At 36.6% G+C, this 72,089-nt stretch overlaps 2 protein-coding genes across 2 annotated transcripts in view; one reads left to right on the top strand and one right to left on the bottom strand.

Moving 5' to 3' along the window:
- LOC149837210 (uncharacterized) overlaps window positions 1-1,240 on the bottom strand; it is a 1,404-nt gene extending 164 nt beyond the window's left edge. Inside the window, exon 1 of the mRNA XM_090005895.1 lies at window positions 1-1,240. This exon is cut by the window's left edge and continues 164 nt beyond it. Within this exon, the coding sequence (XP_089862021.1) occupies window positions 409-972 (564 nt within the window). The 5' untranslated portion in view covers window positions 973-1,240 and the 3' untranslated portion in view covers window positions 1-408.
- Window positions 1,241-49,694: 48,454 nt separating this feature from the next.
- Window positions 49,695-63,587, top strand: LOC149837209 (eukaryotic translation initiation factor 3 subunit C-like). The gene is made up of 4 exons (XM_090005894.1): window positions 49,695-49,869; window positions 50,189-50,247; window positions 50,380-52,203; window positions 62,401-63,587. The coding sequence occupies exons 2-4, from the start codon at window positions 50,224-50,226 to the stop codon at window positions 63,397-63,399; spliced, it is 2,847 nt and encodes a 948-aa protein (XP_089862020.1). The 5' UTR covers window positions 49,695-49,869; window positions 50,189-50,223; the 3' UTR covers window positions 63,400-63,587.
- The last annotated feature ends 8,502 nt before the right edge of the window (window positions 63,588-72,089 follow it).

Genomic DNA, 72,089 nt, shown 5'->3' with positions numbered 1-72,089 from the left:
ATTTTCCTCCCTAAAGCAACTAGAACCAAACCAAATTGGGCATCTTCTTCTTCTTATTTAGCACATGTTTTTACTTACAGACATTGAAGGAGGAAGAGACCTCACCCAGCTTTTCTAAAAGATTTTAAAAAAAAAGGTAAAGAAAAGAACCAAATTCACATGAACATGCAGCCGTACACAGATTGCTGCAAGAAACCCCTAAATTGTTTTTAGAACTCAGATGGAGATGACGTCTGAGTGGTGGGATAGTGGGATTGCTTCGGAGCCAATTCTGCCATAAACCCATATATTCTCTGAGTTTGTAGAGTCCTCCCGTTGCGAGAAAAAAAATACAGAACGGGAGGACGTACGGAAACGGAGAGAGGGTTGAGGCAGAAGGGGAGCGAATTAAGAGCAGGAACAGAAGTTCTAATCGAGGCGGAGGAGGCGGCGGAGATCCTTGGTGGCCGAGTCCTCGAAGCATTTCTTGATGGAGAAGGTGGGGAGGGGCAGAGAGCTCGGGGAAGGCGACAGGGAGAAGGCCGATCCGGCGTACACCGGCCGCGGAACGGCCCCGGCGGTGAGACCGATCTGCCGGGGGACGAGGGCCGGATCCGGGCCCAGACGGTCGGTGGTGGACACTATGAGGTCCCCGGCGAAGCTCTCGTTCATCCACCCGCCGACCGGAGGCTGTGACGGCCGGAGGTCCTTCACGGAATCGAGGGATTGGCCCCTCTTCAAGATGGTCACCTGACCCAACGCCAGATTCTTGGCGGCGGCCTTCCTTCCGGAGGGTTTTCCGGTGAGGGGGGTCTCTTCCGTAGGTTTCCTAGAGGGTTGCTTCTTTTGGTGGACGGTGGTGGGATCGGCGGGTTTCCTGGCGTATCTCGGTGGGTTTCCGGCCGGGGGAGAGCATCTCCGGCGGGGCAACGCGACGGGGAGGCTGAGCCGTTGGTTGAGGCAATCCTGTGGGCGTAAGACCTCCGTTCCCATGGCTGGCTATTTTTCTTTTAGGCCGCTTCTTCGCAGAGAGAGAGAGAGAGAGAGAGAGAGAGTAAAAGAGAGAGAGAGGAGAAGAATGGGAGATTACAGGAGGAAGAGGGCCTTTTAATGATCGGAGAAACCTTCCTTGGTCGGTCGGTCAAAGCAAACCACCAAGGAAGAGGCTGGCTCTCTTTCCCGTGACCGACCTTCTCTTTCCTTCCTTTCTCTTTCTTCTTCTCCCTCTTTTTCTTTTATTGGTGAAAATGAAGAGGCTGGCTCGGCTGTCTTCCCTATTGGCATAGGGTTAGATGACCCCCCCACCCACCTACTTTAGATGAGCCATTTGGTGTTCGACACGTGGACTGTAAGACAGTCTGTTGGATCAACGCGTCGTCAAACACGGCGGTGGGCGTCACGGTGTAGGGTCATCAATGTCATGTAGTTATTGCTTTTTAATGCAATTTAAATTTTTTTTTTTTGCCTTTCGATGGTATTGGATTTAATAGGGTGGGTGACTCGAACTTGAGGTGGCCATTTCATGTGGGTGTTATGGTTGACGGTGTCCTACACGCTTTGCCAAAGTTGATCGGCTAGACCACAAAGTTCACAAATTTCTCATGGTTTGTATATCGGCCGATTGTAAAAAGATCGATACAATACTGACCTGAATCGGCTATTTTTTAATAAATATAAAAAACAGCTTCAAATTGATTTTTTTTATATTATTTTAATAGTTTTAACACTGTTATGTTCTAATTGACACGTAATATTTTTTTAATTGTTTTTTTGGCCGATTCAAAATGTGAGTATCGGTGTCTCGTCTCGGCTGATACACCTGAATAGTTGGCCGAACAATACAGGTCCGATTCGATTCCGATACTGGCAACATTGGTCAAATGTTTGGCACTTGTGAACGTGATCATGTAATATTTTCCACAAAGTCTAAACTGGGTATACTCTCTCATGGGCGTGGAAGGAGACTTCAACAGAAGTCAGCCAGTGTGTGGTTGGTGATGGAAGAGTTTTTCTCTTGAACTATCTAAAAAAAAAAAAAAATTATTTCTTAGCTTTAATCAACCAAAGGACGAATGCTTATGGGAACTGTTTTGGGATTAATTATTGAGTGAAAGTTAAGGCCACTAACTTAAAAAACAAAGAATGATGATAATTAAATATATATATATATATATATATATATATATATATTTTTTAGAAAGCTGGTGTTAGGCAGACCCCTACCAGTTATACAATTATACCGTTACCGTTGGGATTCGAACTTGCAACATCCCAACACAAAGGTGACGTGCACTAGTCTTTTTAAACAGAAAAAGGCCATCAAAATTCTCACCCTCTTAAAATTGATAGATGGTGTAGCATAGCTGTCAAGAAGACTTTGTAAGCGAGATTTATTTAACTTTGAAATAAGATAGTATTGTTTTTGAAATACCAAATCTAGCATTAAATAATCATTTAAAAAGTCAGATAGAAGCTACCAAGTTAGAAGCGCTTGGATATGGGACCCTAGCGACAAATATCGTGAGATTTATGAAAATCTCGCGATAATACTGCTAGAAATTGCCTGAAACTTTAAAACGGTAATTTCTCGCAGGATTTTCAAAATATCACGAGATTTATGAAAAAACATAAATACCGCAATTTAAACATGATATTTACGTTTTAAACAGCTATTTATCATGAAAGAATTGTGTGTGTTTATTTTTAAAATAAATTTTTTATTAATATTTTCTTATAAAAACAATATTTTATATTTTTAATTAAATTTTTTATTGTCAATATTTTTGCCAAAAAATGCAAGATTTATGAAAAAAAATTTAAATTCTCGCAAGATTTTGCCGTTTTTAACGTTTGTCACGATGTATGGGACTTGTTAATTCTTTTTCCTTTTTTGGGTTTGTATACATATTTGTTATAGTAAGCTTAGTGTACATTTTATTTACTAATTGCTTTTCTTAGTTCTAGATGTGATCTACATGTTTAATTTACCAGATCATTCCTGGATTATGTTTTTTCCAAGTGTATGCCGGATTTTCTGATAGTTGATAAATCAACAGCTTATAATCAAACGATTTTTTAATTATAAAAAAATCTTATTTTTGTGTCAAAAAAAATTACAACTCAAGAATCCATTCTTACTAATTTGATTATGCTGAATACATCCATGAGATCAAAAGGGGTCAAAATAACTTTTCCTATGAGTTCCAACTAGGGGATTCAGCAAATATTATCTCATAATAAAAAATTGATCGCAACATTAAAAAGAAAAAAATATATTATCTTTATGCATGGCTAGCACGGGATCATCTTAAGAGTCTCTAATTTAGCTTACTGTTGTTATGTGTTCATCTATGAGAGAGCAGATTATGCAGTTTGGTTACACTCATCCACTCTGTCATCCCTATCTTCATACTCCATACAGACCTCATTGATGCAAGTTGTTTTGATCAAATTTGATGGAATAGATGGGTTGGGCATGGTCAATTTGATAAGAATCAATCTTTCGATCACATTTTTTTGACAAAAAAATATGATTTTTAAATAAAAAATTTGGCATATTTATAGTCATTGATTTTCATCATAAAATCCTATACAAAAGTTGGATTTTAGTTGTTTAAACACTGATATTCACTAAATAAACCATGTGAATCACATCTATGAGGTCAGATTTGATCAAAACAATTTGCATCAGTGAGATCCCAATATGAAACTGCATTGCTAGGTCAGGTCATTATTGTACAAAACCTAACTTCAAACATATTCAATCCCCACCATACATTTCACTTGGGAGATGTGCTTCTCACTTAAGAACGGTGAGATGTGCGGTGCACATATCCCCGTCAAGTGAGATGTGCGGTGGGATTGAATTTAACGAATAATCGGTTATAAAACCGGGTATGTGATTGTATATTTTGCAATTTGGATGCGTTATTGCTTATTTCATACTCAAGCTTTGTTTAAAATAATAGATGGCTATAAATATTCCTACTTTACCGCTAAATGCGCCCTGTAGCCTGAGAGGGGACACAATTATTCTCTCTCTCTCTCTCTCTCTCTCTCTCTCTCTCTCTCTAAACCAGTGTTGTCCGTATTAGCCTGAAGGCTGGTTCTTATCGAATCGGCCCAAAATGGATTCGATAGGCTAATGCACCCTTGGTCGATTTTTAAAATTTTAACATTTTTTTAATATTTTAATATGTTAATACATTTAATTTTTAATAATTTTGGTATTAAAAGTTAAAAATAACCAATTCAACTCAATTCCGTTGGAGTCCAAATTGGCCCGATTCTCTAAATCAATCAGGTCCAAAACTGATATTGACAACATTGCAACAAACCCCACTAACCCTACTTAAATCAGCCCATTCGTATAGAATCGGCCCAAAGTATCGATTTTACAAGGTCTGATTTAGCCCCCCAGTTATTTATAATATTTTAATGTTGTTTAATTAATTTTATACTAAAAAGGTAAAAATCACCGGTTTAGCTCAATTCCTTTAGTCCGAATGGGCCGATTCTTTAAATGAAACAGATCCATATTGAAAGAGGTAAGGGGTAAGGGACAAGGTCTCTACCTCCGCCCCGCCTCAAGATTAGAACCTCCACCCTCGCCTTCATCCCAGTTTCATGTCCTCCATCCCCGTTTCAAATGGGGATGAGGCGGAGAAAAGTGGCAAGGACGGGGATGAGGCGGGGATCAGGGTGGGGCGGGGAAAAGGGTACGTCCATCCTCGAACGGGGATGGATTTTAACCTTCGTTCCCGCCTCCATCCCCGTTTCATACCCTTCATCCCCGGTCCAAACGGGGCCAGGCGGGATGGGGCCCCGCTTTCCCCCGGTCCACTGCCATCCCTATTCGAGGGTTTTACCAACTGGACCGGTTTTCACTGTGCTTGTACAAATTCAAGTGTTTGGGTCCACGCTGCACGCATAATTTAAAAAAAAAAAAAACTGAAAATGTTTAATCAGAAAACCTCAAAAGCAGAGTTTGCTGCATAATGCAAGAAAAAGAATTACGTCGAAAAGAGGGAACAAACTTTTTCTTTCGAGTGCTTTAATTCTTTAAGAGGCGGTCAGAATTATTGTGGGCGTTCCTGTTGGCCATCTTTATTACACGTTCATGTCTCTTTCAATTTTGTCCTCTTTTCTTGACCTATCTATAGTAATTGAAAACCTGGTTTTGGGTATCTAACTAAGTTTTAAACCCAAAACTAGGTTTTAGATTAACCTTGTTTGGGGTAAAATTAAGTTTTCAACTTAGTTTTGCAAAAACACCATCTCCATTTTTTTGCAACCAGGTTTTGTCACAGGAGGATGTTTTCAACGCTTACTACTACCATGCTACAACAATCCCCATATAAGCACCATACACCAAACCATAACCCAGCCTTCTTTTATTTTGTTACATATTGGTAATAGCCGGCCATTTTCCAGCTGGTGGATGGCCAGAAAACGGCCGGCCACTTTTTTTCCTTTTCTTGTGTTTAATTATATCCAGGCCATTTTCCAACCATCAACTGGTGGCTGGAAATAGCCGGCCATTTTTTTCTTTGTTTTTTCATAAACACTCACTTGTTGAAAAATGGCTGGGTTGTTGCTGCTCGAGAAGAGCAATACCAACCCAGCCATTTTCCATTCGGCCAACCTTTATTTTTTTCTTTCGTTTTTTGTGACCAACAAACTGAAAACCTTGTTTTTGGTCATCCAAACAACTTACCAAGTAGGGTTTTTGACAAACCTTGTTTTGTCCCTTATCATTCAAATAGGACCTTAAAATGTGTGATCTATTCCCTTAATAATATACCGCTTATTTATCAATTGTTGCTCTTCTGTAGCTCAATATGAAGTTTTATTTTGTTTGTTTTTTTTGTTAACCCCTCGAGCTCTTAATATGTATATCAGAGATTGTGCCTACCAACAGATCCCTGATGACAGCATTATCCTCAATGATGGCATAAGTTTTTCATCCTATATCAGGATCTACTTTTTCTCTATTGCTATCCACACTAGCATATGATGTGCTAGTTAATGTTTTAAATCCCACTCACTCGTCACTCCGCTCATCCTTGAGTGACTCATGACTCAGACAGGTCATGTTAACTTTATATTTTATATAAAATATATAAATATATGTATATATTATTTATATTTTATGTTATTTTATTAATATATATTATATGATATTTTTTATAATATATTTAATATATAATTTTACTAATACATACATGTATAATCATACTTTTATATATAATATACATAATATTTATATTATATATGTGTATACATGTATGAAGTCACACCTGTTTTTTGACCCAGTGATCCGAACTGAGTCAATCAAGTAACCAGGTCAACCCGGCCAGTTTTTAAAATTATGGTGCTATCTCAAATAGATGTGAATCAGAGTATAAATGGAACCCGTAGCTTTGACCTTGTGGCTAGAGCCACACAGTAACATCTCTTCAACTTAAGACATATAACCAGGAGGCATGGAGCTTTTGTGGGCTCAATATGAAGCTCTTGCAAAAGAAAGAGAGATGTGAAGTCACTTAAAATTTCTTCATCAAAAAAAAAAGGTCTCTTGGAATTCTGTGAAAACGCAAGTGACAAAAGTTATGAATGGTAATTAAAGCTTTATGTGGAAACTAAAAGAGGAGGGAGAGAGTTTAAGTATTTGGAAAAGTGGTAGTTGTCAAATCCTTGGCAGCTACCACCTTTAGAAGGCAACAGTTTTTTTTTTTTATGACAAAGGAACCCTCACCGACAATCGGGTTAATGCATCTCCTTATCTCCTTACAAGGTAAAAACTCTGAGTTGAGGACACGACCACCCAGCCTTACCTGCCTCCCAACCATGATAAAGCAAGCGCCAGCAGAATTCAACCATTGGTCTTAAGCTTCCACACTGGATACTTAATTCAGGACTTAGAGCAAATGCAAAATGGAGAAGCTCTCACTTTTCTACCAAGTTTCCAAACGTCCACCACCAAGGTTGTTTGAGGCTGACGCACCCGTGGAGAGAGAGAGAGAGAGACCATTTTGGACTCCCCTCTCTTTAATACCCAAAAAAGGTATGAGTTTGGATTATTCAATCCAAACCCATATTTTATAAAAGATATTTAATTTAACCTAGTAACCTAGGTTTATGGAGAACCCGGCTCCACTCATCCTCTGTGGTCATAACTCCCTCTGAGATCTCATTGGTACTAAGTTGTTTTGATCAATCTGGCCCTATTCAGCAGGGTTGATTTAATAGAAATCAATCTTTTGATAGTGTTCTTTAACAAAAAAAAACATGATTTTCCATTTATTTTGACAGTGTTTTTTTAACAAAAAAAAAACCATGTTTTTATTAATGGTTATTGATTTTTGAATCAGCAAAAAGTCCTCCACATAAGTCGGATTTTGTCTATTCAAATGCCAATCTTCACTAAATGGATGATGTATTTGATGGAAACAACTTGCATCAGTGAGGTCCTAATGACAAGAATGATGATATAGATGACTGAAACCTAAATGTGGTTATGGGTGCCATGCAAAACACTATGCTTGCTTCACTAAATGGACAAAAAGAAGGATTGAAAGTGTGTTGTTATAGCCTAGCCACGGGCAGGCCGATGCCATGAAGGCCCTCAGAATGATGAAACACCATCAACTTGATGGCCATCGCCTTTTCCGGCCAGGGAGGCCGCTTCAAAAAGAGCATGTCAGATCTATCACGCACAACCAAATTTTCTTCTGACGATGGGTGGGGGAAAATTTCTGGCTCCGCCACTGATCTGAATAAATGGATTGTCCTTCAAGACCATAGCATTGTCCCCGAGACCCGAAGTCTGCCCACCCAACGAAAAACTTCTGGCTCCGCCACTGTCTCACACCCGCACCTTTACCGGAACCGGCACCCCATGCCTATGTGATATAGTTGTTTACCATGCTTTTACATAATGCATAAAATCCTATCCCAGCTACCAATTCACAAAGTAAACTTAGAAGGCTGCCAAAATTTCTCATTAGAAAATTCACTTTTTCATATTTGTTGTGCCTTTATATGAAAATTTAACAGCAAAATAGCTTTAAAATTTTAAGGAAAATATATGCAAAAACAAAGTAAAATATGCAAATATAAAAATATCATTCTTCCCCACATTTTTCTGATAAAAAATATAAACATCACAAGAATTTTGTCTAAATGCATACTAGATTCAAAATATCATGATATTTTGTCGGTTTAAAATGGGTGATTTAAACATAAGCAATATTTTCAAAATCATCATGATATTTGTCACTATAGCTATCAGATGGCTTCATGAAGATGAGATGGTATATGCAGGGTTAATCTTTTCACTACAACAAAGCAGTAGATTAGCGACGACCACATTCCGTCGCTAATCCGTCGCTAATCCGTCGCTAACCATGTTAGCGACGGATTAGCGACAACGCGGCGACAGTATGCTTACGTCGCGAATATTTCGACGCTAACTGGCGACGGAATAATTCCATCGCCAAGTCCGTCGCTAATTGCGACGGAATAACGAGCGCTATATTCCGTCGCCAATCCGCCGGTACTAAACGGCGACCACGGCGTGGCGACGGATTTAATTCCGTCGCTAAGCCGTCGCTAGATTAATATGAATAGCGACGGAATCATCCGTCGCTAATCCGTCGCAAAAACAAAAAAAAATCAAAAAAATTTTATTTAAAAATTAATTACCGAGAACTGTACAATTTATATTTCCTGTACAATTTATATTTCCTGTAAATAAAAAACAAACCACACAAAAAAATTCATATAACAAGTATCTATAATAATTAATCGTTCCACCTTAAAACTAAGAAGTTTAATTATTTACAATTCAACAATTACAATTAGGAAAAATAAAAAAAATAGAACTTCTTCAACACAGTCCTCTAATCATCGCCAAGATTTTGTGCGTCTTCTTGTTCATTGTCTTTATCTGTCCCTTCAGCTCCACTACCCTGATTATCGCTAGCAGCCTACACAAGAAAAGAACAGTCAGTATTGATAAACAAAATATAATGAAATAAATTACACACTATATGTGATTCTATCATGTGCTCATGTGTGATCTAAGGCAATAAAAAAAACTCTATATGTGATTCTATCATGCTCATATGTGTGCTAAGGCAGTCAAAAAATTGAATATGTGATTATAGCATGTTCATATGTGTTCTAAGGCATATAAAAAAACTCTATATGTGATTCTACCATGCTCAGATGTGCTTTAAGGCAGGCAAAAAACTATATATGTGATTCGATCATGCTCGTATGTGTGCTAAGGCAGTAAAAAAATTGAATATGTGAATATAGCATGCTCATATGTGCTCTAAGGCAGGCAAAGCCAAAAATTTTATATGTGATTCTATCATAAATGATATATAACATGTTCATATGTGTTCTAAGGCAGTTAAAAAACTCTATATGTTATTATAGCATGCTCATATGTGTGCTAAGGCAGTCAAAAAACAGAATATGTGATTATAATATGCTCATATGTGTTCTTAGGCAGTCAAAAAACTGAATATGTGATTATAGCATGCTCATATGTGTTCTAATGCAATCAAAAAAACTTTATATGTGATTCTATCATGCTCATATGTGCTCTAAGACAGACAAAAAGTTAAATATATATATATATGTGATTCTATCATGCTCATATGTGTGCTAAGGCAGTCAAAAAATTGAATATGTGATTATAGCATGTTCATATGTGTTCTAAGGCATCTAAAAAAACTCTATATGTGATTCTACCATGCTCAGATGTGCTTTAAGGCAGGCAAAAAACTATATATGTGATTCAATCATGCTCGTATGTGTGCTAAGGCAGTCAAAAAATTGAATATGTAAATATAGCATGCTCATACGTGCTCTAAGGCAGGCAAAGCAACTTTATATGTGATTCTATCATGCTCATATGTGTGCTAAGGCAGTAAAAAAATTGAATATGTGATTATAGCATGTTCATATGTGTTCTAAGGCATCTAGAAAAACTCTATATGTGATTCTACCATGCTCAGATGTGCTTTAAGACAGTCAAAAAAACTATATATGTGATTATACCTGAGAGGGACCTGGAATCGAAGATCCCCTATCCTGAACAGCGGCCTTGATCTCATTTCAGAGAAAGGGGGCGATGGTGTAATGAAAGTAGTTATTCAGTGATTCATTAATGATCTCGCGTACATCATCACTGGAAAGAATAGTCGGCTGCTTGGAGCTTATGTCGGCGCAAGAAGTCGGTGAGCCGTAACTGGAAGAACCAATAACTGGTGAAGTGTTCATATTACTCCCAAACCCGAACACGCGACCTTTTTTGGGTTCACCTGCTGCAGTCACCCATGCTGTAGGATCAAATGATGGATGCTGAGTAGCATCTTTGCCATATCGCTCTACCATCTGTTGCTCATATGCCTCCTACAAAATAATGTTTAAAGTATTCATTAATAATTAATGATAACATTATGATGACTTGCATATATATTGCAATGATTATTAATAGAATTAATACATACCGTTGTCGTTCTCGCCTTCTCTGATACGAAGACTCCCATGGTCTTCCATTTATGTGTTTCTATAAACACATCCTTATATAGTACACTGCCTCCTTTTTCTGCTTCCTGCGAAGTTAAATGACAAAAAGATTTAGTACACAAATTTGCAACAATACTTATAAAATTAATATTATATATTGATGAGTTACCATTTTCTTTAGGTGGCTCCCAAATGTCTTAGATCCACCTGTGTGTAGATGGGCTTCGGGTATCTTCGATCGATTTTGTGAAGCCTTCGCAGAGCGATTTTTAAATGCATCTCCCGCCCACATATCGCACATTTCATCCCAGTAATCTCTCCTGATAGTAATAGGACCATGGCCCTTCCACAGTAATGGATCATCTACTACGCCAGATGCTTTTTTTGCTGCAGTCTTCATAGTGTGCAACATGTCTGCAAATCGATTGGCAGCCACCTTCTGCCACACCTTCCTTGCATCATTTTCTTCCACCGTAGTTGCAAAGCGATTCGAAGCCTACAAATATTTTCAGAAAGTTAGTAGACATTGCTTAAATAAATTAAATATGAAACACATTAACTATGAGGAACAACTGTATACCATGAATGAGGACCACAATCTGTCTAACACCTCCTTTGGGTACTCTTTCCATTGAGCAACTGGTCCTGGTAGATGTTGAAGAAGTGAATTCCTAATCTCCCGTACTACTTCTTGTGGCTCAAACCTCGTGCTGCACATGAATGGTTACACAGTAAATATCAATATAAAATATTTAAAAGATATGCAATAATTGAAAACAAAATACTTACGGTCGATTATCGATATACACTATTCGAATGAGTCTTCTTGTGCCAGCCTGAGAAGACCTTGTTTCCTGTGTTGGCTGTTGACTTGTGCGATCAACTGGTGTAGGTGGGTCGTGTACAGGCGCAACATCATCTGTAAAAAAATACACACCAAGTTCTCAGAATGTGCATTTGAACTAATCAAGCATCTAATTAGTTATATGATATACCTATCACAGGAGCCCGTGAAGATGAAGGTTGAGCCTGGCTACTACTGGATGAGCGACCACTATAACCTCCACGAACCATATTCTAACAAATAACATATGTCATACAATACATTCAAATAATTCACATCAAGTATTACAATGCATTCAAGTCATTCACATCAAGCATTGCAATGCATTCAAATAATTCAAATCATTGACATCAAGTATTGCACTAATTCAAATCATTCGTTAATTGCATAAATTATAATACATTCAGATAATTGAAATCATTCACATCAAGTATTACAATGCATTCGAATCATTCGTATCAAGTATTACAATACATTGAAATAAAATTTTTAATCATTCACACCAAGTATTGCAATACAACTCACATCAAGTATTACAATGCATTTAAATAGAGGTTTGTAGTATAAGATTTTGCTCACTAGCTTGAGAATTCTTCCTCGTCACTAGTTTGACTTTCTTCTTCTTCTTCTTCTTCTTCTTCTTCTTCATTGTTTGCCCATCCACTTGGTACATCATTTGGATCACATTCCTCTATGAATGTTTCATCAGCCAATGGAGATATGACATGCATATCATGCGCAACATCGTGACCATAAGCGAAGTCACAGACATTATCTGATTGATAGTAATCACTGTCTTCAGCTAACTCATCTTCCTGTAACTGATCATACTCGGGGTATAGTTTGAATTTCACCTTGCAAACTGCCCACCATTCATTTCTATCTGACTTTTTTATACTCGGATATGAAGTATAATAAACTTGTTGAGCTTGCGAGGCTAATATGAATGGTTCATATGTTCCAAACCTGGATTTATGATTCACCTCCACAATGCCTGAAGCTTTGTCGAGTCTTGTTGCAGTTGGATCAAACCAATGACACTTGAATACCGTAACCCTGTTATTCATGCCTAAGTAAGTCAACTCCATTATTTCCTCTATAACACCATAGTAATCATGTTCATTTTCACCGTAGCTGCTACCCTTGACACACACGCCACTATTTATCGTTGATTTGTTTATACCGTAGTCTTTTGTATGGAATCGATAACCATTTACGATATACCCGTTGTAGCATTGCACAACTTTGGTCGGACCATTTTCTAAATCACATATTCCTTGATCTTTAACATCACCATTGCGAACCTACGCACAAACATAAACAATGATTGTGATCACGATCAATTAAGTAACTTAGTGTTGTTTATAAGTACAAAATTTATGTTAGCTTCTTTACCAACTGTTTCAACCACTCCACAAACTTAGTTTCACGTTTTTTTTGTACTTCTGCATCAGTGAGATGTGAAACTTCGTTTCGCAACTCTAGATCAAATCGTCTGCAAACCACAAATACTTATATTACCGAGTCATGTATCCACATATAGAACATAAAAGGATTTATAATTGAGTTGCATATACATATACTTACTCGATGTATGGGTCGATCGCTGAGCAATTAAAAAGAATATAGATGTGTGCTGCATCTTGCTCTCGATCTGTCAATAGCCTTGATCGGCAACTACCAAATGCATGCCCAAGTCGTTGAAATATCGACAGCTTGTCAGCTACAGTTACTTGTTCTCCATCATCGTTACGGGGCGGGCATGTGTAACGTGTTGAAATATGAGGTTCGAAGTACATAGATGAGAAATTTGAAATCTCTTCTAAAGTGTACGCCTCACAAATAGAGCCTTCTACTCTTGCTTTATTACGAACCTTTTTTTTTAGGTCGAACATGCATCTGACAAGAATATACATTTCAAATTTTAAATATCTGTCATTAAAGAGACAAATATAAAAAAAACATATATCTTTCAAATGGGTACATCCATCGATATTGCACAGGGCCACCAACCCTTAGTTCATATGGCAAATGTATGATCAAATGTTCCATAACATCGAAAAATGCTGGCGTAAATATCTTTTCTAACAGACAAACAGTGGTGATGACAGAGTCCTCAAGATTCTTTACATCTGATACAATGACCTCCGATGCGCACAATGTTCTGAAAAATCCGCTCAACTCAGACAATACCCCCCATATAGGTTTGTCTAACATATCATGGAATGCTAGGGGTATCAATCGTTGCATAAAGATATGACAATCATGGCTCTTCAACCCATATAACTGTCCATCGTCAATCTTCACAGCCCGAGCAATGTTAGAGACATATCCATCTGGAAATCTCAGTTGTCTCAACCATTGACATACATGTTTTATTTGATCAGGTCCGAGCACGTACTTCGCCTTTGGTTTCAGTACTTTGCCATTATACTCTTTGAGTTCCAATTCTGGTCTTTTACATATTAATTTTAAATCCATACGGGCCTTCGGATTATCCTTCGTTTTTCCTTTAATATTCATTACTGTATTGAACACATTATCAAACACATTTTTCTCTACATGCATCACATCCAAATTATGTCGTATCAATAGGGTCGGCCAATACGGTAGTTCCCAAAAAATAGATTTTTTCGTCCAATTGTGTTCCTTCCCAAATCCACGGAAGGGTGTAGGACTGCGGGCATCTGTTAATACATTTGGAAAGTATCGCAATCTTCTTAAAATCTCTATGCCAGACAATCTTGAGGATGGACCCTCCATTTCAGTTGTGCCTGCTGTAAATGCATTCTTTTGACGTCGGAACGGATGATCGCTGGGTAGAAATCGACGATGGCCATCAAACCAGCAAGGCTTCCTTCCATGCCTCAATCTAAAAGCTTTGGAATCCTCCATGCAGTACGGATAAGCCAACCTCCCATGTGTGCTCCAACCAGATAACATACCATATGCAGGGAAGTCACTGATTGTCCATAGAACAGCGGCCTTCATGTTGAAATTTTGTTTTTTGTGGGCATCATACGTGGTAACACCGTCATTCCACAGTACTTTTAATTCATCAATCAATGGCCTTAGATATACATCAAGATTTTGGCCAGGTGAGGTCGGACCAAGGATCAACAGAGACAAGAAAAGATTTGGACGTTTCATACACAAGCTTGGTGGAAGGTTGTATGGAGTTACAAATACTGGCCAGCATGAGTATGGAGTTGATCTACCCCCAAATGGATTAAATCCATCTGTACATAGACCGAGTCTAACATTTCGCACTTCCATTGTGAAGTTCTGATGAGTACGATCAAAGTGCTTCCAAGCTTCAGCGTCAACAGGATGCGTGATCTTGTTTTCATCATGTCGAACTTTATTTGCATGTCATCTCATGTGTTTAGCTGTCTTTGAAGACATATACAATCGCTGCAATCTAGGAGTGATAGGAAAGTAGCAGATCGACTTGTATGAAACTTTCTTTGATCTCGTGCTACCATTGCCTCTTGTCTTTGGCTTGAACCGAGGATGCCCACATGACGGGCATGATATGTCATTTTCCTGCTTCTTGAAATACAACATGCAGTGATTTGGACAAGCATCAATCTTTTTGTAACCCATACCTAGAGCGTTGACCATAACTTTCGCATGATAGAAATTTTGTTGCAATTTCTCATCTTTAGGCAACATACTCTTCACAATCATGCACAAAACATGATTGACTCAAATTATACTCGGACTTCAAATTCATTAGTTGAAGAACTGCAGACAAGATAGTGTGACTCTCACAACCGTTCCAAAGTGGCTCATCAGCATCTTTAAGTAAATCATAAAATCTACTAGCTGCATCATTTGGTGATTCTTCATCTACGGCAGTTCTTACATCACTAGAATTCATAGCAGAACCCAGTTCTGTTCCTGCAGCATCAAATATCAAATTCGTATATGGATTATCGTGCACCACATTCACCCGTGCATCAAAATCGTTTCTAAATTCTTCTCCATGAAACGTCCAGTTCTGATAATCACTCACAAAACCCTTCCTGTATAGGTGATGTCTAACGCCATGAGGTTCTACAAATCGATTATTCTTACAAATCTTGCAGGGACACCTAATCCGACCTGTGGGATCTACCGTACTGACACTCGCCATTGTAAATTCAATAAAACTATCGACACCATCCATATATTCATGCGATAACTCATTGTCCACTATCCTACGGTACATCCATTCACGGTTTGCAGTCATTCTGTCGTATGATGTTACGAATAGTATCCTAACGAATTAAGAAAAAAACAATCAGAATGCTACGATGAAGAAAATATCAAATTTATCATGCAATATACTATGTCAAACAATAACAAGAATTTTGATGCATGCATTGATAACTTAATATTTTCATGTGCAAACTATTAATGACATGATACAATCATTTGAAGCATGCTTTTATTATAAAATTTCACATGGAAGTCAAAATCAAATTGAAAGTAACTACATGCAAGCATGGATACAATTACATCAAACATTGCAATACATCATAATCATTCATATCAAATAAATGGCAAACATGTACCTGCAGCAAACACACTTCAATATCTCACTAACTACTACCATGCTTAGCATGGACTCCGTACTCCAAAAATAAGAACACTTCCATATTTCTACATTAAAATCATGCTCAGCATGATCTCCGAACTCCAACAAAGCAGTCCTAGATATCAACAACTAAGTGAGTGTGTGAACAATAAAGTGCTGCATTCAATAAATTAAATAACATGTGATACGTTTGCATCACTTACTCACCACGGGTATTTACCCGATTTGCATTGTTTTTGTCATTTACTTACCACAGGTGGCCGAGCACGAGTTGGTTCCGTTGAAAAATCTGCACAAAAACAAAACAAATTAAGTAACAAACTAACTAATCATGAAACAAGATGAAACACTAACTAAAAAAATTAAAACAAATTAAAACAAATTAAAACAACTCTAACTAATTGAAAGAAGAGAAAAGAAAAATAGTATATATGTTAAGCCAAATCTAACTAGAAGATGCTAATTTAACAAACCAGCTATAACATGTTGAACCAGTCGACTAACATAAAGTCATAGACAATTTCTAATCTGAACTACTTAGCAAAGGAATAGTAAATCAATCAATTAGTTTACTAGAAAAGATGTGAACTCCGTTTAACCACCACTATCATAAAGAATTCAAATAGCCCTAATCTAACTAACTGATTGTGAGAACATTAAATACCAATCTATCTAAGAAAAATATAATTATAAAAGACTAATAGATTGAAATACTCTAACTAACCAGATTTCAAGAAAACAAATTGAAGTAAAACTAACTACCAGTAGACATTAACAAACTAACAAATTGATAAAAATTTATGAACTACTCTAACTAGAACAAACTAACAAATTGATAAAAATTTATGAAATACTCTAACTAACCACAGTTGATTAAATCTCAACCTAGCCAGTTGATTTCGATTTGAATTTTTTTTTTATAATTAAATTTTTTTTTGAATTTTAAATCTCAACCTAGCCAGTTAAACCACCTGCCTTTCCGGCAGGGAAGGGGGTTAAACCCCCTGCCGGAAAGGCAGTTCCGGCATGGGGGGTTGACCCCCTGCCGTGCCTTTACGGCAGGGGGGGTCGACCCCCTGCGTTTTCGACAGGGGGTCGACCCCCCATGCCTTTCCGGCAGGGGGTCGACCCCCTCTGCCGGAAACGCAGGGGGTCGACCCCCCTGCCGGAAAGCACGGGGAGCGGCGGCTGGCGAGGTCGCCGGTGGCCGGCGCAGTCGACAGCAGAGAGGGGGAGACCTGGAGCGAAGCTCGGGGGCCACTGGGTCGCCGGAACTCAGAGCGGAGGCGAAGAGGTGGCTGCAGGGAGGATCGTCGGTCGTCGGCGGCTGAGGACGTCGGTTGCGAGTCGCCGGCGAAGGGGAGACAACACCTCCCGGCAGCAGCCACAGGGAGGAACAACAGGGAGGAGGAAGAGGTCGGCGGCGGGTCGCCGGTGCTCGGGGTCCCTGGCGCAGTCGCTAGCCAAGCAGGGAGGTCGGCAGCGAGGATCGTCGGCGAGGCGGCGGCGGCGGCCGGACGGTGGCGAGAGCCGACGGGCGGCGGGAGGGAGAGGGCGGCGGGCGGGAGCAATACAGCGAAACAGGAAAAAGAGAAAGAGGGATGGGATTAGGGATTTACGCGATATTTAGCGACGGAAGCATTCCGTCGCTAAATCAAAATACAAAAACCGCGACGGAATATATTTTGTCGCTACTCCGTCGCTAATTAGCGACGGATTAGCGACGACAGAGTTCCCTCTCTAAATCCATCGCTAAAATGGTGTTCTTGTAATAAAAAGTAGCGACAAAAAATTTAGTCGCTAATCCGTCGCTAAGTAGCGACAGATTAGCGATAAAATTTGTTTCCTCGCTAATCCGTCGCGAATTAGCGACAGATTCTATCTCTAGCTAATCTGTCGCTAATTAGCGACGGAAAAAATCCGTCGCTAATTTCCGTCGCTAATTAACAATTTTCTTGTAGTGTTTGTCCAACAACTTCCTACATACACAACCCCTTAACGTTTTGTCTCAAATGTTAAGGTAATTATTAGTAGAGGGTGTTGTGTGTCCACCCCCGAACAGGCACTGTAGCTACAGTGCATGTTTGCTGCGTGGCGTGTATGGGGGAGCCGTAGATCAGCATGCAGGATGTACGGCGGTGTACGGCTCTCCCGTACACCCCACTGAGTGCTACACGGCGCTCAGTGGAGACCCAGGAACTCGCATTGTAGCTACAGTGTGTGTTCCTGGGGGGGAACATATAACCTGCCTACAATTATTAGGATGTGTTGGTTGTAGAAGTGTCTGCCAAGATCCCAACTCTTGTGTGTGCTTTGGATCTTGGGGATATTGAGATATCGTCAAATGGTGAAAATGAGGATGTGTGGTTTCATCATGTAGTTCTATTTAACCACTTTGTATAGCGGAAAAAAATTGGCTACAATTGTGGGGTCAGAAACCCTAGTTTTTTTTTTTTTAAGGCAAGCTGGGGTTAAGCAGACCCCACCAGTTATTATTCAATCGCACCACTGCGGTTTTGAACCTGCAACGGACACCACAGGGAGACGTGCAGTGGCAGCTCCTACCAACCACGCAGAGCCCCGTTGGTTCTGAACCCTTAGTTGAAACTCGTAAGGTCAAAACATTTTGAACAAATCTGACTCCATGAATGTGTTCAGCATGCTCAAATAGTAGGAATCAAACACTGAATTCATGACAATACAATTTTTGAGTGTTGAAAATTTTGTATATTATAATGCATTAATTTTCAAGCCCTGAAAAATTCTACACGACAGAAGAACGTGTTCGACTAAACCAAGCATGCACGTAGATCACATCTAAAAAGTCAAATCAGGAAAAAAATCATAAAAAATAGTTTTTTTTTTTTTTATGATGAACCCTTGCCAAGAACCGGATCACTTAATGGGCCTGCCTCCTCATGAGGTCCTGGGTTTGAAACCCAGGAGTATAGCCAACATCTTTTTTTTTATAGGTGTGCATCACAGTTTCAACCATTTATATTCATCCCCTTGTAACGGAAGGCAGGTTTATCAGTTCCCCTTAACCGCTATGCCATCCTCATTGTCATACCCCACCTAGAATCAGCATGGTCAATTTGATAGGAATCAACCCTTGGATAACATTTTTAGCGAAAAAAATGTTTTTTTTTTTAAATCAAATTTTGGCATGTTTATAGCTGATGGTTTTTTGAATCACCATAAAATCCTACACAGAGGTCAAATTTTGGTGATTCAAATGCTGATAATCACTAATGGACCATGTAGATCACTTGTATGGTATCGGAGCTAGGTCAAAACAACTTTGATTGAGATCCTAATATGAAATATTAAGATAGGGATGAAATATGTGATGAGTGGAACTGAATTGTCCCAAAGAAGCAATGACAGGTTGACTCAAATGAAGGCTCAAGTTCCATGGGTCTGATGATAGATCAATGCTCGGACCATTGAACCATAATGTTGGCTCCCAAATCCAATCAGGGAGGTAAAGGGCTGAATCTCTATCTCCTTTGTCCTTTTATCGACCGACTCGATCTACACACAAGTGGATAACCCTGACTAAGCTTTGAATCTGTGTTGGGACCTGATGTAGACTCTGCACCATCATGTATAGGATTCACAATTTCACATCCTTAACCATACCATTAGGACCAGGAACCTCATGGGTCCGCTCTGCATCATTCTCTCACAGAGGGAAGAGAATTTAACCCTGACGAAATAAGTGTATGATGAGAAGGAAACATGTCAAAAAACATTGAAGATTGGTGAGATTTGCCAGCTCAAGCAGGTATGCATTATTTCCTAATGTTTGGAGGATTTTGAAAGGATCATACTATGACTAACTTGCCAACCCCAAAGGTAACTTATCGTCGACCTTTGTCAAAATGAGTCTTATATTTGGCATAACTTTCCTCTAGCTTATGTTTGACTTGAGAGTGGATCTCTTGCATATATTCAACAATGTCTGAAGCCACAAGCATCTACTCGAGGAATCAGATTCAGATCCACAATATGGGTGGGAGAATGTCCATAAACAATTTGGAAGGGTGATCTTTCAGTGGATTAATTCATTCACATTATTATAAGCATCGCTTGAACCAAGTCATTTTATAGGAATGGAGATTCTTTTCAGTTTTCAAATTTAACATTTCAATCATTTTTAGAAAACCATTTTTTCACAAGCCCCACTATCAATTATGACATCACACACATGACCCTCACACTTGCAACGAATACGAAAAATATTATTCTATAGCCATTGGCTATCTATGGAGGCAAGCACGAGGAGCTGCTAAGGTGGGACTTATGGAGAGGAGGTTGTTTAAATCATCACCATTGAATTCAACGACTTCCTTATCTGAGGCACCCTCACTATCAAACTCATTCACATCCTCTATTTCTATATGCTCAAAGTCACTACCCTTTTAGTCCTGGTTAGTTAAATGGGTGTTCCTTGTTAAGGTAGGACATTTAATTAGCAGGTAGATGTCCCAACCCTTAACAACAAAAACAATAAGTTGATTGATTGCGGAGTGGGTGTAGGATCTAGTGTTATAGGCAGGCCCTAAATCCTCGACTTGTGTTGGGTTTTAGAGCTCTTCTTTCCCCCCTTTGAATTCTCCAACTTTTATAAGGATTAACTCCCCTAGCTTAGGACCCCACTTCAGTCATATAAATGACTCATCCTTGGTAGATCCCAACCCATTTTTCTGTTTTAATGTTTTCTCCACATTCATTACATATCAACTTGCTTTATTCACAGTTTCTATCTTACTATAATTAAATTCATTGGATAAATTAGAATGAAATCCGCTAATGTACCTTGCAACCTGATGCTATGGGGTCTCAGCAATCTGGACTCGCAGTGCAAGTTGGTGGAATTCTTTCATGTATTCCTATACAGATTTTTAGAGACTTGACTGAGATGAAATTTCTGCGTGTAGGCTCGTTGGGCATGGTCGGAGGGAACAAATTTGGCCTTCAACAAACCCTTCATTTCTTCCTAGATTTGGACTGATTCCAAGCCTTGGTTCTCCTAAGCGTTTTTGCAATTTGACCTACCATGTAGTCACGTCACTGCCAAAGAAATTCAATGATACTCTGGAGCTTGTGGAAAGTCATAAAAGAATGCACTGAATGTGACCAATTAAAGATTATGAGTCATCGAACCCAAAATTGGGTAAGATGAATTCTAGATTGAGTAGGGGGGATAAGTCTGTTCTAAAACTGATCCAGATCCATAAAATTAATGGATTTTGTTTTGACCCAGTCCAAAATGATGTTGGAGCTACGTTCGGGTCCAATTAGGCTTAGTCTGGGTTGGGTTCTTCTTATTTGGACTAGAGAACAAGGAGGAATGATTTGATTCAGATTGGATCCCAAAAACAAATCTGACTACAAAGGGATTCATTTGGGATAGACTTAGGTTCCCACCCATAAAATGTGGGTTTGGAACTTTAGAACCACGCCCAAATGAAGGTAGCGGGCCTTGAACTGGGTCCAATTGGTAATGACTCAGTTCAGGTTGCCTTGAACCGCCCCACCAAGTCCATACCTTGGGAAACCGATTCTCACAAGAGACCCTTCAGGTGGGGTTTCCTCCGATGTATAGGGCACGGTCGAACACCACCCAATTGGGCCTGTTGGTTGGCTCCTGGCCATCCTGCCAGTCGTTGGTGACCACGGGTGGTCGGAGGTTCGATCGTCAGAGGTTGTGACCATATTTTCCGAATGTGGCTGGGATCGCGGTTGAGGTCACGTCCCCACCGTGTGTTGTTGGGGAACGACTAAAAGACAACGATCAGTGGTCCAGAGGCCACCCTGTTGTTCATAAGTGGTTGGCTGGTGGCCAAAAGGCTGACCATCGCCGACGGTGTATTGTGTAACTATCTAAGAAAGGCAGATAGTGAACTTGGGAGCATCATCGGTCGATTCTATAGAACCACAAATTGTATTTTGGCCCAACACATCCAGTAAAATCGTGCTGACAACTAGATGAGAATGACCAAAACTCAGGTTCGCTAGGAGAAGTAATTATGTGGCTGAGGTAATGGTTGCTTTAATGGTTCTTCTTAGGGTTTCTTTGAACGCTCCCAACCCAGTTAGGCTCGTGTTTCTCAAAATCTCTACGATTCTTGGGACACTCCAATGGTTGGGAACAACCCCTACGACACTTATGATATAGCTGGGCAGCAAGGGTTTTCTAGCCCCCGAGGGTACCCCTTGATTCATTAGATAATCCTTAGGGCACTAGGAAGACATACCATCTAGGGTTTCTCTCACCTCAAATTTGTCTACCACTTCTTTTCCTTTTGATATGGGTATTTTTGTGTTGTTCTTTGATTCTAGTGGGAGAAGCCTTTCAAAGATTGCTTTCATCAATCTTTGGTGTTTCTAACATTGCTCTATGGAGCTTTACTCAAGTATCTTCCCTTAATCTTTTGATGTTTTCATTTGTATGTGTTATCGTTGCAAAATTTTACTTTTGCAAGTCAAACTGACATTTGAAAAAGATTTTGAAAATAACTCGCCTCTGCTTTAAAATGCAGGATAATTCTGAAGAATGTGACTCACCTGTCGGTACGAGGTTCAACCGTTCCTGACACCATAACCAGAGGTACTTGAACCAAGGATCAACCTGGTGCTTTGTTTTGCTCAACTTGTTCAAATCGATATTTTATTTCTAAATGCACAAAGAATCAAGCATGTGCTATGGATTTCAGAAAATGCAGATTGAAAAAATGATTTTTGCTTTGAAGATTTGAAAATTATTTATAAAAGAGTATAATTTAAAAAATCGTGAATCACATTGGGAAAGTATTTTGAAGAAAATAAAAATTGATTTTTGGAGAAATTCTGATGTTTTTGAAGAAAACCAATTTTGAGAAAAGACTCAAAGAAAGTTGATTTCTCTGATTTGGACTCCTGAAATTGAGAAATATTGAAACTTGGAAAATAGATTTTTGAACTTAAAGAAGGTATTTGAAAACAGGAAAATCCTTGAAGATCGATTTTGAGGAAAAGGAATCTTGAAATTTTGAGAAAATTGAATTTTAAGAAAATTTAGATAACTTTGAGGAAAATCGATTTCTTTAGAGATAGAATCTCTGAATTTGTTCAGAAAAGTGGGCGTGTGGCCCTATGAAATCCTTTTATGATGCACTCTAACCTAGATGAATGAATGAATGCAATTTGCAAAAATATTTTTTTAAGATTTTGAGAAAAATCTTTCAGAAAATGAATTTTTTGCCTTACAGAACTTAGATGAAATAAATTCTTTACATATCCCTGACTATGGCCGCAAATACGTATTGAATCTTGTTCATTTGATTCTAAAAGGAAAAAATATTTTGAAAAACTTTGAAATATGCAATGATTTTCGAAGATGCATAAGAGTGTAGTCATTTGCAGCTTAGAAAAAGATGATAAATCTGAGTTTCGTTCGTATTCTGACTATGGTCATAAATGCAAAACCTACCGAGTTTAGCAACTCCTTAGAAGCTAGTGCACGTGCTATTTGTGTAGACCATTGCGAGTTTGAATATGCATGAATTATCATCCATCACACATTGACATTTATATGAAGAAATAAACTATATGCAATGCAACCCTATTCTAAGCAGAAAATTAAATTCTTATTCAAATGTTTATAATTTACATCAATAATAAATTGAAATAAAGGGAAGAAAAATAAAGAAAATACAGTCTTGAATGTTCCTGCAAAACTAGCAAACTTGTTAGTGAATATATGTCATCTTTTTAGGATTTATCTAATAATATCTATAAATTACTGGATTTATCAGGATATAAGCCTTTTCCATGTTTTCTTGTGATAATCATAATAAAATATGGTACAAAATTGAAGAAATAATAAAAATAAATAACTTTAAAATTCAGAATTTGGAGAAAATAATAAAAATACCCCTAAAAATAAGACTATGGTCTTGAAATTAGGGTTTTCATAGAAGATTTTGGTAAAACTTTAGATTTATGACTCAAATGAATTAAAATAAACACCAAATCGGGTGTGAAACACCCTAGAATGATTATAAATATGATCAAACATTAAAAACATGAAATTTTTTATAAAAAAATCAAAATATCATAAAAATAGTAATTTTTGCCAGTGTTTTACTTGAATCGAGACTCCGTGGGCACCCTATTTTTATGATTTAATCAAATAATATATCAAATAAACTCACAAATCTATAAAAATCGACATAGATAGTTCTGATAACTCTAAAACTAAATTGCATTCAAAAAAAATATTTCTGACATTATTTTAATACAAAAATTGAATAAAACCCTAAAATATGCAATTTTGCCCACGGGCACATACTTGTCACAGTGTCAAACCAAAATCAGGTATCAAATCACCATGGAAATTTATAAACATTTACAGAGAGATACTAGACATAAAAATATAGATTTCTGTTTTTACAGATCGGAAAATTCATTTTTGGTTAGAGAGATATCGCTCTGGCAATATACGCTTGATTTCGACGAATATATAACGAGTTGAAATAAATACATCCAGTTTCGGGTACAAGAAAATATAGCAAATCATGTTCAAAAATTATAAAATTTTAGTAGATAAAAGTGGACACACAGAGGAAGGATTTCTTATTTACGGATCATCGATTAAATCTCCAGTGAGGGAGATACTATTGACATAAGTTGATATAGGGTTTAGACACTGCATAATGAGCTCTGTAAAACCAATTCTACTTTATGACAGAGGAAAAATAGCAAACAGATGCATAAAAATTTGAAAATTTTACATAAATACTAGACATAATAATGATGAGACTGCAACTTACGGATCATCGATCGGATCTTTGATGAGGGAGATATTGACTTAGCAAGTCATTCCCGAATACATATAGCGATTTCATGATTTAAAAAGTAAGGTTTGGTTTTCTATTTTTTTGATAAAGTTATAGAACCCAAAATAATCTATTTTTTTTACAAAAAATCACTGACATATTCATGGTTTAACCCTAAAAAAATCAGATTTTTTGGACAGAAAAATATGCATGAAATCATGAAAATTAGAGTATTAATCTGACTAGGATTCTAAAAATTTTGTTTTTTTTTAAACAGACAAGAAGATTTTGAGAGCTTTTCGCGAAAACAAGATGAAAACTGAAATCAGAATTAGCATCCTGATCTAACTAGGACTCTGGGAAAGAGTTCTAATTCGACTAAAACTCTCAAAATTTTGAACAAACAAGGAGGTTTTAGAAGCTTTTTCGCAAAAATAAATGAAAACAAGGTAAAAACTGAAATCAAAATTAGAGTCCTGATCCAAGTGGGACTCTGAGATAGAGTCCTAACTCGACTAAAACTCTTAAAATTTAGGGTTTTCTAGAAAACAAATGAGAGGGTTTTAAAAAATAGGTGAAAATAAGATAGAAATTGAAGTCAGGTTCAGAGTCCTGATCCGACTAGGACTCTAGGAAAGAGTCCTAATTTGACTAGAACTCTGAGAAGTTTTAGTTTTCTGAGAAGCAAATGACAAGATTTTAAAAAGGATTTTTGAAAACAAGTGAAAATAAAATAAAAAAATAAAATCAGGATAGAGTCTTGATTCAATTAGGACTCCGGAGCAGAGTTCTAGTCCAACTAAAACTCTAAAATTTTAGCCAAAATAAAAGGTTTTGAAAAGTTTTCTCGAAAAGTGATAAAAATAGAAGTGAAAAACAGAGTTCTGATCCAACTGAAACTTTGAAAAAGAGTCCTAATCTGACTGAAACTCTAAGATTTTTGCCAAAATGCCAGAAATGGACAAGAGATAAGACTACCTCTGATTTAAAACCAAAATAGAATTTTGAAAAATGCTTAAAAAGTAAAAAGATAGAGTCTTGATCTGACTACGACTCTAAAAATTTGAGAAATTTGAAGAATGAAGGAATCCAGAAGCGACACCACCTAGATGTGTCTCATCTGAGAACTGATATCAATTAAAAAATTATTTTAAAATGAATCCAAATCATTTTGTAAAGAAAATATTTTGAAATAAAAGAATATAAGATCTTGAGGGTTAACAAATGGAAAAATATCGATTTAAAACCTAGCTATTTGGAATTGATTTTAAAAGAAAAGTTTTAAAAGTGAATTTGGATTGAATATTTTAAAAAATAGGAGTGTTGGACCTCAAAAATGTGATGTAATGACATGTAATGCCATGCAATGCAATGAAATGACATGCAATAACATACAATGATGCAAACCTTGAATGAGGGATTTGAAGTCCCGGACCCTTGACAGAAACAAAGAGTTGAACATTTCTGTTTAGAGGTAAAGATTGTTGGTTGAAATTGAGCCATAATAGAGATTGTCTTTTGGAATATTTGAATTTGGGGCATATTTTGGGCTCTGAATGGCCCTGGCTCAGATATCAACCAACTGGTTTTCTGAAGGATTTAGAGAATAGGTCCCAGTGGCAAGAGGAAAGGGTTGGTGAGCGAAGGTAAAAATTTTAGGGTGTTTACAGTATGGTCTAGCCTTTTATTGATCTCATGCACATTACCATCCAAATATTGCATAGTGCCTCTGATTCTTCCATTGATCTTTCCTTGAATCTTGCAAGAAGGAAACAATCATGGAAGATGAACAATTAAGAAAGTCAAAGAAAATGGGGTTCTCAATTTCAGACTAGCTTTTCTCTCCTGTCAAAACAAATATATAGTCTAACTATGACCTAATTAGACAATGCTCAGACCCGCTGATAGATCAATGCTCAGACCCACTAAACCATGTTGGCTCCCAAATCCAATTAGGGAGGTGAAGAGCTGAATCTCTGCCTTCTTTGTCCTTTTATCGACCGACTCGATCTACACACAGGTGGATCACCCTGACTAGGCTTCGAATCTATATTGGGACCCGATGTAGACTCTGCACTAGGAATGCACATGAGTCAAGCTTGGCTTATACAAGCTCGGCTCGCCCAAAGGCTTGCATGTACAGGCTTGGCTCAAGCTCGGCCTGAGCCTTTATCATTGTTGCTCAAGCTTGGTCTGAGCCTGCAGTATTGTTGCTCAGACTTAGCCCGAGCCTGAAGCAATATTGTTCATGCAAGTTTTGAGCCGAGCTGAGCTGAGCTCGTTTAACTCACCTTGAGTGAAATTGTAAGACCCACAATTTTTCAATATAAATTCTGAATAAAATTAAGAGGTATTTTATGAAAATTATCATATTAACCAAGAATGAGAGATAAACAAATTTCAATGAGCTAATTATACTTAGGACATATATATCCTCTAAGATATATGCTCAAACTGTTAGAGAGCCATAATGCTCTCCCTGGACAAAATTAGGAGATTTTAATAAGCCAACTCGCTTAGTCTCATCGATACGAAGAAAATGGTGTATTCATATTTTTTTACAGAAAATATAAGTGAAACCCCTAAAATATGTGGGCCCACAAAAATATCTATTGGACCCCATGAAAATATCTCATAAAAATATCTTGTGGGCCCCACATAAATATCCCATGGAATTATTAAGTGGGCCCCATAAGGATATAGAAGTTATTTAGTTACTTTACCAATAAGTTTGGATCTTGGATCAGTGGGCCATCTGGATCAGACTTAGACCCCATGTGGATCCAAGATCTATATTTTTGCCTATAAATAAGAGACCCCCTCATTTTAGAAAAGAAATCCAACCATCACTCTTTCTTAGCTTTCTCTCTTCTCTCTCTTGGTTCTAGCCTAGGTTAAGTCTAATTGTCTTAGATCAAGCTCACTTGAAGTGAGCTTGGACCTGCCTAGCCTAGGCTAAGCCCAGTTGGGTCAAGTCAACTTGACTTACCCGGTTAGGCCTTCTCTCCCTCTCTTTCTTTATTTTGGTCTTAGCCTAGGTCAAGCCCACTTGACCTATACTGAGCGTATTTGACATGAGCTTGGACCCATTTGGCCTAGACCGAACTCAATTGAGACAAAACCCCTTAGCCCTGACTGCTTGACCTCCTCTACCATTCTGTTCACTAGGTCTAACCCATCTGACCTAGCCTACCCCACTTGAGGTAGGTTTGAACCTAGTTGGACCTTTTGTTCATGCCAACTCATAATGGGATATTTCCCTCACCTTCTTTATAGGAAGCTTTTTTACATCTTGCATTAGACTTCTTATGAAATGGGTGAAGTGATTGAGTTGTAGCCTATTTTCGATCAGCATGTTTTTGTAATGGAATTCAAGTTCCAAGGAATGCCAATTGATATGTTGTATGTAGACTACCTTCAAGTAGCTCACTTAACGGAGCCTACCTCCATTGCTTCCTTAATGTGAGGGACCATCTTAGTCACATGTTTAAGATTTTCTCTCTCTTTGTGTGTATGGTCTATATCTTATTGAACCAATGCTTTCTTGATTTTTCTATTATGAGGTTTTAGATTTGGCAAGAGTAGCGAAACATTTCATCTGTATGAAACTTTAAGTTGTAACTATTCCCTACTTTCTTCTTCCTGCTTCTTTTTCTTCTTTCTTTCTATTGTTTTGCCTTTATTTGTATACAATCTTTTGTTGTTTATCTTTCATTCATGTTCTTTTTGTGTGTAGCCTCTTATCACCAAGAGGAAGAAACATGGTGTTGGTGATGGGTAAATCTCTTGTTGATTTATTCTTTCATTTTTTTTGTTTCTTTCTCTCTTTTTTACATTGGTAGCTTTCTTGTACTTTTCACTTCCTGTTGCATGATTTTTATGGGCTTTTGTTGTGTTTTACGATTAGTTGCTCACGGTAAGAGAGCGTACAAAATATAGCCTCATCTGGTAGAATGGAGAGTGACATAGTCTAGGATTCATTTGATTTTACATTGTAAGTTTATAAATATAAATATAAATAACACACACACACTACTTATAAATGAGATATTAGGGGTGTTAGGAAGCCAAAATTAGTTATATTGTAACATTTTAAAAATGATAGAGGGGAGCAATTTGGGTTTAATTATAATTTACCAAATTGTCTTTTTTTTATAGGAGTACCCACAACACAATCTTTTTTGAATAACAAGGTGAACATTGTGTTTTTATTACCATTTATTAAATTTATTGTGGTCCAAATGTATTTTAATAGAGAAATTATGAAAGCCATTTTCATGGGATTCTATGAAGCTGTTAGAGAGAGATTATGAAAACTGAGAGTTTAAGAAAGCCATTTACATAAGGATCTTATGGGGACAAGAGAGAGAGAGAGAGAGAGAGAGAGAGAGAGAGCTTTACTCATCATGTGATATATGTGTTTATTTTTACTCATCATGTTTGATGTGTGAGTGTGTGTCCTTTAAAACAAATGTAAACCTATTATTACAATCTTCATATTATTATTTTCTCATCTTCACCTACATCATGTTTTCAAATTTCTCTCTTTAAAATGTATTCTAAATATTCTTTTGTGAAATAAGCTTCCTCATGTTCATAAAAAAATCATTTTCCAAATTATGATAAAATTCAATTGACATTCATTCAATACTTGCATTTAAAGAAGTAAACAACCAAACTTTAATTTGATCAATCCCACCAAAAGTTCTCTCTAATCTTCTATTAAAAAAAGAATCCAAAATTCTTTAAACAGATTGGATATGAAATAAATTGCGTCAAAAAAGCGAATCAATCTTGAATGGAGTTTGTCATTGGATTGGATCCTTGCAAAGAGAAATATGATCTAGCTATAAGTGTGGATTATGGTGCTTGGACATATCAATGTAATAGGGTAGTGTGATCACAAATGTTTGGAGTATGTAAACATTAGACAAGTACCAACTCACTTATGATTGAGTGTTATAAGTGTCCTAGACCGAGCCGTTGGAATGAGGCATGTGCAAAGCTTTACTGAGTTGAAAATACATCAAGTGTAGGAACATGCGATATATATTTGTTTGATCGGTGATGTGCGGTGTTAGCATGACATGCGATAAGCAACAATATTGTCATTGGTGTGACAGTGTGTGGCTGCACAGACGTGGAATGGTTAAGCAGTGCCAGTGGATCAGAGGAAGTTGTCTTTGGGGATTTGGTTAAGGACCTCTCGAGTTGGATGAATTTCACACGGGTAACATTTGGATGCACGGGTGTGCATGTGGGTTAGGGCTAATTCTCCAGTGATCACCTTAAGTGGTTTCAACTGAGTATGTTGACTCGGGCTAGGCGAGTGAATGTCATGGAGCCGACAAACGAGTTTGGGTGGTGCCCTTCGCTATGACATACAATCATCAACTAGTCTTCGAACTAGAATTCTAAGGCCTTGTCCCTTTTGTGGTGAGGTTATACTTGGACGTGCCCATGGAGTCATGATATGCTCCATGGCACATGAGGCTAAGGCATTGGTGTGCTTGCTAGTCTATATGGAATGACTATATTTGTAAGTGGCATGGACCACGTAGAATACACATTTAGAGATGCGCTTGATCAACTTCTGTGCGACAATTGTGCATGAGGTGGTACGCAAAGCCAATGAAATGATTTAACACATGGAAAAGTATTGGTGTGTGGCCTTTGGTCGTTAGGATGGCCAGACTGGGCAGTCTGACGCATCTCGGGTTTGCAAAAAAATCTATGCCCATGACAAATTGGTATTAAAGTAGAAAGATTCACGAAGACCTTATTGTTCATTGAGTGTGACACTGAAGAGAGCAATGATGGTTTGTTCTGTTTACACGAATTTGTGTAGATGAAGTATAGTTGACTAAGCACAGAAGCAAGTTGTTGGCAGGGTGGTATGGGTCATCTTGTCAATGGTAAATAAAAGTATAAGGTTGTTGTTCAGTTGGCTAAGGAAATATGGATAAGCCAAAGATTCCTACCAATTGTGTAGCAGGCTTGCAGGTAGAGCATGGCATTTGCCTTATGCATGCAGAGAATGTATGTTGGATTCAGGTGGATGAATTTGCACCTTTGAGTATGGGAGACTCAATTGAACTTTTATGTTCTCTCCCGAGACTGTGGGTTAGCGGAGTCCCCATCTTGAGCAGAATACTTATAGTTTTGGTTCCTTGAGTTGATAGTTCCTCTGTGGATTGTGTGTGTAGAAAAAGTCATTGTTTGTGGCTCGTTGATTTGGTTCATGTGGAAATGTGTTTGTTGGCTCCAGATGAGAGTAATGTGTTGGCTCCAGATGAGAGTAATGTGTTGGCTCCAGATGTAAGTTGCAGTGTTGGGCCGTGAGTGTCCTTTTGCGTAGATGAGTGACCAAGAAGACACTTTGAAGGATTGCTTTGGGGTGATACACAAGTAGGCATGCCCCACTTAAGCACTATGTTGAACTATTAAAAAACTACAAGTTGGTGCATTAAGGGAGTTGATATCTCTGCAGCATATGTTGGTGGTCACTCTTCCCTACAAGAACCATGAAGGGCTTGGAATTGCTCTTTCTAGGGTCGAAGGGCACCTCGGCCATGAGTGTGAAGACGACAAGTTTATCATGTTGGCGAGGATGACCCGCTTGTGTATAAGACTACACTGGGGTCCCACGAGCAAAGAATGCTCAATGTTGAAGAAGTGAAAGATCGTTGTCTAAGTGATTTGAGTCACATTAAGGAATGTGACTTGGCATGCTAAAGGTTACAACGATGGCGGAAAGAAACCAAAATAACTTGAGTAGGGTGAAGAAAAGAAGACCAAAGATAAGTGCAAAAGGAAACTGTCATATTAGTTAAGGTTGTGTTCTTACCTACACCAACATTATCAAGGATGACAATAGTTTAGTTGAGGAAGAATGTCCCAAACTGAGCATTTAGAATGGGGCATGTGAAGTGCGAAGCTTTACTGAGTAAAAGATGCATCGAGTGTAGGAACGTGTGGTACGTGTTGACATGATCATTGATGTACGATGGTAGCATGGCATGTGATAGGCAATAATATTATCATTGGTGTGACAATATGTGGTGACACAAACATGGAGTGGTTAAGCAGTGCCAGCAGATCAGAGGATGTTGCCTTTGGGGATTTAGTTAAGGACCTCTAGACTTGGATGAGTTTTACACGTGTAGTGTTTGGATGCACGAGAGTGCATGTGGGTTAGGGCTAATTCCCCCAAGGATTACCTTATGTGGTTCTAACCGAGTATGGTGACTCAGGGCTAGACATGTGAATGTTTAGGAGCCAACAAACGAGTCTGGTTGGTGCCCTTCACTATGACATACAATCATCAACTAGTCTTTGAACTGGAGATCACAAGGCCTTGTCCCTTCTGTGGTGAGGTTATGCTTGGGCATGCCCATAGAGTTGTGATACGCTCCATGACACGTGAGGCTAAGGCATTCGTGCACTTGCTAGTCAGTATAGGATGGCTATGCACGTAAGTAGCATGAACCAAGTAGAATACACATTTGAAGATGTGTTTGATTAGCTTTCGCTATGCAGCTATACATGAAGTGGTGCACAAGGCCAATGAAATGATTCAACACATGGAAACGTGTCGGTGTACAGCCTTTGACCGTTAGGCTGGCCAGACCGGGCAGTCTGTGCATTGTAGATCTACAAAAAATTCTATGCTCATGATAATAAGATAGTTTAGACAAAATAGTTTTTATCTATGGTAGCATAATATTGAATTGTTTGTATGAGTTATAAGTCTAGAGAGGTTATTGTTCATTACAAATTAAAAATTCCAAGAGGGACATACTTCTATGTCTGATGCTACCATCTGATTTCTTCAAAATTTTCATATAATGGGGAAGCCAATGGTCTCCAGCTGATTCTGATCAACACCCAAATTGATCCTCCTAGATAACATTTCCATCACCACCAAAAAAAGATAGGGGGAGATGGGATCTCCATGATGAATTTGTTTGATAAATCATAATTTTGATTATAGTATATATAATATTTATTTAAATTTATATTTATATATAATAGAAAAAAGGGTGGGTGTGCACACCCCAGCATGGTGTAAGACATCATTTTTTTTTAATTCAAATGTATGAATTTATTTTGTGCTCCATTTATTAAGAAAAAACCTTGGTTTGTAATTCTTAAATGAAAATATGTAATTTTATAGCATTTTAAATTTAAAAATGTATAGGCTATTCATTTTCAACCCTTAACAAAACCTAATTACATGTTAGAATCAGATGATTTAAAAGTTGATCCCTAATAATTCAACCATGTAGAACACATCTATATGGTCAAAACTTTAAAAAAATTGTTGAAAAATGAAATGCACTTTGTACTTAGATAAATCACACACACCTATCTCTTACCCATATAATAGTATATAATGTATATAATATATTTATATGTATTTTTGTGGAGAGACATAGGGAAAAGATAGTGAAAAAAATTGGCAGATGTGCTCCCATATGCACTATGGTAAACAAATATTTCCCTAACTCAATCTAACCCTATGAATGTGTCCAATATGATATCATTGCTAGAAATCATACCTTTGATCATGTTTTTCAATATAAAATCTTGATCCTTTAGGTCATAAAATTATGGTATACTTTGGGTAGTTGTTTTATGATGTCGTGAAATACTTTTTTACACATTGTAATTATATGATCTAAAATATGTTTTTATTAAATACACTATATAAATCACATCTTTAGCACTCTTTTGACCATTTGATCATTTAATTAGGTATGTTTGGGTGGAAAATATGTGTGTGTGCACGCGCACACATTATTTTTGTAACAAACCACTACAACTTATGATGACATACACTTGACTTATAAAGATCAAGTGTTCAAAAGCAAGAGCTAACCTTTGGATCATGAGTATTATTTTTGTGTTAAAGTTAGCCATAATGTGATGTTATAATGACTTTTTAACCATCATCTCCTTCATAAATTGTGAGTTGCCAATCTTTTATTACCTCACAAACTGAATCTCATAGTATATTGGAAATACTTAAATTTGTTAACATAATAAATAAATAATACTAAATGCACATATATGATTAGATATCAAACTTGTTGGGTGGATACATCCAAATGCAAATATTTACTACCATATAATATCATAGTTTACAACAATAAAAATTCCTTTTCTCATCTCTTGTGTGTCTCTGTGTCACATTAATAAGGTAACATAAACATTTTAAATTTCTCAAATGTCAATTTATTAAGTTGCAATGAGATGCAATTATTTTAATAATTTCATTAAAATATGTTTTTTATAGAAAAAAGACCATAAATGAGAAATATGACCAATAAGAGAAAGTGAAATAATGTATTTTATTCATAATATGCTAGTATCAATAATGACATTAAAAAAGGTTTTTATGATAATAGTATGCAAAATATAAAAATTATGTAAGTTTATTTTATAAAAGTTTTTATTTTACTTATATTAAATATGTGTTTTATCTTATAAAAAATCATTTAAAATAATTTTATGTTAAAATTATAAAATATATTTGCAATACATTCTTTCAACATTGCATTAATAAAGTATTGTAAGCACATAAAATTCCTCAAATATTAATTTAAGGAGTTACAATATAATGTATTTATCTTAATAATTTCATAAGTTTTTTTAAAGTAAAAGACAATGTACATTCAATAATAAAAAGTGAATGATGCATGCTAGAGATGATGTGCTAATACTAAAAATAATATTAAAAAAGTTTTTATGATAAAATTTTGAAATGTATGTAAAAGATAAATGTTGTGAAAGTTTAATTTTTGCAAAATTGCCATCCTCCTATGCTAGGATCGACGCTTTAAGTGTTTGTGATCTCAAACCAAAATGAAACTAATGGAGTCCAGAATGCCCAGAATCACCCCCAGTAGAGGACCAGATATCCAAGCAACTCATCCACTTGGTGGCTGCATCATATGATTTGGGATAAGTAGAACCAAGACATCACTGTATGATGCATCAATTGCCCTTTTTTGAGACATACTAATCTGTGAAAAGAAGAAAATTGTATCTATTGTTACAATAGAAAATTAGAGGGGGATAGTAACCTTTAACAGACTTATGTCCCTCCTGATAATGTGTCGATGACCAGACACTCCTCCCAGTCCCAGTATAATGCCTCGAGATATCCAAACCTTGAAAAAATACATGAAATTTTAAAATTTCTTTTTACTTTTGAAAACAACCAGCAAAGACCTTTTTGACTTAGGTTTGTAACCTTAGATGAGTTACATTCCACTGAAGACAATATTATACTAAATGTAACATGAAAAAAAGTTTCATTCAAAATGCTGCAGACTCAAGCTAGATGTTGCAGATACAAAAATATTACAACACAATTTTTCTAAAATGATAACTACAAAATTTAGTGCTCGAGATGGAAAAATGACTGGCACTTTGACGTTGCCTCAGCATCCCACAACCGTTCGGGTCTTCTATTTATTTTATGTGGTTTATAAGGGGTCAATATCAATAGGCCCCCATAGTAATACAATGACAAAACATGCATGCATAGTACAGGTATTCAGGAAACATTTTATCAATAGTGCATAACATATCACCAGATAATTGTATATAATTTTATAATATATGCATGCCTTACTAGTGTAATTGAAGCATCTATCATGACATGAGTAGCTTACAATTCTTTCTTTTACATTTATCTCTTAGATGACGCATGTCAAGATTTCATACATGCTTGACATACTTTTGTTTCTCTTGCTTTATGTTATGATGGTACAATGTACACTAGAATGGAGGCTCGACCCATGGTAGTATATTCAATCACTTTGTATCTTATTATCCTAGCCTTGAACATCCTTTTTCTCTCAGGTGAGGGGCACTTTAACGAGAGAAAAAACCCCAACACTTGAAACTTGATATATCAGAATTTATTTTCAGTTGAAACCTTTTCACTGTCACCCCATGACACAAGTGGTAGCTATCCTCTATCTTTGTGGTTGGAGGATGGGACCTTTTATGCTTAAAAACCCTATGGATCCTAGTGTACTTGCTTACTCTCTTATTGTAAGCTATAAGAGAATTAACCATTCACATTATTTAGTTAACTCTCCTTACATATATGCTTTAAACAATAATTGATCTTATGCAGGGCTTAAGCACATATGATTCAATCTTGCTATAATGTTATCAACCACCACTTTAGAGCACTAACACAATCTTAGTCCCATTGATCATACATAAGGTCAAGGCTGCTTATCTAGGCTCAAACCATGCCTCCTTTCGGTGCAGAGTCCATGTGTATGATACACATGCCATAATGCCAAGCTTAAACATAAGCAACAACATTACTAAGTGTGATTTCACATGAAGCATTTGCATATCATTCATTCACATACTATTGATCAAAGCATATAACTAGTCTCATGCATTGCCTATATCAATATTGTGTAGTAAAATATCACATTTTCTTAACATAAAAATGTCTCTCATTGGACCACTAGGCACTTTAAGTATTTTCATGCATGATTATAGCGAAAACAGGTCTCTCGACTTGTTCTTGGGATGATTCATTTGAATCATCGACTTGACAGTCTTTATTCGAGTTCCAAACATCAAGAACTCATACCCATATACCCAAGAGTCAGACTCTTTGGGGTTCAAGGGTCGACTCATCTGAGTTAGGAACAAAACAACATAAACATGTCAATTTTCATAGCAAGGGTCGACTCACTATGTTTCATAATCAAAACCAATAAAAATAGAACTAAGGGGTCGACTCTTCATTTTTGGGGATCAACTCATCTTATGCAGAAGTTGACTCTTTATAAACAGAGGTTTGACTCTGCTTAAAAGCAGAGGGTTTTGCCCTCTGACATAGCAAGGGTCGACTTTGCTTCTGTTAGGGGGCCTATACCCAGGTCAACACGAGGGTCAACTCTTCAAAACCAGAGGGTTGATTCTTCTGGCCTTCAAAATCTGAATAGAAAGCAGCAAGGGGCGACTCTGTTTATAGAAGGTCGACTCTTGCATTTCTAGCTTTCCTGTAACTTAGTTTTTGTCAAGTTTCATGTATCAAAACATTGTCCAAATGGATGTATGAGTTGCATAAACATTTACAACTCAATAAAATAGTAAAACAACAATGTATTCTGAAGAAATAGAGCAAAGTTCATTTAAAATAAACATGCATCGATTCTCAAAATGTATATACATTTACAATATCAAAATGAAATCTTTTCACAATGTTTCTCATATAAACCTTGTAAAAATTATCTAGCATGAAAAGCCTAATGCTCACGTAGTTTATATCTATACATACAAGTTTAATCAAAGTGAACCTACCTCGATTAATGCTTGGTTCTTTTCATTCTCAACGCAAACACCACCAACAAGCTCAATGAAGCTTCACACGAAGGTTGTGGTGGCTGCCGTTCAAAGGAAAAAAACAAACCAGAAAGGTGGGAGGTCATGGTTGGTGAAGCAAGGCTTCGACTGATTTCTAAACTGAGTGAAATGGAGAGCAAGAGGGTGACCTTCTGTTGTCGGTTCCTAACAGAGAAGAGACGCTAAGAGGGAGAGATTTATAGTTGTTGTGAACATAGAACCAGAGAGAGTGAGTGAGGGGTCTGAGGTCTTCAAAACCGCCAAACGAGAGAGAGGGATGGATCTTAAACGAGAGGGCAACTGCCCCTTTTATAAGTAGAAGTTGAACCAAAAGAGGGGCGGTGATGGTGTGAACGCAAACTGTGTTTGCGTGTGGCAGGGTGGTGGCAAGAGTAGGGTAGTGAAATAGGTAGGAGGCTGAAGGGAGAGAGGGGTACGGTTGATGGGAAGGTAAGGTGACTCACATGGGTCAGGGTGGATCATCAGATCCACTCTGACCCACATGGTCCAACCAACCTACACAACATTGCAATGGTTGACTCTTTGGTCAGAGTACCCTCGTGGTCTTAAACTTCCCACAATACCAAAGGAGGTTGACTCTCTTTGCATAAGGTCGACCCTCGTGGGTCATTTTCAAGCAAGGGGTCAACTCTCATTTTGGAGGGTCGACCCTTTTTGGTCAAATGTTCCTTGGAACTTGATGGAGGTGCTCCAAACTCATTTTAACTCTGATTTTAATGAAATGAAGATCATCTTTTTTTAAGATTTTGATAAGAATGAAATCGTATGCTCAAACCATAAAATATGCCTAAGAATATATGTTTTAACTATTTATAAAATTTTATGGGTATTACACCCAGAACCCATCTTTGGTGTCCTGATTAAGAATTCTGCATGGTTCTTATATGGAGATGCAATTTTTCAACTTCGTCGCCATAGATTACCATGTACGAACTGTGCTTGTGACCTGACATTTATAGTTATATTAAAAAAAAGTGTTTGACATCAATTAGGAAGACAAAAGTGCAAGACTTGAGAAGAATGTTAATGCACCAACCTATGACACACTCAGGAAGAGATAATGAAGCATAGAAAAAGACTAAAAGCCACAACCATCAGCGCTAAAGGAGTTTCAATAGAACTCTGGCAGAACAAAAGGAGCAACTTACTAACTTGTAAACAATACAATAAATCAAACTAGATAAAGCAAACACATAATTCACATGCACAAAACATTGACTCTACCTCCATTTTAAGGCTTAAAGCCTACATGAGCATATGAATGCATGCCTCTCTTTGTTTTTAGTTATTCGTCATCATTTCAAATTTAGCAATTGAATTGAAGATCCTGTGTACCAAGAGAAGCAGCAAAATGAAACAATAAACATCCGTCATGTAAAAGGAAACATGAGGATAGAAGAATCAACCTGAAAAATAAATAGCACTCCAATAACTCACATTGCCCACTTTACAAATTGAGCTACACTAATGTCAACACTTCCATCTTCAGAAAGCACAAACTTCCGTACATCCCAATCCAGCACCATCAAGAGTGATTCCCACTAATGCGAATAAAGTAACATGTAAATCAAAACAATGAGAAAAAAAAATCAGTCAAAAAAGTAACTAAGAGATCAATTGAATAACTCTGGATTAACAAAATAAGATTGGCACTATTTATTGTACTTTGTGCCTTCCACAACAAAATAAGATAACATAAATAACTATAAATACATAAATCATAAATAACTATTTATTGTACTTTGTGCCTTCCACAGCATGTGGCCAGATCATGTGGCACCCAACTGATGATTGGGATGTTATCATACCAAATATGGAACAAACGCTAAGATTGTGAAAGTAGATAAATGCACATTGTTCCGAAGATATCAAGTATTAAATGTGATATGTTTATGCGCATCATCCTGTGTTTGTGCATAGATTTGTTAATAGAGCTGATTGCAACTGTATTTTGTGAAGACTCGTAAAAATGCAAGAAACAAAACAGCAACATTCTACACTTTTGGGAGATATAGTGAAACCATTTATTTGAGGCACATGAACTAGCATATCGGGTCATACCTCATAACTTGAGGTAGAAAACGTATGTACGAAAGAAATGAAAGAAAGAATGCATATGGAATCAAATAAAGGATTGTGAAAGAATCAAAACTTACATACACATAAAAAGTAGAACACAAAAGAAGATACAACATGAGCTTATCTTCAAAAATAAATAGAGGACAAGAGGAGATACCAAGAATTGTCTTATTAGGAAAAAAGGGCCATCACATGCGAGCTCGTCACTTTCACCAACTGTTTATCGTAACTGCATCATCAAAATATCATTTGCAACAATATAATATACTTTGACAAGAACAGTTGTATAAATTGAATAACATGCACAAAGTAGAAGGCTCAATTGAATAACAGTAACATGGTAAGATGATCACATCAAATTTAGCATGATGCAGCAAATTCTATATTCTTAAAAAATCAAACAGTACCTGACCAGCATTACGTGAATCAGGATCTATTCAAAGGCATTGCTCGTATGTTTCAATTACAAGTGAAATATTGCCTACATCTCTATAGAGCACACCTACATATCCATGTACAATTAATTAATCAATAGTAGAAGTGTTGCTATTTTCAGTTCATATGCACTTAAGAAGCCGCAGAGCTAAAATACCAAAAAAAAATCACTTCAATATATCACTTTGCAAATAAAAGTTTTCATATTGCAGGCATGCACACAAACACGCTGACACGCATATGCACTATGACAACAAAGGCAAAGGAAAACCAAATAAGAGTTCCCTTCTTTCCTTGACAAAGAGAAAGCAAAAGAACTTCTCACCTCATAAGATAGAGAGTGAAAGTGTAAAAGTAAAGAACGACAGCAGGAGCAGATACCAAGAACAGTTGTATCAATGCAAAAAGTTGAGATCACAGTGGACCGATGAGATTGTTTTTTCCTCTTTTGATGAACCCTAATTTCTCATGAATCTGCAGCACCAAAGACACAAGATTAGTCGAACAACAACAATAGCAGATTCAAAGAATAAAAACAGAAAAAAAGAAACCCTAATAGAATATGAGAGATCGAGAGAGAGATTTGATCAACCAAGATGCCCTCTGTGTGCGCAGGGGGTGCATTTGCAGATTCACGAGACGCCCTCTTCTTCTTGTGCTTCTTCTTCTTCATCCAGTTATCAGAGAGAGAGGCCGAGATGCCCTCTTATTCTTCTTGTGCTTCTTCTTCTTCTTTCAGTTATCAGAGAGAGAGAGAGAGAGGCTGTAAGTGGTTGGCTGGAGCTCTTAGTAGCGCGGAAACTAGGCCTCTTGCCAGTAAACGCAATTAAGGCATCAAAAGAGAGGTAGAAACTTGGTTGTGGTTGTTGTGCAGATCTGTAGTAATAGAGTACCAGATTGGCTTGCTCGTGAAATTCCTCACATAATCTGATGTTTCCCTCGTGCTCAATGTTTGGATCATTGCACAAGAGAGGTAGAAAGCTTGGGACACAAACTCTGTTGGAGATGGCCTGAAATGGAGCAAAAGCTTGTGAATGATGGGGCTGGACCAAGCTAGCACACGATTGATTGGCTCTCATGTAGCAATCGAAGAACCGTGGAGCATTAGGTCTGCCACAAGGGTGCTCACTATGCCGAGAAGAAGTGAGAGATGATGAAGGAAGAAGAAGAAGATGGAAATGGGGAGAGGTGGTTAAGGAGAATAAGTTTTGGTGGCACAGTTCTTTTTTACGCCAGTAAAAGTAGCTTTATATTGGCGCTACCGCAGGGATGCGGATGCACCAGTACGTGTATATTTAAGTTAGAAAAAAATAAAAAAATGCTAAGTAATTGAGGTATGTAATAAAAAATTTTCATGCCAAAATATTTTTTAGACTTGTTTTACATAAACGATAAGTGATGCAGAGCAATCGGACCATTCCATACTTTACGAAGAGCAGAAGGAGGATCCACCAATGGATACCCCATCCAGGAAAGCTTACCCAAGAAGATCCAGCTCAAATTCAACCCATTTTGGTTCAAATAGATCTTAAGAGTATTTCTATAATTTCACTTCAGAATTTTTTTGAGAATTTTGATTCTTACATCTCAGAAAATTCACTGTTATATTTGATTCTTATTTTGCAAATTTTGAAACCTCAAGCAATGTTATATTAGTTTTATTTTATTTTTTTATTTTTTGGTAGGAACCAGATCCTACGGATCCGAATAGCTTTAGTATTGAAGGTATAGTAGGTTATTTAAGTAGATTTTTATTTTTTAGATTTAGATCTGAATCCATTTGCTTGAATGTGAGCCTTACATGTCAAGTGGTTTCATTTGAGTGGGACTTGTGAGAGGCATGATCACTTAAATGGCCAACCATGACTAGTCACCTCTCCTCAAGCTTCGTTGGGTTAGAGGAGGTGTTGCCCACCTTGGCCCATCCTTCTCTTTGCCTTTGGCACCTTATTGGCCAGCCAACAGAAAAATGAGACAAGACATTTCAAAATATGGATTCTCATTGGTAGAGGCCTCCCCCATGGCAATGAGAACCAAATTAGCATTAAATCCACATATAAAGCTCCATGAAAAAACGTTGGAGCTGGACTTTTTGCATCTCTGAAATTGTCCTAAACAAAGTTTGAAGCTTGAAGAAGAGAAAAAAACGTGAACTTGTGAGGAAATCGTGTGTTGGTTTGGAGCAAGATTTGGAGTAACGAACGAATAGGACGTCCTTCCATCTGGGCATCTTGGTGCTAGGTATGCAGGACATCCACCAATATTGCGTCTCTTGCTGCTTCATGCAAAGGCCAACTCGTTTTGGCATGGTTGCTGTAGTTGGTCCTGAATCTAACCAGCTCCAGTCCCATTTGTGGTGTTTGAACTGTGTGGTTGGGTTGTGGAACAGACCACCATCGAACTAGCATTACATCAATTTATGGCTGGCGTGGACCAGACCACTATCGAACTGGACGTTGCCTTAACTTGTGGCTGGCATGGACTAGACCACCATCGAACCAGACCGTGCATTGTTCTCTGGTGTGATGGCTGTTACTGTTCAAAATCGAGTTTGGGGTCGATTTAATCATATACACGTTTCTTCCCTTAACTGAAACCTGTGTTATTGTGCTGCGTGTGAAAATATTTTCGTGTTAAATTCATAGTGATTGATTCAAAGGAAATTTTGTTTATTTCTTGATATTTGAACATGTTCGAACCTGTTTAAGGCAGCGTGTTTGTGGCTTGAATTTTCGGTTTGAGAATATCATACCTGAAACTATTTGCTATTTGTTGCGTTGTTGCAATCTTCGTTGAAGCTGTAACTGGACTTATTTGCTGCGTGTAAGCTGCTGGACAACTGCAGTTTGAAATACCTTTGCTGAAGTTCTTGTTGATGATTAGTGAAGTCACAATCTGATTGAACTCGTGTGAAGTCATTGTCGTTTTGCTGTTAAAGAATTCCTGTGAAATCTCTGGTTTAGCGTCAACGTGTTGTGTGTTTCTCTTGTTTCCAACAAGCTGATTCACTCCATGTAACATGCTATTTGTTGCTTAGTCGACTGATTCATGTTTTAATATATGCCGTGCAACTAAACTCGTAATGTACATTGTTATTCGAAACTATCTTCTGTTGATTTGTGTTCAGACTTGCCCACAAACAGCGACCAGCTGTGTGTTCTGTCAGCTACTGGACGTCAAACACGCCCTCGATACTGTTTGGACAGTCACGCTGAAATGGTTCAGTGTTAGCCAATCCTCGCTCTATTCCCACACGAAGTTTGGTTCCGGACTAAGCATTGTTCTTTAAAGTTGTTCCTGAAAATTCTAATTTTCTAGACTGACTGTTATAGTTGCTGATTATATTACAAATCTGCAAATATTCCTGCGCCCTACCTGTTTGTGGTCTTCGTTGTTCAACTGAATCGCATATTTAGGCAGACTCTCATATTTGAGTGCCAAGAACACATCATTAGCTGTCAAACTGAATTTGTTGTTATTGTGAACTGTTACCATCAATAACCCATGCAACTTTTAAAAGAGAACTCATAAGCTGAAATATATATATATATATATATATATATATATATATATATATATATATATATATATATATATATATCATTATTGGCGAACTTTTAGCATAGTTAGTCTTTTATTTTTAAAAATAACAAAAAAAAAATATTTGTTTTCAAAATTTATTTCTAATTTAAGTTTAGTTGCTTCCGCATATCATACACTTATATAGCGTATACACGTTATCGGGAGACCGACTCTCCGCACTTCGGTCTTCACTAGTAAGTCATAATAATGAATATTTTTTATTCTTGGAAAAAAACTTAAAAATTAATAAACTTTGATACCCTCAAATTATTTTACATTTTTATTGTACATCTATTTTTGTAGGTTTTATAAACTTTATATGTAAATATAAGTTAAATAACATGATTTGTATTAAAGAAAAAAAATTGCGTGAATGCTTATGCAATAAAAACAATCTTTCTATGTGATAAAAACTTTATCAATAAATGTTTAATTTTTTAATATAAAATAGTAAAAAATAGAAGGCAAAAATATAACATTTATTACCATTACAATCAAAACATGTTTTATTTATATTTTAAAATCATGACTATTTGAGCACGATTTTAAATGAGGCCCACCATAACATCGTTCAGGAGCTTCCCAATGAGTATGCCACTAGGGTAAGTCAAAGTGGATACCAAATGCTTTTTAAACACCATTTGAATGTTATTATCGAAGATGTGGTGACCACTATTTAATCAATTTTGATTTAGCCTCCTTGCATCCTCAACTTCAGAAACTTACAGACTTCGAATTCAAGCTTCCAAACTTGTGGGCCTTGAAAATTTGTGGTACTCTTGTAGAAAGCCTTGCCTCATGGAAGACCAAAACTAAGAAGTATCATAGTGAATGATGAAATGTACTATTATTGAGATGCTCTTGATGAATTCTTGTGTTTATAGGCTTTTTGATATAAATGTATCCTCTTGTTTTATACTTGTTTTTATCATGAAAAAGAAAAAAAAATGTTGAAGTTTCTTAATTTTAGATAAAATCAAATTTGTGTTAAAGAGTCAAGGGATTGATGGACATGCCTATGTGATAAAAACAATGTTATCCATGTGACAGAAAATCCTTAATTAACTCATAAGGTATATACATAGTTTTATAATGATGTTAAGCAATATATTTCAATTGTTTTCTTGATTTTCTAAATGTTAATATTATTAAGGCCTTGAAATCTCAAATGTACAACATGACAATATGTGAACTTAGTAAAAACGATCCAAAAGAAGGCATGAAAGCTGCAAAGTTTGACCATCAATTTTAAACAGTTGGGTGCCATCTTCCAAAAAAAGACAGTTTATGACCATAGAATTCTTGTAAATGAAATGTTTTCTTTTCTTTTTATATGAATAAAATGTGTATACAAACATGACAATAGGTAAAACTATAAAAAATCTATAAAACTAGTTTGTAAACCAAAATACCTTCATATTAAACAATATGTGAGGACATAATATGTATTATTTGCTTTGCTTTGATCATGGATGTGCATAAGTATGTTATGATAAATAAGTTATTGTTTATCTAATGTTAAACTATTATATATTCAAATGAATTTTCTTTCAATTTCAAAATTATAAAATTATATCTATATGTTTGTTTAAAACCTACATGTGGACTTGTGATGGCTCTAGTGATAGCCATATTAGTTTTTAACTTAAAATATAAACTATTCTTAGCTCAAAAAGACCATTAAAATGTTATTGTAATATAAGAGAACAATATTAATTGAAAAGAGTGGCATCTAACTAAAATTGGAAAAGAGTTGCCTACGAACAATGATACATCGACGCATAAGAAAAACTTATTAGTTGGTAATTATTTTAGAATGACAAAGACATTACAAATTTGTATTTTAACAAGCAATAAATAATGTCAAGACATTAAAAAATTGTTATTTGTGAACACACAAAAATAGAAAAAGACATCAAAAAATCACTACCTAGATTTCTAAGAAGCCAAACACTTGAAAAGAAGACATATTTCAATAAAATATATACAAATTTAAGAAATAATTGAAGAGATTTAAGAACAAAAAAACAATCACAAAATAGATATCGATAATATAAATCCTTAAAAGAAGACATTCTTGAAAATGTTATATATATATATATATATATATGAGAATAGGGATCCTACTGCCCTCCCCCCTTTTCGTTAAGTCACCATCAGGTCCCTCAAAAAATCATAATTTTAGGTGTTTTATGCTAGATTTGAATTGTTAGATGTATTTATCATTGTTTTGTCAATATAAAACATGTTTTTCATTAAGCAACCTGATGTTCATGTGTATTTTAAAGAGGTAAAAAAAATCAATGGTTAATATTTTGTAAAATTTGATGATAAAATAATCACATTTTTATATCAAATCAAGCCAAAACAAAGTTTGTTTCTTAATAAACAAGTAACAATAAATACATTTAATGGTTTAGATCTAACATAAAACACCTATAACTATGATTTTTAGAGGGTCCTAACATAAAAGAGGGCAACATAATAACCATTCTCTCTTTCTCTTATATACACACACACTAACATAATGAGCACTAGAAAAGTTTTGCTTATTTAACATATAAATATAACATGAAATAATAATTATATTTCATTGTGTAGGACAAAAGCTCCCATAATTGATTTTATTTGAAAGGTCACTAGTGAATGTGATTATTAACCATAACTTATACTAAAATAAAATAAAAAAACATAAAGAGATAATGATGGATCTAATGCTTGTTTTATGGTCGTTACTAGGTTCTCAAGTGATTTCTATATTGATATCATGAGTATGACAATCTTTTAAATACCTTATATTCAGAAGACTTTATTGCAAAAAATAAATAAAATAAATCATATTATCTTAACTAATTGAAGCTTATACCCCTAACTTGATATGTGAAATAATAAATTGCTTTGGTGAGTTAAGGATCTAGAACACTATAGGTGCACTAGGTTGGACTCACATTGACAAAGTTTAGTTGCTAAGGCTCCTACAATTTATATGTTGAAATAGGGAAATTGAACCCCTATTTATAGGTTTTATATTGGATTTTGGACCTAAATTCAGGTGTTTCTATGTTACAATATCTAGATATAGTTTTCATGCAATAACCTGAATGTGATTTGCCAAAAAACTAAATTGGCACACATTGATTATCCAAATAAGTTGCTTAGGGGCTAAGAAATGAGATTTAGAAGGTTGGTAGAACGAGATTTAAAAGATTGAAAGGCTGGTTCATGAAATCCTAAGAATTTGGAAGGATGGTTTGAACCAAAAACACCCTTTCCTAGGCAAAACATGTTCAAAATAATAAGTTTTAAACATGTTTACTTATTTTTAACATAATTCCCAATTTATAACTCCTTTTAATGTGAAATGTGCTTTACTTGAAAGATAACAAATTTATCTCTATTTTATTTCCATACTCAAGACCCACAAAGGACCTAAATAAGTATCATTGACTTTTAACAAAGCACTACTTAAATAATAAAGTAAAGTATCACAACTAAAGAGGGCCTAGAATAAGGTAGTAGACTAGCTGCCTTATTAGAAATACTTTTATTATAGGGGTCCAAGTGCACAAAGTAAACCAGTATACCACAACTATATAGGACCTAAATAAATAGATTAGGTGCCTTATAAATGAATATTGACATTTTAGCATACAAAGTTTACTATAGCATAAATGAATATTGCCATTCTAGCATACAATGAAAACCATACTTTGGGCACAACCTATACAAGGGCATGCCTAATAAATGTGGAGACTATCTTAAAGACAATAACATGACACACACACACACACACACACACACACATATATATATATATATATATATATATATATATATATGAGATTGCATTTACTACCCTCGTGGGTAAGGATTCCCATGGTTAGAACTCATAGCAAAGGAAGCTTTGGAAAACCCACTTTTAAAATATGAGAAACTCGATTTTCTTTAGTAAGTCTGCTTCGGCTTCATTTCCTAAATCAATTTCCTTTTGCTTCCTTAACATTTTCTCTCGCTTCTTGTCACTTCTCACTTGCTTTCCCTCACATCCTATGTTTTTCATATTAGAAAATTATATATATTTTAATAATAAACTTGCATGTTAATTTTATATTCTTTATATATATATTAATGTAATTTCTTATTTGCTTTCACTTGGCCTTCATGTTGTTTTCATTTTTCATGCACTTGCATAATCACATCGTAATTGTATCCAACTTCTTGCTTTATATTACTTTTTAACACAATTCCCCGTTTCCGCTTCATTAATCACTTAACAAATCCATTTTGTTTCTTGGTAATTATGGTGCATACTATATCACTGAATTGAAACTCATAGGCGCAAGTTGTTTTGACTCAATTTGACCCTCTAGATGTGTTTAACATGGTTAATTTATTAAAAATCAAACCTTGGATCATGTGCTTTCAAAGAAAATACATTTTTTTAAATTATAAAAGTTTGGTGTATTTATAACCATTGATTTTTGAATCACACAAAAAAATGCACATACACCAAATTCTAGTTATTCAAAGTTGATCCCGACCAAAGAGACCATGGATATGCAAGGTTAGATTCAGTTTAGAATACATGTGCTCATTTAAACTCATTGATACCATATGGACACCACACCAATCACTTATCCCTTTATCCAACCTTGAGAGAAAAAGGAGCTTTGCCTTTAGGCCTTATTGGGTTGGAGGAAAAAATTTAGAAAAAATACAGTTATAAAAGTGCATGAATTGGATGAGAATTTTAAATTCTTAGCAAACATGGATAAAGTTTTCTAAAAAAAACATGTCATTTTAGACAGAGAAAAATGTATTTTAGACATTTTCTTAGAAGAAAAAAGACTAGAGTAAGGACATTTGAGTTTTTTTTATCCAGAAAGTTTATCCAACCTTAACACCTGCTCTACTGATTTGCCTGCTTTTCTTCTTCCATTTTTATTATGCAAGCATCACTTATGCAGAAGCCCTTTGTGTGCAGAGCCTTTCTGCTATGCAAGCAGTAACTTTTTAGGATTATTGTTTACCTTTCCACTACCTACGTCAAACACTGAAGAATTCTCACCAACGCTGAAAAAAAAATTTCTACATTTTTTTTTTATTTATGGTTCTATAGAGCTTTAACTAAGAGAAAGAGAGAGAAACAAGATAAATGGGTAAAGAAAAGGAAATCTTATAAGGATAAATTAGCATAAAGTTTGAAATTTATTAATTATTGAACTTAAAGGGTGGACATTTACCATGGCCAAAAAAACAAAGTAGATATTTTGTAAAATATTAAACTTTTAAGTATGAATGTGATTTATAAAGACAATTTGCTATATTATTCGTAGACAACACCTTTGAAAACAATTTAAAACTAGGTTTTTATATATGTAGATGAAAAGAGTTTCTTAAACATAGGGATGCCAGCAGTTCAAATTTTATGATAGCTGATAGAATCCTACCCAGTTTAATTGGATTCAGTAAGCCAATCCCATGTCCAATTATAATAGGATTTGAATATGGTTTTTTATTTTACTGAATTCAATGGATATTCGGATTTACTGATGTCTGAAACTAATTATATGAAAAGGATCGGATTTAGTATCAGCTTTACTTCATCTGAATTCAAATCCGTTTAGTCAATACCTGATTAGTTGGGTCTGGTGTTGACCACCATTTGAGACAAGCTCTTTTATTATTTGGTACTCTTGCATATGGCTTTAAAATCAAGTGTAAGAGGTCGATATGTTTGAAAGGAGTTCAGCAAGGGTACGCTTACTATTATCGTGTCAATGGGTCGGGTATGATTCGATTGCAACCTATACCAGATCCTATATATAGGGTCGAAGAAAGGGTTTGATTAATTATTCGGGTCACACTTTTGAGGTCTAATTATACCAAGCTAAGTATAATTTATAAAATTTCATATCAGACTGGGTCAGACTTAAGTCCAGACTAAGATCTGCATTTTTTAATGTAATATGTATAAAAAAAAAACTAGTATGTTGCAGTGTCTAGTTCGGGTCCACCCTTGTAAGACCTGAACTAGACACAACAAGCCTTTAGTAGGTTCAATCTGATCCCCACCGGGTCTCAGACCTAGCACCTCCGAGTCCGATCTAGCCATCTAGGGATGAGCATACCTGGGCTCAAAGAAGTTCTGAGTTCTGACCCGTTGACACATGTCAAGGGGTCGGATGTTGGATAGGTTGAATATTATCCAACATCCGACCCAAAATAGTCAAATAGGATCCAATTATTAACCAGATCCGAACTCGATATTAGATTTTGTATTCGAATCCGAGTCCGATTCCTACTAAGATCTGAATCGAAAAACCTCAACCCTATAAGGTTTGATATGGGTTAGGCTGGGTCAAACCCGACCCATTGGCATCCTACGTAAGTGTCACAGGCTTATTGGAAGCACATGGTGATCCGACTAGGTCAGTGGTAGGGAATAAGACACAATCGGTTGCTTATTAGGGTTTCGTTTTTCTATTCGGTCCGTCTGTTTCTCTTCAGATAACCATCGCAGGGGAGAGCGGCGTCGTTGTTCCTGCGATTCTCAGAAGCAAAAGCAAACTCAGAGCAAATCTCGCCAGGTTAGCCTTCGCTTTCTGAAGTTGCATCCTGATTTTGTTCGATCGCCTCATCGATTTTAAATCCGTAGTTCGATCTTATCACAAATTAAGCTTTTTCACGGTTTGATTTCATGTTCAAGCCCTGAGATTGCCTCCTCTTTTCCCTTTCTGATTTTTTTGTATAAATTTTTTAATTTTGTTCTGATTTTCTTTGGCCTTCTTCTAACCCACTTCATTATCTGCAAATTTGGGGATTCGTGATTTCGTAAAAGGGAAAAAACCTTAATTTTCGGTATTTTTCGTCTTATTGGTAGTTTTCCCCTTTGGTTTCTGTTTGCAGATTCTGTTTGTTCGTTTCTTCATCAACCAAGCAGGATGGGTTCTCGTTTCTGGACGCAGGTGCGTTTCTATTATGACTTCTAAATTAACTCTAACCCTAACACTGACCCTGGGTTTCGTTTTTCGTTTTTATTTCTTGATATCTATCTTCATGGATGAGTTTTCATTTCGTATGGATCGTCGATTTGCCAGGGGAGCGATACCGAGGAAGAGGACAGTGAGACCGAGGAGGATATTGAAATCAGGGAGGATGGCGACACTGGCGGTGCCGCCGCTGGGAGCAAATACCTTGACACTGGTTTAAGCGATAGCGAGGATTCGGATGACCAGCGGCGGATTGTCCGCTCTGCCAAGGACAAGAGATTTGAGGAGATGCGGTCGACCGTTGAGCAGATGAGAAACGCCATGAAGATCAACGACTGGGTCAGCCTTCAGGACAGCTTCGACAAGATCAACAAGCAGCTCGAGAAGGTGATCCGCGTGACGGAATCTGAGAAGGCGCCGACTCTTTACATAAAAGCATTGGTCATGCTGGAGGACTTCCTGGCTGAGGCACTCGCCAACAAGGAAGCTAAGAAGAAGATGAGCAGCACCAACGCCAAGGCCTTGAACTCGATGAAGCAGAAGCTGAAGAAGAATAACAAGCAATTCGAGGACTTGATAGAGAAGTACAGGAGTAACCCTGAGAGCGATGAGGAAGGGGATAGAGATGTTGACGATGCAGAAGAAGATGAGGAGTCCGATGGAGAGTTTGAGGAGGACCCCACAAAGATTGCCACAGACTCGGAGAAGGACGGTGATGATGAAGAATATGGCGACGATGATGGTGGTTGGGAGAAGAAGAAGAATAAGAAAGATAAGTTGATCGATAAGCAATTTATGAAGGATCCAAGCGAAATTACATGGGAGAATGTTGATAAGAAGTTAAAGGAGATTGTGGCAGCCAGGGGGAGAAAGGGAACTGGTAGGATGGAACAGGTTGAGCAGCTAACCTTTCTCACCAGGGTTGCGAAAACCCCCGCTCATAAGCTTGAGATTCTGCTCAGTGTCATCTCTTCCCAATTTGATGTGAACCCAAGCCTTCTTGGGTACATGCCGATAAATGTGTGGAAGAAGTGCACGCAGAATATGCTCGTCGTTCTTGACATTCTCGAGCAGTATCCAAACATTGTAGTGGATGATTCAGTGGAGCCAGATGAGAATGAAACCCAGAAGGATGCCAATTACAAGGGAACAATTCGAATATGGGGAAATATAGTTGCATTTTTGGACAGGATGGATACTGAGTTTTTCAAGAGCTTGCAGAGCCTTGATCCTTACACCAAGGAGTACGTGGAGAGGCTTAGAGACGAGCCTTTATTCTTTGTTCTAGCTCAAAATGTGCAGGACTATTTGGAGCGGATTGGAGATACGAGGGCAGCTGCGAAGGTGGCATTGAGACGGGTGGAGCTGGTTTATTACAAGCCTCAGGAAGTTTATGATGCTATGAGGATGTTGGCAGAGGTGAGGGCTGACACTACTTCCTCTGCTTCTCCTGAAAATGGAGATAGTGATGCTGATGAGGATGGGAAGCCCGACGAAACCCAAGAAGAAATTAGAGGCCCTCCTGCTTTTGTTGTCACTCCAGAGCTTGTCCCACGGAGGCCAACTTTTCCTGAGAGTTGTAGGGCATTTATGGATATGTTGGTTTCTCTGATCTATAGGTTTGGTGATGAGCGTACAAAGGCTAGAGCATTGCTTTGTGATATCTACCACCATGCTATTTTGGATGAATTTTCGGTTGCTCGTGATCTGCTGCTGATGAGCCATTTGCAGGATAATGTTCAACACATGGATATCTCAACACAGATACTTTTCAACCGTGCAATGGCACAACTTGGTCTCTGTGCCTTTAGAGTGTCTCTCATTTCAGAGGCTCATAGTTGTCTTTCGGAACTCTATGCTGGTGGAAGGATCAAAGAGTTGCTTGCCCAAGGAGTTTCTCAAAGCCGTTATCATGAGAAGACTCCAGAGCAGGTATGTCCTTTGTCCTTTTTCTCTAGATTGTTACTTTGCAAGTTTTTATCCAAAATATTTATTTCCCACTTATTTAAGTTGTCCATTATCTCTGTTTTGCTATGTGTCAAAATTCCTTTTCTGTAGAATTTATCACCAGTGGTTAAGTTGCATAAACTGGAAGATGGTGTGCTTGTGATCATGATAGCTTATTTAGTTGTGTCATGGTGGGTAGCTGTATTAACTGGTGCTTACTTGGTTCATTTTATTTCTTTTACCCACTGACATTCCTTCTTTATTTAACTCCTTTAGTGTGTAATTCCTCCCAACTATTTGGTTGGATGGGACATGGAGGGGTACCTTGCAATCACTTCGTGCATATGAGGATGTGCAGGCATCCCCATAGTTGCCTTCTCTTATCAAATAATTTCTGAACCATTCATCCTCAATTGCATTACAAGAAAAATGTGAAATTATTTTGTGTGATATACTTATCAGCTGTGACTGTTGGAGGCAAAATCTGGAAGCTGTAGCATCAAGATTTGAAGGAATCCAATATAAGGTGGAAATGATAGTGGTATTAAGTGTCTCTTGGGAAGTGAGACAATATCAATGTCACAAATCTTTCTCTTGGGGTCTCTTGGTGAGGGAATCTCAATGACAAATCAAATCCTTTTATTTTTCTCAGGAAATTCTTGGGAAAATATTGGAAAATATAGAACACTTAAAAGTAAAAATATATAGCTAATATGAAAGAAAATATAAAACACTTAAAAAGTGGGTTTTGCTTTGTAAATATTCTGTTAATAGCCTAATATTTGCAACACAAGTGTTATTTTGAAAGTATCAAAGTTTTTATGTCATTATGTGGGTGTTTGAAAATATCATGATAAAATTGTGATATTTTCAAAATATTGGCAGTATTTGTGAGTGGTTAGTAGTTGGAGATGAGAATAAGAAGGCTTTAACAAATGGACTGCATATTAAATATATTTTGTTATCAACTTATTAAATCACTTCATTTAAGAGAATAACATCAAACATTAAGCTTGCATTCTTCTAAAGCAATAAAGGGAGTTTCAGCTTCACATTTAGTGTAGCATACTTCTATTTTTGGGGAAACATGATTGCAATTGTGAGTGGTTCATGGTTGGGGATGACAATAAGAACTCTTTAACAAATGGAGAGCATATTAAATATATTTTGTTGAAACTTATTAAATCACTACATTTAAGAGAATAATGTCAAGCATCATAACTCACATTCTTCTAAAACAATAAAGGGAGTTAGAACTTTTCATTTGATGGTAGCATCCTTCTATTTTTGGGAAACATGATCACAATTGCCAAGATTCACAAATCTAAGTTGTTGGAAAACATGCTTGCTCGTGAATGATAATTGTTGTTCTAAAAGGGCATGTTTGTTACAACCCCACGGGTTGGATGCCCCTTTCATGAGAGCTCTCTGTAGATTTGTTCCCATGGTTTGACCCTTCCTAGTAAAATGTGGCATGTAAACCAATGTCAAGGGCTTGGTCATCGCCTACCAGTCACCATAAGTCTGCCTCTCCCCCAAAGAATCCCAACATTAAATAAGGAGTTGAGGCTGTAAGATCGGGTCCTCGGTCATGCTTAAGTGTGAAACTAATTGTTTCAAACAAAAACCTGTGGAACCCACTAGTGCTTTCCTGCAGGGCATTCATTTCAGCCCTCATGGGTAAGAGGCTGATTTCATACAAAATGAGCCTCTTTCCCTTGTTTTGGCCTGTAACAAAAACACACTAAAGCTTCTGATGTTTACGTGTTTTGCTTCCTGCTTTCTATGCAAGCATCAACTCCAACCTGAAGTTTCTACTATCTGTGTGTTTTTTATGTTGTTTTCTGTATCCTATTTACTATATTTGCAAGTAATTTGGCTCACCTTTGTCATCTGCTACAAAGCTATTGAGTCTCCATTCCATATTTAGAAATTTTGATACCTTGGTCAATGCCATAATGAGATTTTACCCTTACCCTGCTCATTTCTCCTCCTTATCATTCCTTCATTGCCACTCGCCCTCTATTGGAAATAAAATCAGCTGTTTTTTCAGTTCATCAACCACCTTCCCTATGTTACTTTTTATTCTTTCTTGTCGCACACAATTTCTAGGTTGTCATTGGAGGACTTTGAGCAGATGTCTCAAAATTACCCTTTTGACTTTGCTGGTATCTTAGAGTATATTAGTTCAATAAGTATGGCCAATCTTTCAGAATGGTAAAGATGAGGATGGCTTCATCTTGGCTAATTGGCATCTATGTAAAATGTGTACTTCCAACAAGCCCCGTACTAGTGTTGTATTTGTACCTATGTCACATCGACACAGCTAAATGGCCCACGTACCCGTGTCAACACGGCCCGACATGGGGACGAGTACCAGGTGCAACACGGGTGGTTGCTGGGCTCAGAGAAGGGGCACCATACCTTCTATCCTCCTTTATCTTCTCTTTCGTCTTCTTCATCCAATCAACAGAGAGAGAGGCAGTGGGTACGGGTCCCCCTCCTCCTCGTTCTTCTTCATCGCATTGAGAAAGAAAGAGAGAGAGAGAGCAGCGACTTCTCGTTCTTCTTCATATCGAGTGAGAGAGACAGCAGCGACAACAGCGGCTCCTTCTCGTTCTTCTTCACATCGAGATCAAGAGAGAGAAGCGGTGGGAAGAGATCAAGTGAGAGAGAGCAGCCACAACGACTCCTCGTTCTTCTTCTTCACACACACACACACACACACACACATATATATATATATATATATATATATATATATATATATATATATATATATATATATATATAAGAGAGAGAGAGAGAGAGAGCAGTGGCTTCTCGTTCTTCTTCTTCACATCGAGATCGAGTGAGAGACAGCAGCAACAACAGTGGCTCCTTCTTCTCGTTCTTCACATCGAGATCAAGAGAGATCAAGAGAGAGAGAGAGAGAAAGAGAGAGAGATTGAGTGAGAGAGAGCAGCCACAACGGCTCCTTCTTGTTCTTCTTCTTCACACACACACACACACACACACACACATATATATATATATATATATATATATATATATAGAGAGAGAGAGAGAGAGAGAGAGAGAGGTTTTAAAACCCGTGACTCGGAACTCGACTCGTTCTTTATTGACTCGTGACTCGGCGGGTCAACTCGGTGACTCGGACCGGGTTTTGTTAACTTTTGATTTTAAAAGAAAAACAATATATAATTTGTATCAAACCATGTTTTTCAGTAAACATATAATCTAAAGAGTTGACAATAAAAAATTGCAAGTTCAGAGTAGAAAAAGTACAAACTTCTTCATAACAAGGTCACATGGAAAGATCAAGTTACATGAAGAAACTTCTTCATAACAAGCATGTCTTTGGTATTCAATGAAGGCCCCATGTAACTGACTCTAGAAACATACTTAAACTCAAATTTCTAAATAGAATGGTTTAGGAATTTCAGCTAAACTTCTCCAGAAGACACCCTAGCTTTTGTTAGCTTTCCTTTGATCCTTTCTAGTGATCTCACCTCATTGAGAACAGCAACACATCATCTTGCATAACAAGCCAGATTGAATTAGTTGCAACAAGGTAAAACAACAATAAGAGAATGAATCACCAGAAGAAATTCCAATTATGACCAAGGGAAATGATGTCACATGGATACATGTACAAGCATACTGTACAAGATCAGCACAACTGGTATGATATGGGTGTTTCTGTCAAAAAATAAGGATGACAGGGTACATATTGTTATGCACAGGTGTGATACAGACTTTGTACAAAAATGATACAGACTTTGTTTCATAATATGTGTTCATAAAACAACACTCAAAGGCACCCAACACCAGAACATGAAGTACAAGCACCGATACGTGTATGCTTCACTTTTTTGTTAGATCTTTGAATAATTTTTTTTGCCAATATGTTTAATCAACACATAAAGATTAATAGATTATTGTATCTTTGAACTGGTTTGTCTTGTAATTTATTATTTATTATTAAACTGTTATTTTAAAATACCCAAAAAATCAAATTTCAAATATCCTAGAACTCGGCCGAGTCAAGGCAAGCCGAGTTTACCCTGCTGGGTTGACTCGCTGGAGGGCCGAGCCGAGCCGAGTCACCGAGTTGACTCGGCGAGTTTTAAAACCACGATATATATATATATATATATATATATATATATATATATATATATATATATATATATATATATATATAGAGAGAGAGAGAGAGAGAGAGAGAGAGAGAGAGAGAGAGAGAGAGAGAGAGAGAGAGAGAGAGAGAGAGAGAGAGAGAGAGAGGTACTCCCTTCCCTTAAAAATAAAAATTCAATTACCGCCTTGTTTAAAAAAAATCATTTTACCCCTTATAAAAAAGAAAAAACACAAACATTCCCTTTGAAACATTTTTAAATAAAACAAACATCCCCCATCCCCCCCACCACTACCACACACACACACATATAGCCGTATTCACAGTTTTCGAACTTGCCATGTCGTATCCTCTGTGCCTGTACCCACCCATGTGACATAGATCTGTACCAATATTAGGTACTTCTGGGTGCGGGTCATGTAGGTTTTGAACTTAACTCTACTCATTTTATCCATCCTATGATTCAACTAGTGTGTTGCCTAGACTCGACATCAAAAGCGTATTCGTTGATCATTATTTGTTAGTTAATTGCATAAACTTGTCATGCTTTAGACTTTTAGTTTGTAATTGATAATCTATTATAACTTCATGTATTGTGCATATTGTAAAATGTAACATAATTGTGCATTTTTTAATGTGCGTTGCGTATATATACATCCTTCCAGAAAATTATGTCATTCCCTTTGTACCCCCATCGTACCCATAGTCACCAATATCGTTCTCAGCAGGGTTTTCCTCCAAAGTTCTTTTGAATTTCTTTTTCCTCGGAAAAATCTTAGGAAAATATTAGAACTTTTATAAATTGAAAAGGTATCAAAATTAATAAAAAAATACAAAACAATGTTGTGAAAAGTGTTGAGGGTGTAACAAAGCGCTCCACCAAAATATGAAGCGAGGCATAAGCCTCAAAAATATATTTTTAAAAACTTAAAAAAACTTTAAAAGTGATCTAAAAATGCAAATAAATAAAAGAAATGCTTTATTGCTGAAGCAACAACCAATAAGAAATAGGAAATCTCAAATAAATACCAAAAAATAGTAAAACATTATTTTCATGCATGCTTTTTTCTAAAATTGGCTTTATTAAACTACTAAAATCACACATAATAGTGTTAATATATATATATATATATATATATATATATTTAATTGTCATTTTTTGTATTGCCCAATAGGGGCATTTTAGTCTTTTTACACTTTTGTAATTAGAACTGTCTACTAGGGACAGTTTTGACTTTTGTATTTTTTCTTTTTTTCTTTTTTTCTTTTCTTTTATTTGTTTGACCAAGGGCTCTATGGTCTTTAACCATAGAGTCATTGGGAGCATCCCCAACAGTCGTAAATATGGTTTATAAATCTCTAATTTTGGCAGATCCAAAAGCACAAATCGGCCCCCAAATCGCTCTCATGAGTCCTAGGGTGCATGGATACCTCTCTAATGGTTTATAGTTTTATACACAAATGAGGGAGTCGGTCCTCAAGAGGTTTTTGACACTCAAAACTAAAAAATTATGATTGAGCTCCTTTTTTAGTGTGCCGACCCTGTATCATACGATACACTATAGGGTCCGGATATGGTGATAAATAATCAGACTCGATTAAGACCCAAGTCCAGACTTGAAGGTCCGATTAACACATGGACCTGGGTATAGTTTGTGAATTTTTATACCAGACCTGGACTCGTCCCCACCTGAGTTGCTATTAAGAACTGCAATTTTTCAATGTAAATATGATAAAAAAATGGTTTTACCGGGTATGGTCCGGGTCTGGTTCATGTAGTTCTTGTCGGGTTCGGTTATGGGTTTTCTTATTGTGGATCCGAATAGGCCCGGGCCCGATACCATACCTGCTATGTCACAGGGATTCGGCTAGCAGGGTGCCGCACACACGTCAACGCGACTCGACGCGGGAGCGGGTGCGGCACCGGGTGCGGTCAACCCGATCCTGGGTGCGTTGACCGCACCCTGGATCATTTAGGTCCATTTTTTTTGGATTTTTTTTTTAAAATTGCCCTATGAAATGGGCTGCGGATTTTTTTTAAAAAAAAATTCTGCTGACAGCTGCTGCTGCTCCTGCCTTTTCAATCTTGCGTAAAGGATTTTCTCTCTCCATAATAAGTGATAATGATGGTGGTAGCCTTGATCCTTCTTTTTCGTAAAGGATTTTCTCTCTCCATAATAAATGATATAATGATGGTGGTAGCCTTCCTTTTTTTCGTAAAGGATTTTCTCTCTCCATAATAAATGATAATAATGGTGGTAGCCTTGCTGGCTATTAGCATTCACTGTTCTCCTGACGAGGGGAGATAATTTTCATGTTGCCAGGGCCTACTGCTGCACCATTTGCATTATAGTTCCATGTCTTTTTGGACCTTTGGGTGTTCATGGTTCTTACCTCATCTGATATGTCAGTCAGGCGCCTGGGAATCTGGAGTCTGGCGGTCACCTTTCTTCTTGTTTTTCACTTTGACTTGTCGCCCTTTTTCCTTTTTGTTGGTAATGATCTCAAGTTTTTTCCTCATAAAAGTATGTCAAGCTTCCCTCTGATGACAACTGTTTTGTTGCTTCTTAAATATATGGAGCGAATCCAATCCATTTTCCTGACGAGATGGGTGCGCTATCGTGCAGTTGTATATAAAATGAAATTTGAAAAAACCCGCGTCGGGGGAAGCCCGGACCCCCTTATATATATTTACATTTTTGCCCCTGCCGCACCCCCGCACCCGGGTTTTTTGGAAGTGCCGAATCCCCGCACCCGCACCCATGTGACATAGCATACCTGAAATCGGGTCCAAGTCTGGTTCCACCTAGGTCCAAACCAAACCCGATCCTTTGACAACCCTAATAAGAATGAATGCAACTCAACCAATGAACTAAATTTAAGAGTATTCTCCAACTGATAAGAATTGAGATGGAGATAACAGAGGATGTTAGATGGCAAAGTCAGTGATCAAATGGATGGCTGGACAAACACAGAAAAGTTGAGAGAGAGAGAGAGAGTTTACAGTCTGGTTTGAGGTAGACCAACCTACACAATTGTCATTCGATACCAAAAAACACCATTACAATTGGGGCTTTTTTTTATTAAGTCTGCTACAATTGGATCAATCCCTAACTCCCTATCCCACCCATAAAATCCACAATATCGAAGACCGACACCCACTTACACATTCCCAAGTTCCAAACTAAGTTCTGACTGATTCTTGATATCAACCAGTTGCTATCATACTTACAAGATGACCTCTCCAACATTCATTAGGGTGATAACAGAGCTTACTTGGAAGAGGGAGAACCCACTGGAGCTTACTTGCTTCCTTTAAACACAAAACCTAGGGTGATAACAAGTAAGCTCTGTTATCAGCCTCTCCAACATTCATTAGGGTGATAACAGAGCTTGCTTGGAAGAGGGAGAACCCACTGGAGCTTACTTGCCTCCTTTAAACACAAAACCTAAGGTGATAACAAGCACTTTCTTCCGTTGGAGTGAAGAAACAGATCTTTAGGGACACCTCTCTCTCTCTCTTCTTTTGTGTGTTGGATTTGGGAGGGGGGGGGATTTTGTTGTAACATTTAGGAATCCCATGTCATTTAGTAAACATGTATTTCATAGAAGCATGACAGATTATTCTTTTGCACAACTTATGGCCAACTATACAAGAGGGTAAGGAAAAGGGTTAGGTTTGAGACTGTGATCCACCAAGAACATCAGTAGGCATATGATAAATAAAGTTATACAAAAATCATTACACTAATATTTTTTTGGTGCCTTAATATATGTGTAAGGGGCCTGGTGACTTCCATGAGATTATATTCTTTTTCTCAGCAATTCTGTTTTGTTTGGGGGTCTAGTTACGAGATGTTTGTGACTCAATTATATTATTCTATGCCAAAACAATAGGAAATGCTCCCTGGTTGTTAAATGTCAGTACCTTGATTTTGTCATGAAATTGGGTCTGTATTATCTATGATAAAAGCAAATAACTTCATATGCTTCAAAAAATTTAGAAAAATTATTGTCTCAGTGGTGAGGTCATGGTATCCATATCATTACCTCTTTTTTTGGCCAAATCCATTTTTGGTTTTGCTTCCTCCTATTGTCTTGTCAAGCTTGCTTGACTCAACCGGTTTCCCGCATCCTGGTCTCACACTTCATTGGCCATATCCCTAGGGGTGTCAACGGGTTGGATCTGGTTTGGACCCAAGTGATTTCAATCTCGGATCTGACTAAAGGTGCGGGTACTGAGTTTGGAATTGGGTCTGATCGGGTTTTCTATACATAAAACCATACCCAGGCCCTATAAGAATTACATGAACCAGACCTGGTTCATACCCTATAAAATAAATTTTTTTATATTTTTTACATTGGAAAATCACACGTCTTAATCTATGTCACACGGACTCTTCTAACAGGGCACAACACCTGCGTCGCACCCCCACCCAGGCGGGTGTGACACTTGGACACAGCTTCCTTTGTGTTAGGTGAAGTCAACCACACTGAGGTCCATTTCTATCCAAAAGTAGATTCAGTTAACCCCTATGTCACATGGGTGCGGGTGCGACACGGGTGCGGTGCAATTTTAAAAATTTTGATACGGGGACTCGGCTATATATATATATCCAGTGTGTGCATATATCTATATAAATTTTGGACACTGGGACTCGGCTCGTGACTCTTCCGAGTTGTCTCAGATCCTGAACTAACCGAGTTAAAATAGTAGTTTATCTGGGTTAGAACCTAACTCGGCTGAGTTTATCATTGACTCGGCCGAGTCTTAAGCTACCATGGGAATAAAACATCATCAAGGTATTAATTAAAAGCATTAACTAAAAGCATGTTCTGGTAAATGCATTAAACATCTTTTGCAGTTTTGCTAAAATTCATAACATTAATTAAAAGCATTAAAAGCTTTTAATTTTTCAAAGCTAGATTTGAAAAAGAGAGAGAGAGAGATCTCGGTGGATGAGAAAGTGTTGCTACTCGTGGATGAGAATTTATTAGCTTTTATAAGAGTGAGAACTGGGTGGATGAAAAGTGTTGGTACTCGTGGATGAAAATTTATTAGCTTTTAAGATTGAGAGAGAGAATTAAATGATAATATTTAAGAATATTTTTTTTTCTGGGGCTTATGTTTGAGACTCATGCTATATATATATATTTTTAAAATATATAAAAAGGTCATTTTTTTGTTTTTTGCCCTAAAAATGGACATTTTTGGACTCAGTCAATGTTGACCGAGTCCAAAACAAGGACGGACTCGGCCTCGTCTCGTTGACCGAGTCCGAGGCCGCACCCATGTCGGGGCGTGTCGACTCGGGTGCGGCGCCTCCCTAGCCGAGTCCGTGTGACATAGGTTAACCCTAATCAAGTCCATTTTTATCTGTATTATATATATAAATACATAAATGCACACAATTACACGTAGTGTTAACTTAAAACTGTTAAAATTATATATATATATATATATATATATATATATATATATATATATATATATATATATATATATATATATATATATATATATATATATATATATATATATATATATGCTCCCCGCACCCCCGCACCCAAGTTTTTTTAAAGCGCCGCATCCGCACCTATGTGACATAGGTCTTAATCGAAACTCGTGTCGGGCCCATGTTTGGTATGAAATTTCACAAACCATACCCAGCTCAATATACTAATTGGACCCTTTAAGTCTGACCGGCTTCTAATCGGACCTCATTCTTTATCACCAAACACTGACCCTATAGGGTTTAGTATGGGTCAGGTTTGTGTCAGACCTATCACCTGTGACCCATTGTTACCCCTAATAGTCACCAAAGGCTGAGTTGTAACATAGGGTTGCAATGATAAGTTAAAATCAGTGGCCATAGTAACGGCCCCACATTATGGAATAAAATCTTTGAAATATTTTTTTCCCTGTAGATGAGCCTAATTTGATAATTATTTTTTTTTCTTAAATGTCATAAAAATATCTTTATGGTGTTCCTCTGCCTCCATTCGTGTATTGTGGTATTAATGGTTGGACTTTCATTCAGGAAAAGCTCGAGAGGAGAAGACAGATGCCCTACCACATGCACATAAATCTTGAACTGCTAGAAGCTGTTCATTTGATATGTGCCATGCTTTTGGAGGTACCGAACATGGCTGCCAATACACATGATGCAAAACGCAAAGTCATCAGCAAGACATTCCGGCGTTTGTTGGAAGTCAGTGAGCGGCAGACTTTTACTGGTCCGCCAGAGAACGTTCGTGATCATATCATGGCTGCAACAAGAGCATTGAGCAAGGGAGACTTCCAGAAAGCTTTCCAAGTTATTGAGTCTCTTGATGCGTGGAAGCTGCTGCATGGCAAAGATAAGGTGCTTGAGATGATAAGGTCTAAGATCAAGGAAGAGGCTTTGAGGACATACTTGTTCACCTACTCGTCTTGCTATGACTCTTTGAGCCTAGACCAGCTTGCTGCAATGTTTGACCTTGCTGAATCAAATGTCCACAGCATTGTCAGCAAGATGATGGTTGTGGAAGAACTTCATGCAAGTTGGGATCAGCCAACTAGGTGCATAGCCTTCCACAATGTTGAGCACACACGACTCCAAGCTCTGGCCTTCCAATATGCAGAGAAACTGACAGTTCTTGTTGACAGTAATGAAAGGGCCTATGAAGCCAGGACAGGTGGAGGGCTGGATGGGCTTCCTATTAGACGGAGAGAGGGCCAAGATTATGCCGGTGCGGCTTCTGGGAAATGGCAGGCCGATTTTTCTGCACAGGGAAGGCAGACAGGTTACAGTGGTCGTTCCGGTTATGGAAGCACAGGTGGAAGAGCGGCTTCTTCTGGAGGGGCATTTTCTAAGGATCGGGCTGGTCAGGGAGGCCGTGGAGCAGGTGGATATTCCACTGGTTACCAAAGCACCCGCTATCAGGATGCATACAGCAATGTTGGAAGGACTCCTTATCAGTCTGGTTCAGCTGCTAAGGGATCACAGTTAGACAATTCAGCTCGCATGGTCAGTTTTGCGAAGGTAGGCCGTGTTTGAAGAGGAAAATCTATCTATTTTTGGAGACCTTTTGTTTTTTCGCTTTTCTTTTCTTTTGTTACTTTGAGAAGCTAAGCTGTTTGGTTTAGATCACAGATACTGTGATAGTTATTAGTTGAACTTGGATATTCTAATGTCAGATTGTATGCTGTTCATTATCTTTATATTTTACTGTGAGTTGATTGGAATGTGGATATCTTGAATGTGTGACCATGTTGGTAAAGTCCGGTTGAATGGGTTGGGCTTGGGCGCCTTAAACACTGGATAGGAGGGTGCATCTCATAGAGTGATAATTTTCTCTTGCATCTCTATGATTCTCCATGCATGCTTTTCTACTCTTGGATGCTTTTGTTCCGTATGCATCTTTACAAGTTGCAGTGTACATTTTCATGTCTTAGGTAAGTTTTAAAATAGTTGTGTAGATTGTCTGCATTAAGTTATAAATAGAGGATTTTTTTTTTTTTTTTTTTCAATCAACACAATAAAATGAGTACTAGGATTTCTTTCCCGAAAAAGGAACTAGGATTAACCAATTTTGGTTCTAGAATAGCCTTCCGTAGGTTGGTAACGAGGCTGATCATATCAAGATGTTAGTCTAGTGCAACCCTTCTCTAAACTTGTTTGGCGTACAAATCATGACCAACTACACTTTGCTTCTTGATGTACTTTTGGTATTGTTTGTGTTTGTTTTTTGTTGGTATAACAGAAATGATCCACTGGTGTTTGCATCATGACCACGTGTGAATCTTCCGCTTGTTATATTCTCCTATTCCATTCTGAACGAAGTTCATTAAGAAACATGACTATAAATTGCGTGAGTTTTAGGCTTGTTGCCCTGATCTGATCAATTCTGATTGAAGCAAATGAAACGGGCCTTGTGCTCAATCATAAAATCGCTTCTTGAATTTATATTACTGATTTCATGATGCATGTTATACGTTCGATGGCCAAGAAACAGTTCTTTCATGTAACATAATAGAGCACTGTGGCTGCCTCGCTAAACATTCTGTTAAGGCTTAAAGTATCTAGCTGCTAGTGACCGAGTTGAATTCTTAACGATTGTTCGAGGCAAATTTGTTTTAGGATTCCTGAATTTCTTCAAGGGACCTTCCTTTGGTTTTTGGTACCAGCTTTATCACAAACAGGATGTACCTGCTAATTGTTCAATAAACTTACATTCCATTAGCCTCAAGAAGGTATTCAGTTAATCATGGCTGAGGAATTATCAGCAGAAATGTGCAGGTGGGCCAATTTGAGAAACTTGAATGCTGATGCGTATTTCTGTTGTGGTCATTACTTTACCTGCTGGTCTCCCGCATATGAGAAAGTTGAAAGTGTAGGAAACAATCAAGGATGCAGGCCAATTTGCTAGGGCCGCAAAGCTTCCAGCCATGCCCTTTAAATTCAAAGAGAGAGAGAGAGAGCAAAGCAACCCTACAAATATTGCTGTACTATTTTTGAAATGTATTTTAAAGATGTATTTTGATGAGAATTATTTGTGAAAGTTAACTATCAAATTATAAAAACTAACTCTCACTAGTATGAGAACCAGGTCGAACTCAAGGAACGGTCTTTGATAAACTTTGTATTCTAATCAATGTTATGCTTATTGCCTTAAAAGAAAATTAAAAGTAATTAAAATTCAACAATCAAATGTTTAAGAGCTTATCACAACCCAATCAAACTGAAATAAAATTAATTATAAGTTTTGAATGTAGCAAAAAAAATCTTAATTAACTAAAAATAAAAAAAAATAAAAAATGAAGCTTTCACCTTTTATCCTTCAATGAAGATTCAAATTCTTTTTCAATCAGCACACTCCACTCAGCAAATGGCCTTCACCTGCTAAACACTAAAAAAAAAACATGAAAATGCAAAATTCTATACTAATGGGGTTAGCACACGAAATTACAATTCTGTCATTCACATTCCAGAATTTAATTTTCTGTCAAAACAGGTTTCTGTAATTTAAAAGAACATGATATTAATCGAATTTGGATCTTTCTGAAAATTTGCAGAGCTGATCCTAACACAGGTAGAAAGAGAATCCAACTTTCAGAATTGAAAAATTTAGTGTGAAACTCCAGTTACAACTATTGAACAGTAACTAAGAAAAACAGAAAATCTACTGTCAATTATCTGATAACTTCTTGTATCCGATTGTTTCAGTATAACAAACTGAATTGGAAATGGATGAAAATTTCAAAACTGAAACTAGACTCATCCAAGAATCCAATCCATTTTACAGATTCAAATTTGGAGTTCAGAATCTTCAAATAATTTAAAAATAAAATGCAGAAAAATAACAGAAAACTACAAAATAGTAATTACGAGATTTCTGGATAGGTCACCGAAAAAGTTTATGATAGGCCATGAAATAGAATCCGATCTTGTTGAATTTTTGCAGAGAGAAGGTAGATTTAAGCAAGAAACAAATCCAATTTACAGATCTCAATTTGAATTTCAGAAACTCGATTTATGCTAAAAACAAAATGAAGCAGAAAATGAGAAAAACAGAATTCCAGAATTATCGATTTTCACACTTTAATTCATTGAATTGGATCAAAGAATGAATAAATTGAAATTCAATGAATGAAATATAAGATCTAATCTATCTAATTATAGAATTCAAATCAAGAAACAAACATTAAATTACAGAAATTAGATTTACAATTTGTGGAATGAGATCATCACATCTACAGTTGGATTTACACCAATTGAGCACGAATCTTCATTCTTTTTTTTTGTGTTTTTGCTAAAAATTGAAAAGAAAGATAAAATCAAACATGGATCAATTGATTTGATCTGATCTAAAAGAAAAATAAAACAAAAACAATACTGAAATTGAATCTAACTAGAAGATCCAATCGATCGATTGGAATTGGACTTGCACCAATTTCAAGAATGTCGATCAAGCTTCTTCTCTTAGAATTTTTATGATTTTCGATTAGAGGAAATGAATAAGAATTAATAAAGAACAAAAAATTACAACAATTGAATTGATCAAAACAAAAGAAAATGAAAAGAAGAAAAACAAAAGAACATGCAAATGCATGCAATAGAGAAGAAGAACTCACCAGATGGACGATCCGGCAATTTCGATTGCTTTGATTGAGGAGAAAGTGATCTCCACCTCTCTTGATGTGCAACACTACCTTCCGATCAGACCTCCATGCTCAGATCTTAAGTGAGAAAGGAAGAAGAAAAGAAGAAGAAGAGGAAAAAGATGAAAAAGAATTGCATGGAAAAAAAGAGGAGAAGGCTAGGCGTGGAATGGTATGGAGACCCCTTTCACGCCCCCCCGGGGCTTATTTATAGCCAAAAAATAAACTTTACAAATTAGCTACAAAAATTCTCTAAAAATTACAAAATACTACCTAGCTAAAATAGACTTTGTAAAAACAAGGTAGTGCCTTTCTAAAAGGAGTTTTTTAGCAGCTTATGAATTGGATTTGGATCAAATATTTTTGCAAATCACATTTGCATTGGATTCAAGATCCAATCAATGTGATTTGGACTGGATTGAGATTTGATTCATCTCGAAATTCGATCCAAAACCATAAAATGATTATAATTTTTTCGTTTTAACTCTGAATCACACAAAATTTGAATCGTAGCTCCGTGATATATGAAACATCATAAACATGGAATGTAAAACAATAAAGGATACATAAATGCATGCATTTTATGATAATCATGAATGCATTATCAAATATCTCCTTAATAGATGAGAGGTTGGTATGCCGTTACCAATATGCCTTTAAAGTTTATTCATGGTGCCAACTATTTCAAGAATTTAGGGTTCTATTTTGCAAGCAACACGCAAGTCAAAGAAAGGTATTCTTGATTTGTATCACATATTTGTGTTGCATAGGGACACATACGCAGGCATGTAAGCAAACATTGAAGTTTTAAAGGGGCTTCATTTAGGACCTGGTTGATGGTGGCATCCAAGTAAAATTATCCAGTTTTAAATAGGCTAGAAGCTTCTTAGATACCTTGAAGACAAAAGATGCTCCAGCTACAAGCAAACCTAAACATGTTCTTGCAGCAAAAATATGAATGTTGGTGTGTGAAGATCTGTGTTGTAACACTATTTCAATATCCAGTCAAGTGCAAACTGTGTTGCTTATTACAAACAAGGGTTTTCTTCCTGATCTATCCAATAGAATAGCTCCGTACAGAGTATGATGGTTGACATACATTATCACAAAATCAAGAAATAATTACAAATGAGATGGTGTGTTGTAATTCTAATTAAGAAAGAAGAGTACGATGACTATGATAGTGAAGACATTAACAAAATGAACTGTGAATTTGATATCTAAGAGATGTTTATGTTTTTATTCAAGTTTCATTGGGCTGCTTAACAATCTTCATAGATAAAAATGTCAAAAAATGATCGTACTGTACAAAAAAAATGATGCATTTTAAAAAATGCCCCATAATTTACCAAATCTGTCGAATGTAAAATATTGCAGGTTCCTAATTTTTTCTTGACGCTTTTAGCCATCGCAGGTGTGGATTTTTTATTTTTGCTCATCATGACGCTAAAATAATGCACCCATGAAACTCGTCAACAAAATCTCATCCGAGTTTGCAATTTTCTAAAAAAGATTACGAAAATCTAAATAATTTGTGAATCTCATGTCGTGTTTCGTGCGATCACCTACGAAAATCATAAAATTTGTGAAAGTTCGATAATTGAGAAATTATGGACAAGTATCATATAAAGTATTGCTAAATTCAATTTTCTTGCAAAAGTATGATATTGCAAAAATTTTATTCGCATCGCAACTATATTGCAAAATTTTTTTATCTTATGAATTTTTGTCTAATATAAATGCACATGTAAGTTTTTTTTTCTCATTTATATATGAAAAGAGCGGTAACCTTAATCCTCCTTCCTCTAAAACCCCAACCCTTTTGACGATTCACATAAAAGTTGTTCGCTCCACTTCGTGCAAAGTTGCAGTATCCTTCTTCTCCACTTCTTCGATTAGCTATTAAGGTTGCAATATCTTTTTTTTCTCGTTTACCGTTTAGGATTTATGATCTTTAAATTTTTTTGCATATAATTACTTATTTTTGTTTGTGTCTTGTCAATATTTGGTGGTTTTGTTAATATTTATCTCTTCTTAATTGAAGCTAGGGTTGACTGCATATAAGCATTCAGTTAGTTAGATGTGGTTGGGGTTGAATGTACAAAAACATTGAATAGGGGTTGGTTGTGGGGGTATTATGGTTTATTATGGGTTGTTGATTTCAAAGTTGTTAAATGAGTGAAATATTGTGTGGTTGGTTTAGGCAATTATAATGACTACTGAAATTGTATTTATAAATTACTGTAATACTCAGCAACCCCTTTGGAGATCTATAAAGGTCTCTAAAAGCAATAGCTATAAGGAATTTATAGCATTGATGTCTCGTAAAACTGAATATATGGAAGAGTTAATAGTCCTTCAATTTAAATGCACTCCAAAATTCAATGGTGAAGATATATGGATACGTCTCTTAGATGGCGATGATATACAATCAATGTTATATAAGAGAAACATTTACTTAGTTGTTAGTAAGACTACATGAATTAACAATATTTGCAAAGTTAAACAAGAAGTTGGAGGATGCATAGTTAACCATCAAGTGGTAGCCCAAAGTGATGCACAAGACATGGTTAGAAGTGATGTACAAGTATGAAATAATAAAAAACTTATGGATAATGTGCATCTATCTCAGCTATTAAGTTCACTCCTCTGGCGAATATCACAGCGTTCTCAATAGTTAATGACGAAAGGATCACTGCAAACAATGTGAAACCACTTAGACAAACCAGTGCCGATGATCTTCATCATAGGATGTTGTATGACACCCAACCTTCCAATGCAGATGACAAATCTAGGTAAAAGTTGACAATCTTTCTAATTTATGTTTGAACTAGAGGTCTTATTTTTTTGGTTAATCTTGAAAGTTGAGAATGCAAGAATGTTGCATTTTTGAAAAAAAAAAGTCATAGATATAACAAGTTTTGATTTACTTTATACAGTCGATCAGTCATTTTGCACTAGCAGTGATGACATATACAATGCAGAATCAAATGATAGCGATGATTTTGACTATACTATGTCAACTGAATTGGACTCGGAAATGATAGGAGATGACCAAATTAGTGATGATTTAAAATAAGTATTGGTGGGTGAGAACGATGCGCTAAAGACATTGGGGAGTCAAACCCTTGGTTTTCAATGAACGAATTCTCATTCAATGACAAACAATTAAAAATAATTGATGCGGAGGCTTCTTAGTTGTATAATAAGTTGCACAACGAATAACTTAATAAATCCAAACAGTTCCAGTGGCTATCAATAGAGTCAAACGATCGTGAAATTGCTTCCAGCAAAAGCTTTACTAATCTTGAGCAGTATCACAAGTTTTTTTAGAGATCATGTAGTCAGGAATAACTTTAAAACAAAATTTGTGAAGAGCTGCAACAACAGAGTCACTCTCGTGTATACGAGAAAGAACCCATGAACTATGGTAGATTTTCTCTGGAAGATCCACTACACAAAGATGGACGGAGCAACGTTTTTTAAAGTGAAGATGTATAAAAATGAGCATACATGTGATAGATCAGTGGACAACCTTGTTACAAGAAAAGTTCCTTCAAAGTGGATTTTACATGTTATTTACAGATGCTTGCATGAGAACTCAAAGATGACTCCAAGAGAAATTATGAATGAACTCAGTCATGACGTAGGTGGGGAGGCTTCTTACAAACAAACATGGTATGGACATGAATTGACTAGGTTGATGCTATATAGTTCATTCGAGGAGTCCTTGAGGATGCTTCCCGCTTATTATGATAATTTGATGATGGCTAACCCTGGATTGGTAGCTTTCAGTAAGACTGATAGAAATAGTAGATTTAAGTACATGTTTCTATCCTTTCGACCATGCATCGATGAGTTTGTCAAATGATGCCCTTCACTTCTTATAATGGATGACACATTCCTAAAAGAAAAATATATGGGTATTTTGTTGTCTGCCCACACGATTGATGCTTCTGGTGATATGTTTCTCGTAGTATTTAGAGTGGTGGATAAAGAGTCTAAGAAGTCATTAAAATGGTTTTTGAGGCATGTGAAGAACCAAATAGATATCTATGATGATGATAAGCCCAAGGTTAAACAACAATTGACAGTTATCTCAGATATGCATAATAGGCTTTTCTGTATGTTGTCCTTTGCACATAGCATAACTGTCATTATGGATATTGCATAAAGCACCTAAATGAAAACTTTTTGAAGAAATTGGTGCACCACTTAGTGCATACTTATGGTGCACCACCAAAACACCCACGAGACGACATTGGCATTTTTATATTTTAGATATTTGTGAACAAAGTGAAAAATCATATGAATATGTTGTTGATAAGGTAAAACTGATACATTGGGCTAACAATTATTTTTATGCTAAAATGTACACATGTTTAATCTCTAATATAGTGAAGTGCTTTAATTCATGAATTCTTCCCATATGTGACAAGCCCTTAATCCCACTTATTGAGAAGTTTTGTCTATTGTTGATGAAACTTTATGAGAAAATAACTAACGATGAGAAAATGACTGACATTGTGGTGCCTGAGGTAATTACAAAGATTAAAGAACATCAAATAGAAGCACAAAAGCAACATGTGGTACTGTATTGCTTCTATCATCATTACAAAGCCGGTACTAGAAGAACGACTACTGTGTTGATCTTGAGAGTATGAAATGCTCTTGTGAAGAGTAGCAGGTTAGCAAATTTTTTTGTGAGCATGCTTTCACATGCATTTTGTATGAGGGCAATATTCCAGATGATTACTGAGATAAGTACTATAGAGTTAATTTGTATAGAGTTGTATATGGAGTATTCGATGCATTTTGAAAGTAGTCTATGAGATGCTTCTTTTTAGTTTACTTAATATTTTTTTCAATATTGTGCTTTTTTTGTTTAAGTACTCATTAGGTTTAATGTTGTGTTGCAAGTTCATTTTTTTAGTATGGATTAGTTGCGATATTTATGCAAAATGGTCAGCAACTATTGTGCAAGACATTTCTAAGTAATCAAATTGGTAATTACTTTTGTACATGTTAACTTATTTTATATATGTTTGTACACTTGATATATAAATGTTACAGGTATGATTGTGGAATATATGTCCTTTTGTATATGCAATACTTGAGATTAGGCAAACCAAAAAAATAAGGGTTGAGCTTGCAGCAATGATAGGTGATGAAGAGTCTAAGCCAGAGGATGTACTTGCGCTTATGGATGAAAGCTGATGAAGGCGACCATTGCGCTTGTGACAATGAAAGTTGATAAAAGGTCTTATCATGTATATGCATTTATTTATGAATGAATTGTGTATATAACAAAGAATGAAATTATTTGGTTCATGTTTTTTGAAGTGAATGAATTGTGTATATAACAGAGAATGAAATTGTTTAATTCTTGTTTTTTAAGTAGAATGAATTGTTTATATAATAGGTTATTGATTTGTTTTTTGTTTGATATGTGTTGTTTCATAATTGATAATTTTTCGTTCTTAAGGTACATGCAAATTTTAATTTGTTCTTTTTAAATCAGAAAAAACTTTCTTAAGGTATGTGCAAAAATTTGCGAAAGTTCGATATTGCAAAATTTCTTATTAT

This window comes from Nuphar pumila, chromosome 5 (genome assembly GCF_984573655.1).
Source record: "Nuphar pumila chromosome 5, dmNupPumi1.hap1.1, whole genome shotgun sequence".
NCBI lineage: Eukaryota > Viridiplantae > Streptophyta > Magnoliopsida > Nymphaeales > Nymphaeaceae > Nuphar > Nuphar pumila.
The sequence above is the reverse complement of the archived record's forward strand: the minus strand, read 5'-3'. Positions and strand labels throughout refer to the sequence as shown.

What these genes read in the sequence shown, in the direction of transcription:
- LOC149837209 (XM_090005894.1), top strand. Translation starts at nt 50,224, where the DNA reads ATGGGTTCTCGTTTCTGGACGCAG. An exon ending in GTTCTCGTTTCTGGACGCAG is followed by an intron (nt 50,248 to 50,379) that starts GTGCGTTTCTAT and finishes TCGATTTGCCAG; the next exon opens with GGGAGCGATACCGAGGAAGA. An exon ending in ATGAGAAGACTCCAGAGCAG is followed by an intron (nt 52,204 to 62,400) that starts GTATGTCCTTTG and finishes ACTTTCATTCAG; the next exon opens with GAAAAGCTCGAGAGGAGAAG.